Raw genomic sequence first — 57,912 nt, forward strand, 5'->3', positions numbered from 1 at the left:
CAGGCCACATCTTTATGTTGTCCCTAAACTGCTGGAAATTAATAAACATCCTGCACAGCACTCCAATCCCAAGAGCACTCCAATCCCACACTGGTTCTGTAATTTCTAGGCCACGTCCATGCTGTTACCCAATTCGCAGAGCCTCCAGGGCAACTAGAATTGTGTCAGCGCTGAAGCAAAAACTCTGCTATTATTCCTAATAGCAGAGGGATCACATCAGCACTGTTGCAATTCTTAAGCTGCCACAAAGGCTCTATGAGCTCAGTAACAAGCTCAGTAGCAGCACAGACACTGCTTAAAAATGGACAGAATCACTGCAGGCACCCCCATCTTGGCTTGGTGGGTGCTGTTCAATATATAAACACTCTTACTACTTAACATACATTTCAGAGGTAACAGCAGGTTTAATCTTGTAGAGAACATAGAAATGTCTCCTTCTGCATGGAGCAGATACAGATATGCTAGAGTAGCTTGCTTAAGGATTTCATCCCTCTTTGAATGTATGGATTTAACCAAATATTACTTTTCATCTTCTAAGAGGCTGACACTATCCAAGCAAAGAAAGCATTCCAGCTCAACTGGTTTGCTTATCTGGTTGTAACTGCTGCTAGCTGGCAATGTTGAATATCTTGTCCTAAAGAATCTGTTGTTGCCCAGGATGGAGCAGACCATCAAAGAATTCAGAATAGTTTTAACTGATGATCCAGGTAATTTCTAATCCAGGCAACACTCAAGGTAAGCTCCCCATCATCTGCCTTCAACCTATTCCCTGCCCATGGATGAAGGTGACCTCAAAACAAATGTTCCATATTCGATACGGTGGCAGAAACACAACTGATAGTTAAGGCCTTTGTCTAAGTGAATGTATGCTGAGATCAACTCAAAGCGGCCATTACACTCAACATTTGGCACATGTAACAGAGAGAGGTTATTTTCACCATCCTCCCTTTCCTCAGCAGCCTACTGTACCTCTTGAAAGTATGTCTCTGAGGGTTCCTTGATCCTCAAGAACATATTTCCAGGAGACACAGTGGGACACAGCGGGAAGGAGAAAGTGGCAAAAGTCACCTCTCCCGTCACATGTGTGAAACCTTCTTCGGCATGCATATTTGTCTGGATGGGTCAGTGACCAGCATCCTTGCTTATGGTTGCAGTTTCTCTTAAGTGATCACAGCCCAAATTAGATCTACAAAGGTAGTGGTCTATGCAAGACCAACACACACTCTTTAAAAGGTTTCAAAGTTCACAGGTCCACCACAGCTGAGATATTTCAAGCAGTTTGTTACAAAACTGCAAATGGTTCCAGATAATTTGATTACTAAACCATATCATGTATCTTGTGATATACAGATACATATGACATACTTGCTGATCAAGTTGAAAGTGGCTTTGTACCCATTTGTAAGACCAAATTTAGAAAAAGATTTTTTTTCCTTTAACCAAATATTTCAGGTAGTTCCAAGTTTGACCATTGGTAGTTTACTAAAAAATAATTCCTGCTGCATTCAATGGGACTTATCCCCAAGTAAGAATACAAAGGATTGTAGCCTTAAATTAATTAAAGTGATTCTGTGATTCCAAACAGAAAGGAGTTAAACAAACAAGTTATCTTACCTTCTTATAAAACGTAACACAACTCAGATTTTAAAGTAATTTATTGGAAATAGTTATTGGATTACAAACAAGCATTTCTGATTTACAGAGTGTGCTGACAGCTAAGGGTAAGAATTATAGCCTTCTAATTACCTATCAACAACAATGCCTAGTTAACTTTTCACTCACACAGCCCTTTAAATTGTGTATTTCTGTGGTCCAGGTTACTTGCTTAAACAGACATTCCCTGAAAACATCTTCATCTTTACCTTGTTATGCTCTGCAACAAGATGTTAATAATGGCAAGTACATTATAATTTTATGTCTACTACCCTGTGAAAGTTTAACCCACTTGCTCTTATATCTTCCTGCTGAATGCTATGAAAATGCCCATGCTGTAAAGAAAAAAGGCTTGAGTAAGAGCAATATAAAAATTTGGATTCAGCAGTATGTTTTTAACCTGCTAACTTTGTTAGCTGAACGGGGTGCTCTTCAGGCTGCATGCATGCCAGTGCTATCTGGATGAGTTATAGTGAATAATATAGTATTATGGCACACAAATCACCAGATGGTATTTTGCACTCATACCCCATCTTCAGTTTGAGTTATGCCTAGGAGTATGGATCACCCAACACAGGAATGATAGCATAAAAAAACACTGACACTGAAATACAGTACACGGCAACAGCTAAGCATTTTGTGAAACTTCTGGTGCACTTTAAAACTGAAGAGAGTGTTCTGTATGTAATCAATGGCCAATTAAAAGCCATTAGTTTTACACTAAATTGTTTTCTTAAACAATTTCCCAAGAAGTATAGGATAAGGTCTTCTACCTGTAACCATTTGAGAGTTATTGAGTTGCCACATGCTACAGTAAAACTAAGCTACACATACATAAGATGTCCTTTTCAGATAAAGCAATACCCATAGCACACATCCGTTAACTGAGTTGCATGACTATGCTTTAGAATCTAGTCATACAATTACTATTTGAGAAGCTTTTTCTCCATTTTAAATAAAACCACTTCCATTTATACAGAAAATTAACAAAGATCAGTGTTTACATATGATGCAATCACTAAGTATCTACACTGCTTACACTTTAATACCTCAACATAAAGCATGAGTTTGATTCACAGAATAAGTAGGTCCACGATTGTAAGTTAACAATAACTCTTTATTGCTTTATACATGTGGTGCTTTTCAAGGCACTGTGGCATGGACTAGAAAACCTGGAATGACTCGTAAAGGAACCTGGAATGACATATGGTCAACATGGAAAGTTCTTCAGAAGCAAGACGACAACGGATTTAAATTCCAAGTTATCAAACATCAGGAATGAGAGTTCATAGTTCACAGAAGAAATGTAACCATCTTGTTTAAAGACCAGCTCCTTCACATGCCCATCCTGATACTCTGAATAATCTGGAAGATAGCTGCAAAAAGAAATAGATTGAGGTGTTACTAACCACAAGACAGAAGCCATTTAGAGAACTATGCATTACAGGTAAACGTCGTTATTTGCGATACTGCTATTCACAGCTGAATAATATACACCCAACCTCCATATTTGTGGATATGAAAGCATTAAAACCTGCGTATCCACGATTTCTAGGTGGCTGGAAGTGACCTCAGAGGTCATTTCCAGCTGCCATTTTGCTTAAAGGGGCTGTTTTGTGACTCTTCTGGTTTTAAAAAAAGAATTTTTCCTGTGATTTTTTGCAGAAAATTGGACAATTGGCAGTTTGTGGGGGGCACTGCTAGACAGATGAAGACCTGCAGAGCTCCGTGCAGCACTTTATTTTAATTATTTCTCCAGTTTTTTGCCTTATTTCTGACTTTTAGGGATGTGCACAGAACCAATGGGGGATGGCTTGAAGGCGGGGTGGGATACCTTTAAGGGCGGGGGAGGGTGCTCTTACTCCTCCCGTTGCATTGCATTTCCCCCGCCAGCGCTGCAATTTAAAAGGGTCCATCAGGGTGGCAACGTAACTCCCTGCCGCCCCGTTCCCTCATTGGACAGGAAGTACCCGGCGCACATGCACATGTAGTCCCAGATTGTGTAATGCTCTCTCTCCTTTCTTCAAACTTAAGATGAAAACCCGCTTTCAGTTACTTGTCTTTAACTGGTGGATTAGGCCCTGGCTTAGTGCCACTGATGTAACCCAGCTTTGGAAGCGATGGTTTAGGTTTTTTTTAAGATAAAGAGAGACTGAAGAGAGTGTAGGGAGAAGGCACAGAAAATGAAGGTGATATGAAGATATAAAAAATTATGAGAGTGCCCTATGTTGCAGTTTGGGAGTAAAAGCAGGTCTTGAATCTGAAAAAGTTGACTACTTTAAAAAATACCACATGGCAGGAGTTCTCAAACTCAGGAGTCCACAAGTTTGGGACCAAATTTGAGAACCCCTGCCATATGGCAAAAAAGCTTTTCAATATTCTTGTCTGAACGCAACTCCTTTTATGGTCTTGGGTTGTTGTTTTTTTGTATGGGACTTACAGTTAAGCCTATTCATGTTCAGTAAGTGTGCACAGAATTGCAACCTTAAGAAGCAGCCAAAGGCTGCCAAAGTAAATAAGTACTATTCCTTTGATTACCATAGCATAAGAAAGATTCATTGATTTTTAATGAACTATTACTTTAGATCACTGCTTCCTATTACATCTGGCAATTGAACTACCATGGAATACAATAAACATGTCATGTTAAAGCCACTTGGGAACCCATGGTATCAGACATCCTTATCCAGTTGTTGGGTAGAAAATGTTGTTATTCACTTAATAAGAACATAAAATCTTTCACTTAATTTATAGGAGCCAAATGCAGCCTCTTTATATCATTTGTAAAAGTCAGCCTAATTCCCAAGGATGTATGAAGTTGAGGCCAATCAGCTTAGGAAAAGGGTTAACTATCATATGATCGTCTTAATGTCAGTGTTCATATAACTTGCTTTGCATAAGCTTTCTTCCTATTTCTATGGCTTTGTCCTGAGCCACCTGCTGCACTGTACAGTAGAGACTACTTTACAGGTCATTTTGCTATTCAAAACAAGTCTCAAATCACAAATACCTAAGTATAATTTTTCAGGAAGCTAATCCCACTAAACTCAATGGGTCCTGGAGTGAACAAGCTGAGGAAAGAGCTGGGGAACAGATTCTAAGCACACTTACATAGAAGCTTCTTTTACACAGATCATTTATGTAGACAGCACTGTTGGTGGATTCTCCATGGGAAATAAGAGTTCCATCGACCCAAGGAAATAGTACACCCCCCTCCCCCCGTCTCCTCTATATCGTCTAATGATTGTATATATAGAGAAAGATAGGTTGTCGACTATGATGGGTGTTAAGTACAACAAAGCAGCAGCAGCTGCTGCTGCTACTGGAACGGAAACCCCTCTAGGCTGGGGCTCCTTGAAGCCGAGTGAGCTCTTCCTCGCCACTGAAGCCACCTGGCCCCCGGGGCCCCACGCTCAGTCCCACCACCTGGGTCCACCGCTCGCCCTCCCAACCTGTCAGCCCTTACCCGATCCGCACACCACGAAGATGAACAACGCCAACAACCAGGGCCCCACCGACGCCTTCTCCTCGGGGGCGTTTCTCTGTGGGGAAGAGAGGGGCGCTGTCAGCATCGCTCGGGGATGGGCAGGTGGTGGGGGGGCGAGGCAGCGCCGCAGCCCCCAAGCGCCCCAGCCTGTGAATGGGGTCGCGCCCCCCTCGACCCCTTAAACACGGGCCCCCCAACCCCAGACCCCGCCGGTGTCTCCGCAGCTGTGGCGGTCCCGTCCTGCGCCCGCCGACCTGGGAGCCCGCTCAGGGGGGCACCCGCGCGGGGCTCGCTCCGGAGAGAGCCCGAACATGGGGCGAGGGCAGGGAAGGGTGAGAGAGGCGCCAGCGATACGGGAGGGGGAAGAGAGGGAAGAAGGAGACCCCGCTGAGGCCAGCCTCGAGGACCCCCACCCACCCACCCCGACACGAAGGACTATGGGCCGGGGAGGGGGACCTACCGAGGTCTTGGCCACGTTCCCGCGCTGCGTGATGTTCTTGCTGTGTTTCTCGTTAGCCATCCGGATCCGCTGCTTTGCCACCATCTTTGCTGCCTCTGCCGGCTCGCTCCTGCACGCCTTGCGCCGCCGCCTGTCACTGGCACGACTGCCGCCGCCGCCGCCGCCCGGAGCTGCGCTTGGACTCCGGCCCTGCCGCCGCCGCCGCTGCCGCGCGAGTGTACGGAGGAGGAAGGCGCTGACGTGACAGGCAGATCACCTCTCGGGCTCCCTCTTGCCCAGCCGCCGCGTAAGCAGCAACTGCCCCCCTCAGGCAGGCCCCGCCCTCCGCAAGCGCGCTGCCAGCGACGGCGTGGGGGGGAGGAGCCGCAACCCGGAAGCGATGTGGCGCCCGACGAGAGATGAAGGGGAGCTGAGTGGGAAGGCGGCGGCTTCTTCCCGTTCCCTTCTTCCGGCCTCCTCCTCGCGGCGGGCCAATCGGGGCTCCGGCAAGCAGCTCCGCGCGCCCTGGCTCCATCACGTGCCCCGGGAAACGCCCTTCCTCCCTTCCCTTCAGCTTCCTACACGTCACCCAGAAAGAGGCTTCCGTCTCTAAAGTTGGCCGCGGCAGGACGAGGAGACGTGTACAGTTCTTGGCCGTTGCCCCGCCCCACGACCCGGAAGGCGAAGCCTTGGGTCCGGCTCAAGATGGCGCCTCCCACGCCGCTTCTGGCAGGTGGGTGCTGTGCGAATCGACGGCGAGTGGTTTCTTTCCACCCGCCGCCTGGTGTAGTGCGAGGCGGTGATGGTGCCGACAGGCTGGGCGAGGGTGGTTGTCTCGGGGCCGCTAGGCAAAGAGTCTCTTGCATAGCCCCCTCGGGCTGGGGGAGTCCAGCCACGCGCGCTAGCTGTGTTCGTGAGCAAGAAGTGGGCTTCCTTGTCCGCACCAGCACGTGCGAGGCCACTCGAGAGCCGGACCCACGAATTTCCGCGGGGCTTCGTGCCAAACCAGTGTGCATAGAACTGCAGCCAGGGAACGCAATTCTGTCCGCGTTTATTTTTAAGTTCTCTTGGGCTTGTTTCCAGGAAAGTCTGCATAGGTCTGCAGCCCTTCGTCCTCTAACAGGGCGTCCCAGACGTTGTTGACTACAGCTCCCAGCATCCCCAGCTGCAATTGCCTTTGCTTGGGTGTTATGGGAGTTGTAGTCAACAACATCTGGGAATCCCTGTTAAAGGAACACTATCTCCGTCTCAAGTAAAATGCCTATGGCCTTTTGAGTTGATTGGGACTTGTCTGTCGTCAGGAAAGCTGCAGTCCTGTTTGCCTTACTTGGGAATCAGTTCGGTTTGACTCTTACTTCACTGCAGGCGCATAACAAGGCCGGAGTGGGCCCAGAGACAAAATTTTAAAATGGGCCCCTCGCTGATACACACACTTCACAATATATAGTGCACTCACACTCACATCCCCATTATGGCAGCTTCTCTAGAAAACTCCACTCCTTCGCTTTAACCCCGTCCCTCCACCCTCCCATGGGGAAGAGCGCTCCCAGCTCAGAATTGCTTCTGCAGACAAGGACTTTGCTCCATGCATGCCGACTTTGCTCCGAACTTGGGGTTGGCTTTCCCACGGCACCGAAGCTCTGTGGGTATTGGATAGTCATGTGACTTGCCTCTGGGGGGTCCCCTCGAGGCGTGGGGGCCCCCAGGCAGCCGCCTCCCCTTGCCTAATGGTAGTGATGCCCCTGCTTCACTGTAAAATGTGCTTAGGGTCGGCTCCGTAGCAACCAGAAGTTCAGTCATACTTTCCTCCCCTACTTTCCCCCATTGAGCCTTTCCCCAGAATACCAGTTTCGGATGCAGGTGCCTCTCCCCGAGGTTACAATTGAGAGGGGTCAATTATTATTATTATTACATTTATATCCTGCTCTTCCTCCAAGGAGCCCAGAGCAGTGTACTACACACTTAAGTTTATCTTTCACCACAACCCTGTGAAGTAGGCTAGGCTGAGAGAGAAGTGACTGGCCCAGAGTCACCCAGCAAGTATCATGGCTGAATGGGGATTTGAACTCAGGTCTACCCAGTCCTAGTCCAGCACTCTAACCACTATATCACGCTGGCTCTGGAACTGCTATCTGGCTCAATGTTGCACCACTAAACTTTGGATAGGGCTGTAAAAGTTCTCTGTTGTTAAAACTTGCATATCAATCATATCTGTGGTTCAGATCTTAAAGTCATGGCAGTCCTGTGGAGAAACACGTGCCACTGTTTTTTCAGCTTATGGATAGGTTATTGAAGAGTGGTGGAAGATAATAGTTCTTGAACCTTTTATAGCTCTGTAGAAACTGGGGTTTTTGCTAATGTTTGTCATGTTGCAGCACTGCAGAAGTGAGAATGAGCCTCACAACCCATTCAAAGCTGTGAGTCACAAGAGACAATGCAATGCTACTTCACTTGCACTTTGTGCTGTAGCAACCAGGATTCCTGTTTAGCCCCATAGCTTCATTTTAAAGAGAGAGGAAAGATCTCCAGATGGTAGCCTGGCAACTTTAACTTTTATTCAGACAAAAAGGGAGCATGCTTTAGTGAAGGAGGTGCTTGAGAAATGGGAGTTTCTGAGCTGGTAGTTCTCCTAGAAATTTTCTTTGCACTCAGACGAAGAAGGAAATGCACAGGGTATTGTCAAAACCCCTTTTCAAGTCCAACACAGATTACATGAAAGGAGACATCCTTTTGTAAACTTGTCTTCCTGTACAGCTGCATAACTTGGTAAAGCAATATCATTAGGAAAATGACTGAATTTCTCACAAAAGCAAAACACATTTCTGTATTTCTTGCAGATTACTTACTAATGTATTCTGTGCTACCTGAACTTGATCATGTTTCCCATAGTCTTTAGACTGAAGCCACGACTTCTGTCAACCAAGCTTATAACACTGTCAAAAGAAACCCAGTCCAACAATCAGTCCATTAAGAGAGACTTGAGGAAAACCAGTCTGCAAGCAGACCTAGTGGAATCAACTCTCTTGCCATGCAGAGAGTTTTTATAATCCTGTGGGCATTATAATGCATGTCACTGATAGATTTCAACTGCAGTTTTGGTTAAATTTCAGTTAGGCAACTGTCATATGCCCTCCTTCCAAGAATTAGGCTTTACTAATGAGGCCCTGCTGGAAATGCTATCTTATAGAAGAAGATGGCCTCCAGAAAGCACAGGCTGGTTTTCTCCCTGCTATACTTGGTTTTGGTTTTTTCTCTGCTGTACTTCCAGAAGCAAGTTAAGACATTCATTTTCAAAGATCTCTAACGTACCTTTTTCTCCTTTTGCTGTTTATTGATTTTGTTTTAATTATATTTTTGGTTTTAATTTGTGATGTTTTATTTGATTGGTGCAGTTCTATACTGTATATTACTTTGTGAACTTATTGAATGGTGTTATAAACAAACTAGTTAGCATTTCACTGCTACAGTTTAAATCTGTGTTCGTGCTAGAAGCATACTCCTAAACTTAGTTGAAAAAAATTTCTCTCTGTCTACTCTCTCCCACTCCATGCATAATGTTATACACCTTGACCATGTTTTCCCTTAGTCATCTCTTTTCCAAAGTAAAGAGCCCCAGATGCTGTAGCCTTATCTCATAAGGTAGATTCAAAATGGTTGCCTGTCTGCATATTCAGGGGACTTCATAGGCTCTCAGGAATGAAGTTTGTTCGTTAAAAGAAAATCTGGAGGTGGGGGGCAGCATGATGTGTATGCTCAGTGTCCCCCTGCAAGAGCCAAAGAGTACTGAGGTGTCAGTTGAGCGGGGAACTCAGCAGAACTCTATGTAGGGAGGGGCAGCTCGCCTGCTTGTTATTAGGGTTGGGTGGATGCAACTTTTAGTTGCAGGACCCCTTTCTTTAATAGCATTAAAAAACCTTCTAGCGAGTGTTAAGATTAAAACGTTCTCAAAATACATTTTGAAAACAATTTAACTATTGGAAAAACCTTGCCCCCCCTCCCAAATTGTTAGAGACCTGCCGTCCCTGCACCCCAGTCCTATATTCTTGCTTGCACATGTGCAAGCTAGTCAGCATCCTGTTTTTCCGCTTACCTAGTTGTCATCCTTTCCCTCACTGTATACTCAGTCTCTGTGTATTGGTGCTGGGCTTGGGCTCTCCCCGTTTGCCCAAGACCTTTGTGCTTTTCCAGTGGGGTCTGTTGACTGTTCTGTCCATGGTTGGCTGGGGCACAGAGGTATTTCCTGAGTTAGACCCCTACCCTCTCGTGCCTGCATTGTGGAGAGAGGATATCCTACCTCCATGCAGGCCTGAGAAGGTATGGGTCTAACCCAGGGCAGGTGAGACTCTACTGTGAGTGTTTAAGTGTTTTCTGAGTTCCTCACAATTGTATATTTGGTATGAAGTATGTTCACTCTTTGCCTTTGTGCATCTCTGGACTGGTGGCAGATTGTTACTATCTGTGTTTTTCAATTGCGACCGTGTGTGTGTGTGTGTGTGTGTGTGTGTGTGTATCTGTCTGTCCAGCCATCCCCTGATCATAGCCCTGGATTGCTGTAGCAACTAGCATGATCACATTCCTCCCATGCTGCATCCTATCTTCCCACTTGAGGTTTGTGTAGTTGTCAAGTATGAGAGAAATGCATTTGAGAATCAAGACCTTTTGCCTTCTCTCATACCATGCTCAAATAATGGGAGAATAGGTAAAAGGGTGCTTAAAGGAATCTACATGCCCCTCTCCTCCCAGTTTATCCATAGCCTTCTAAGAAAGTAGCTAGGAGGCCGGAATAAAAGATAAAGATTTGCCAGCTGTCTCTGATTCAAACACTGCTCTCATATTATTTCTTGTTTACACAGTCAGACAGATGTTATTGACTGGTTTGTTTTATCCAGACATCGAGTCCTTCCCAAGGACCTGGGATGCCAGAATTTTATTGTCAATTGTTAAAGATATCGTCGCAGAATATAGGCTGTTCCCAGTAAAGCTGCTTTTTGTAATTGGCTGATAGTGATTTCTGTGGCCCCTGTGGTGTTGAAGTGCTCTTCAAGGTCTTTTGGAACTGCACCTAGGGTGCCAATTACCACTGGGATTATTTGGTCTTTTTCTGCCACAGCCTTTCAATTTCAATGTGTAGATCTTTGTATTTGGTGATTATTTCTATTTCTTTTTCTTCTATTCTGCTATCCCCTGGTATTGCTATGTCGATTATTTTGACTTGTTTTTCTTTCTTCTCAACTACAGTTCTATCTGGTGTATTGTGTGGCAGATGTTTGTCTGTTTGTAGTCGGAAGTCCCATAATATTTTTACATCTTCATTTTCTTCGACTTTTTCAATTTTATGGTCCCACCTATGTTTGGCTACAGGTAGCTTGTATTTTTTGCAGATGTTCCAGTGTATCATCCCTGCTACTTTGTCATGCCTTTGTTTGTAGTCAGTCTGTGCGATCTTTTTACAACAGCTGATTAGGTGGTTCACAGTTTCATCAGCTTCTTTACAAAGGCGGCACTTGCTGTTTGTGGTGGATTTTTCGACTTTTGCTCTTATTGCATTTGTTCTTAGTGCCTGTTCTTGTGCAGCCAGTATTAAACCCTCTGTTTCTTTCTTCAAGTTGCTATTCTTAAGCCATTGCCAAGTCTTGGTGATGTCTGATTTTCCACTTATATTGTGCAAATATTGACCATGCAGTGGCTTCCCCCCCCCCCCATTTTTCTACTTGGTTCTTGACTTGTTCTTTCTTGTAGGCTTGCTTTGTTTCATTGGTGTTGAATAGTTTCACATTATTGACCATTTGAAGTGCATCTTCTTCACTGTTCTTGATATATTCTTCAAGGCCTCTTTTCTCCTCCTCTACTGTTTGATGGACTTGCAGCATTCCTCTTCCACCTGAGCTGCGAGGGAGGTAGAGCCTATCGACATCACTGCGGGGGTGCAGAGCATGATTGATGGTCATGATTTTCCTGGTCTTACGATCTAGCGTCTCTAGCTCTGCCTGGGTCCAGTCTATTATTCCTGCAGTGTATCTGATAACAGGTATAGCCCAGGTGTTTATGGCTTGTATGGTGTTCCTGCCATTGAGTTTGGACTTTACGGTTTTTCTAACTCTCCTGATGTATTCACTTCCCATTTTTCTTTTAATTTCAGTGTGTGCGATGTTATCAGCCTGGAGAATGCCCAAGTATTTGTAACGTTCTTTCTCTTCCAGGTTCTTGATGTTGCTTCCATTGGGCAGTTCTATTGCTTCTGTTTTTCTTATTTTCCCTCTGTTCATTATTAATGCAGCACACTTGTCTAGTCCAAACTCCACTGCTATATCGCTACTGAATATATGGACAGTGTTTAGCAGTGATTCAATTTCTGACTGGGACTTTCCATACAACTTCAGATCGTCCATGTACAGCAGATGGTTGATTTGACTTGATGTTTTAGATGTTTGGTATCCGAGGCCTGTTTTGTTTAGTATTTGTGAAAGTGGGGTCATGGCGATTACAAACAACAGAGGGCATAGTGAGTCCCCTTGGAAAATGCCTCTTCTAATGCTAACCTGTCCAAGCGTCTCGCCATTGATTGTTAACTGTGTACTCCACATGCTCATTGCTTTTTAAATAAATATCTGAATGTTTTTGCTGACACCAGTTGTTTCTAAACATTTTTGTATCCATGTGTGAGGCAATGACTCGAAGGCTTTCTTGTAGTCAATCCATGCAACACTTAGATTTGTTTTTCTTCTCTTGCAGTTTTCTAAAATCATTTTGTCAATCAGCAGCTGGTCTTTTGTGCCTCTGGTGTTCGGGCAATTTCCTTTCTGTTCAACTGGAAGCTGTTTGTTAGTTAATAAGTGTTGCATCACTTCATCTGCTATTATTCCAGTTAATAATTTGAACATGGTTGGCAGGCAGCTCAGTCTATAATTACTTGGAACTGCACCTTTTGCTGGGTCTTTCATGATGAGATGAGTTTTCCCAGTTGTTAGCCATTGTTCAATATCAGCTCCTTGCAAAATGTGATTGAACTGTTTTGATAGTTGTTTATGAAGGCTTGTTAGGTGTTTAAGCCAAAAGCCATGTGGTTCATCGTCGCTTGGTGCAGTCCAATTTTTAATTTTCTTTGCTCTTTCATTTATTAATTCTGGTGTTATTATTAGATCTTGCATCTGTTGGTTACATTTTTGACCTCTTTCATCCAGCTTTCTTTTTTATTATAATCTATTGGATTGTCCCATAATTTCCCCCAGAATTGCACTGTTTCTTCTTTATTTGGTGTTTCTAGGTTTCTTGTAGTTTCTCCTTCTATGTTTTGGTAGAAACGTCTCTGATTTGACTGGAATTGGAGATTCTGCCTGTGTTGTGTAGTTCTGGCCTCATATCTGATAATCTTCTTTGACACTGCTGTTATTTGCTGCTTTATTATTTCCAGGACTTCTCTAATTTTCCTTGAATCTAGGTGGTATTTTTGGATCAGATACTGTTTGGAGTTTTCATTCTTCAGCTTCTTGTCTTTCATATCTTTCAGTTTACTAGCATCTGATCTAAGCCTGGAGATTTTATTTTCTAATCTAATCTTCCATTTAGGTGATGTACTGCTTTCTTTTTTTACAGGTCCACTGATCTTATATCCGAGCTCTTGTGTTGTTATTGTTGCTGCACTGTACATTAGTTGGTTTGTTTCTTGCAAATTCTTGGTTGTTATCTCTGCAAGTGCAGCATTGACATTTTTTAATGCCTGAGCAAGTTGTTTTTTGGCAACTGTTTTTAGAGCTGGAAGTCGAACCCTGGTGGTTGTTTGGTTCATGTGCTCAGTTTTTTTTGCTTTAGTTCTTGTTGCTTTTCTGTTAAACGGCATTTGGGTTTTTGAGGTGAAGGCAAAGGGGAGGTTGCCTGGTTTTGATTTTGAAACAGTTCAGCAACAGTGGCATCCTCGATTTACAACACCTCCTCCACCTGCGCCTGAGCAACTGCTTCAGTTGGTGGTAATTCTTCTTCCATATCTTGAGCCTGTGTTGCTCTTTGCAGTTCTTCCAGCTCAACTTCAGTGAATACTTTATTTCTTATTATGAATCTTCTCCGGTCTGCTAGCCTTTGTTCTGTTATTTCTGTATCTGGATGCTTCTCTTTCCAAATTTGGTACATTCTTCTTAAATAACCTCTTCTAGTTGGACTAGACTTGTAATAGCAGATCATTATTTCCTTGTTGGCATAGAGCAGTGTACTCATACTTAAGTTTCTCTTTCACAACAACCCTGCGAAGTAGGTTAGGCTGAGAGGCAAGTGACTGGCCCAGAGTCACCCAGCTAGTATCATGGCTGAATGGGGATTTGAACTCGGGTCTCCCCGGTCCTAGTCCAGCATTCTAACCACTACACCACCCTGGCGAATAAACAAGAATTTGCTTGGGCATAATGCAGCTCTGACTTAGACAGCACGATTGCAGTTCTTTGGGAAGAGCGCAGGGTGGATAAAAATCAATGATTTTTTAAATTTAAATTGGATTTTTAAAAATTCAGATTATTAAAATAAAATGCTTTTTGAGGAAAAAAATCTATCTAAAGATAGTTTTCTATTTAAGATACATTATAGTCCAAAGGTTATTCATCATGAAATAAAGGATTAGTTTTTAATTATGTAGCATGAGGCATACAATGTTTATATTTTTTGGTAAATGAATTCCATTAATCCATTCACAATGTCATGCTCTTCCAGTGGTTTCTGTAAGATTATTTTGGGCAATTTTTCTATCTAGAAGAGGACCAAAAATGAAAGCTTCATCTGGTTGTAAATATTAAGATTATACCAGCAAGAATGAGTCTTTAAATCTAGTCTTTCTGACTAGTAATTTAAATCGATTTGATTTAAATCAAATCCACCTGGAAGAGCATGAGTGGGAGAATGTGCTGGATGACTGGGGCTGGAGCAGGTTCTCTCTGCTTCGTCGGTGTTGTCCCAGTCTGGAGTAGTTTGCTATTCAAAAGGAGTTGTGATCATCTGTCACCTCCCTCTGCAGCACCTGTAGCTTTGGCATCAGCAGTGTGAGGACTGGGGGTTTGCTTCATGAGGCTGAAGTAGGTCCCTGGTTAGTTATTTGACACACAGAGCTAGCTGATGGTGCAGCCTGAATAAGAAACGGACATTTCCATCCCATTGACCCCAAAATAAGTGATGGGCTATTCCATATCATTCATGTCCATCATTGGAAGAGCATCCTCTTCAAGATACAGAGGCATTCAAGCATTGCTCAAAGCACTTGCAAAGAACATATGATGCCCCCAGGCAAAACTTAGGGAAGAGCAATTGAAGGGCTTACACCCCAGAATAAACCTTGGGCCTCCCCCAATCATTTGTCACATAATCAGGAGACTGTCCCCTGAAAGACTCACTAGTACCATGTCTGGTCAGCTGTTTATTTTTGCACATGCCACTGTCAAACCCGCTACCTAGTCCAGGAATTACCAGTGTATGTATAAATGAGTAAGAAACTGGTGCTGTGTATCTGCAAAGAAGCTAGAGGTCACTGCCGGTGCTCCCTATAACAGGGATCCCCAGATGTTGTTGATTACAACTCCCATAATCCCCAGCCAAAGGCCATTGCAGCTGGGGATTCTGGGAGTTGTAGTCAACAACATCTGGGGATCCCTGTTAGAGGAAACACTGGTCACTGCAAATGTTACACCTGTTTGACCAGGAGAATGTTCCTTATGAAACACACTAGCATAATGTCTGGCCCAGTGCTTTGTTTTTGCACATGATGCTAATGCATCTTATAGGGGACATTGGGGCTACACAGTACCCGTTCTTTACTCCTCCTTACTCTTGCATATTGGACATCCTTAAACTGGATGCAGTGCATTTGCCAATGTTTTGTGCAAAAACAAAGCCCTGGGCTGGATAAGACACTGCTAGTCCCGCGGTCTCTCTCTCTCTCTCTCTCTCTCTCTCTCAAAAAAGAAAAAAAAGAATAAGGGAGTAGTGCTGTTTACTCCTCAAAACAGTTTTGAGTTGCTGCAAATGATAAACCTATACAACCAAAGAACGTCTCCCATGAGATGTACCAACATTATGTCCAGCCAAGTACATTGTTTTTGGTTGCTGCCAGACATGCTGGCCCCAGTCCTGGCGCACTCAGTCTGTATACAAGAATATGAGACACTAGGGCATCTCATAGGGACTTTCCTCTGCTTGTGAGAGTATCATTTGTGGTGGCCCAAAGTTTATTTTGGGGTGTACTGTATCAGTTACTTTTTAAAAAATACAGATCCTGGATCTTCCTAAGTTGCATTTGGCCACATCTTGTCAGACACAGAATGTTGGGTCAGACACAACGCTAGTGCATCTTGTAGGTAGTGTTCCCTCTAACAGGAATTCCCAGATGTTGTTGACTACAACTCCCAGCATCCCCACCTGCAATGGCTTTTGCTTGGGGGTTATGAGAGTTGTAGTCAGCAACATCTGGGAATCCCTTTTAGAGGGAACACTGCTTGTAGGGGACATTCTGCTGGTCATGACCCAAAGCTTATTCTGGGGGTGTAAAACCCACAGTTCCTGTGGGTTCCTAAGCGTCGCCTGGAGGTTTTTGAAAAGCATTCTGTGCAAAAATAATGCTTTGGACCTTCTGAACATGTGTTGATTTTGAAGATACAGTCTTCTGATGATGGGATGTGACCAGAAGATGGGATGTGACCCAACAGAGTTTCCCAAAACTTGGGGTGAGTTTTAACAGGATGGAAACTTACATGTCTTATTTGGGCTGTTCCTGCAACTCTCTGTAAAATAAGGAACTGAGAACCAACTTTAGCCTTCTATTTGCTTCTCTCTCTATTTATCTATGAAGATTGCAAGCTGCTTCCCTCCTGGGTTAGCTGCTAGGGAAATGTTTTGCAAATGACTCCTTGTTTTTGCAGGAGAGCAAAAAAAGGGAGACCCTGTACCTTTATGGAAACTAGGTTAGGTGTGAAAGATAGCACACATGCCTCAAATTGTTGCTGCTGCCTTGAATGATAAGGGGAAATTGCTGAGGAGCATGGCAGCTGTATTCTCCAAGGCACTTCCTTGAAGTGAAGTGACATATGGGACTACTGTGTGAAGAGGAGGCTAAGGTTGGCAGTTCCCTCCTGCCTTTGTACAAGAGGGCAAAGCCTATTAGTTTGGTGGCTCTGACATAGGAATTCCAGGTGAGTTATCTTGTAACACTAGCTCTGTTTAAGGCCTGCACAGTTCAGCAGCTGTGCCTGAATAACTGGCAGAAGTGCAGCTTCACCCAAAGTTTCTCTTACTGGGGCAGGAGGCTGCTTTCTGTCTGCACTGGTGCAAAGTGGTACTAGACCATCACATCACTACAATCTTATTTACAGTGCATTCAGTATACAGTGTATGTTAACTTGGAAGTAAGTTCCATCAAGTTTAATGGGGTTTACTCCCAAGCGTGTAGAGAATTAGTCTTGGCAATCATCCTATCCAAGGCCTGCTCAAGTCATAAAAGTGGGGGCAGTAGAAAAGCTGGAAACCATAGACTGCACCATGCGTTGTAACTTGCAGAGTTACGAAGAGTTACAAAGCTTGGCCATTCTTCTGTGAAGTTAGATGTATGTAGGCCTCAGTCACCACTGAAACTAAGGATTAATTCTGCCAGACTTGAAATGGATAAATGCAATTTTAATTCCTATTATTGCTATGTTTTGCTAGTGCGAGGATCTGAAGGACTGTATATGGTGAATGGGCCTCCTCATTTTGCAGAGAATACAGCGTTTCCAAGGTACTTCACTTTTCAGTTCCATTGAATGACATAAATTTAGAATTTTCCTTGGTAAAAATATAACTAATTGCTAAACGTGTTAATTCAAATGAAAATGAAGTGTATTCATACACTTATAAACAGAGCTTGCATTCTGCAATGTTTATTTGTGTTGCTGGCTGCTACTTGAAATACCTCTCTTCCAATCCAAGGGTAACTCAAGTGTGTGAAAATGTCCAGTTTCCAGATTTTTCCAGAGTAGCCTTACAATTTTGATATGCATTTCAAGTTCTCTTCCTTAAGATAAATACATACAAATGGTTCTTTTCAGATTATTAGTATTACTTTTTTTTAAAGTAATCTGGGTACCTTGGACTATATATGTACCAAATTTTATATTTCTGTGAGGTATGGAACAATCATAACAAATATGAAACTCCTGGAAACAGATTTACCAACTATTCCTGGAGACTTTCCCAATATCAAGTCATTATCATTTCCAGGATTGCTTTCAATTGATGCTAATGCTGAATGGTTGGCATCAATTTTCTTATTTTCCTCTTCCTTCACTCTCCTTTTTTCTTCTTGAATTGTGGGATTGCTTTATCCAAGGCCAACTCCCCCACACCATGATCCTTTAAGCCAGTGGTAGGCAACTGCCCTGAACCATTTTTGGAAGGGCGGTGGAGAAATCGAATAAACAACAACAACATCAACCTTGGCTCTCCAGGTACAACACCCATCATCTCCTGCAACAATAAATTGAATCCAGGAGGAATGCTAGAGATGCTTGGGTCTACCTGACTCACTAAGGTATCAAAAATGTTAGGGTACTTCCTGATAGGTTATTGCTCTCAAACCTGATGCACCTGTAGACAAGATACATTATTACTAAATACTCAAATGCAACACAAAGTTGGTAAGCTCCCATCCCAGATGAAATTTGGCACTGAGGTAGCCAGGGGCATAGAGAACTTGACCACGGCCAAAGGACAAAGTCTTCCAGCAGCTCCCCTGCCTCCTAAACTTTACAGTCGCATGCGAAACATGTGTGTGCTGCTAGCCACACCACCTGCGCCTGATGTCAGACACAAGGGGGTGGGGCCAATGCCAAGGAGCTTTGCTTTCCCCATTAGCGGTTTGTGGAATAGATGACTACACTGGCTGGGAAGAAGAGGGGCATGCCTCATGCTCCCAGCCAGCGAGCGCTTCATTCGCTGGCGGAGGCAGCACCCTGGCCAAAGGCAAGCCTTGGCGCCCTCCTCCAAGACCCTGACGGCCAGAGGGCAATTGTCCCTCCTTGCTCTATAGTCCCTACGTCCCTGGATGTAGCCCAAGATGTTGTTTCTAGGAAATTCTGTAAGGGAGATGGGTTTTACTCTATTTCTAGAAGTGGGGGGTGAACAAGAGTGCAACCTCAAATGGGTAAGGTACTTGCAAGTCATTCAGAAAGCCCAAACTTGGTAGCCCAGTAGAAAAGTTCAGGAAACAATCTGTTTAAATGTGCATCTGATAGTCAAGATGTGGAACAACTTCTGAAGAAGGCTGCATTGGATCCTTCAGAGTTGAGCAACTATAGGGCCGGTCTCCAACTTTCCATGGTTGGGCAAGGCAATTGAGAGTGTGGTGGCCTCCCAGCTCCAGACAGTCTTGGAGGGAAATGATTATCAAGACCCATTTCAAACTGGTTTTCAGGCGGGCTATAGGGTAGAGACTATAGGCTATAGGGTAGGGTATTGGTCGGCCTGATGGATGATCTCCAATGGGGAATTGACAGAGGGAGTGTGATTCTGTTGGTCCTTTTGGATCTGGAAGTGCTTTTGGACCCAAACCTCTCCAGTGGTGTGTCAGGTTGAGGCAGTGGCCAGTGTTGCTTTCTATAAGTTTGGGCTGATATGCCAGCTGCGTCCATTTTTTGAGATCACCTCAGAACAGTAGTACATATGCTGGTAACCTCTAGACTTGTCTACTACAACACACACGACCGCCGGGACCAGGCGGCCCTGATGGACGGGAGAAGGAGAAGCAGCGGCCGAGGAGAAGTGGCCCCCACGAAGCCGGGCAGGGAGAAGAGGCGGCGGGGGAAGCTGGCCGAGGTGGCGGCGGAGCCATGGCCGAAGCCTGGCGGCGCCGCCGAAGCCAGGCGGGGGGAAGACCTTGGGGCCCTTGCCCGGCCGGGGAGACCAGCCGCAGCATGGAGGCTGGTGGCGGCGGGAGGGGGAATGGCGGTGGGGGGCCCGGAGCGCACAACTCTCCTAGCGCCCGTTATTTAACGGGCCTAAAATAACTAGTTGCTATATATTTAATGTATTTGATATTGTGTAACCTTATTGCAACTGTTGTTACAAAAGGGTTTAATTTTGTTGTTTTGTTTTTATCACAAATATTTTATAGTGATATTTAGCAACTCATTCTGTTAATGTTTCTGGGGTTTTTTGTTCTTCTTGAGTGGTAATAGACACTTGTGTTTGGCTTCTCTCCCCCTACCTCCCACCCTCCCCAGGGACTCTGGGAAAAGCAGCAAAGTTTTTGCTTTCAGCAAAAATGGTTCCCTCTTTGGTTGGTGCAACGGAGAACAGTCAGTATAACTCCTATTATTTTACATTTGTTAAGAACTTGTGAGGGGGTATAGAGTCAATCCCATGAAAAGTATTTGCATGAAATTGCTTGAATAAATATATTCCAATGGTTTGTTGTTTTGTTTAAAGCATTATTTCTAGAAGGATCTCTGAAGTCAGTTACTATGAAACTTGCATGCAGAGTAATAAAATGTGGATTAATATCTTGGTTTCTGGTGGGTTTGTCCTTTAGAAGAAAGTTATCTTAAGAGAGTATTGGTTTAAATGTGATTGCCACATGTCCTCAGTCTCAAGGACATTGTAATAAAAATGTGCACAAGTGAAGGGTTAGAGCTCAACTATAACGTATTGAGAGATGCTCTAGTCAATCAATCTAATTAATCCTGTGATATACTCAGAGGAATAGTGTGTTAAATGAAAAAGAGTTATCTTTTTCTGGTGCATTGTTCAAGACAAAGTAGATTTAGAACTGAACATTTCAAAACATGGCAAATCTGGAACGGATCAGCAGAAATTGGCTATTAATTAACCAGTCTAATCGAGTTTTGTTGAAGTGACCTATTTTGGTTCCAGAATAAACATTGTGAATGTCATCAGCAATGACTTGCTGCACTCTTTTGATCTGCCAAAGACCCTTTCCCTTGAATTCTCTCCACTGAGCAATGTCCTGGCAACATGGCAGCCCTACACAAGTGAGTATTCCAGATGTCCAGTTTCCCTGACGATGAATGCTCCCTACAACCACGTTGGCTTTGAGCCACAGAATGTTCACAAAAACTCTAGCTTGGATCCAGACTTGCATGAGCAGAATGATTTTCCTGCTTCCCTGCATGCCTTCTCAAAAGCTTCTCCTGGGGAACCTCTGGAGTAGTGTGGGGTTGCATTGCATTGGGCTGTAGTGGAAGGAGGGAGTTGTCAGAAATTGGGCGGAGGCACCTTGTGAGCAGAGTCTTGGGCCTGATGCAGTGATGGAGGGGCCTGATGCAGTGATGGAGGGGAAATGGGAAAGCCCTTTGCATGATCATCATAATCAGTGTTCCCTCTAACAGGGATTCCCAGATGTTGTTGACCAGAAATCCCAGAATCCCCTGTTGCAATGGCTTTTGCTTAGAGATTATGGGAGTTGTAGTCACAACATCTGGGGATCCCTGTAAGAGGGAATACTGATCATGATCAGCCTGGATCCAAGCCTCTCTCCCTTCATGCATGAGAATAAGAGAACCGAAAAAAGGGGAAAGTGTCTTCCTGAAGCATTCAGCAGAGTGTGTGTTAGTCTTGCTTCTCTTTTTCCTCTCCTTTCCCCTTCTCTTCCATTGCTGTTTCCCTCAGTATTGCCATCCAGATGATAAATTCTCAAAGCAGGGATTTGCCTGTTATTATTTATTGTATATTAGTCTATAAAGTGTGGTGTGTACTGATGTTGCTATAGAAGTTAACATGCTTGTAATGAAATGAACAGAAAGTCGTACAACTAGAAAAGACCAAAACGCCCTCACGTCGTCTTCTCGCATCCTCCCACATGAGGCAGGCCCATCCACACATCAGCTTCTCCCAGTCAAACCTAAGCATCCAGCCCAGGTCTTCAGGACTGAACTAAACATTTTTTCTGTAAAAAGCATGTGAGGGAGGGGACAATTTGGATTCAGACTTTGATGTGGGCTAACCTTCTGGATCGCCATTCCCCTCAACCTGAAGCTCCTGTTAGCAGCAGATGGGGGGAGAGATGGGTACTTGTACTGTGCTTGTCTCCCCACTACACTGCCTGGCTTCTAATAGCAGCTGTGAGGTGGCATTTAAGTTATGGAAAAGGCATGAGGGAAAGGGCTGAAAAGAGCCTTCCTAGTGTCATGGCCTCCACCCCTCCACCCCAGTAGTTGCTTTTAGAAACAGAAAATGTTTCGCTTGGTCCTCTGCGTACCACAAGTGGAGAGCAAATGCATCACTGTTGGTGCTTGCACAGCAAATAGTTCCAAATGAACTTAGGAAAACAGTGAAGCATCTCATGCCAAGAATATGCCTCTACATGAGGCTATGACATCAGAGACTAACCTTATCTGATAGGAATAGTGAATTAAATATTGTCTCTAAAGAATGGGAAGGGAAGGCCGAGAATTTTGCATTTACAATGAAAAGCTTGCTAGATTTAAGCTTTTTTTTTAAAGGAGGAAAAAATGTTTGTGCACACCTGAAAATATGAGATCAGTGAAAGCTGATGTTAACAGAACCAGTGTCAGCCCTTCAGTTCTTGCTTGTGTTTGTCAGCCTCTTGAGCATTCATTGAGGTACTTTGACAGTGCTCAGCAATGCTACCCACAGGCAGAACACACAGGGAAGGGAAGCAAGCCTAGAGGTGAATTTAGAGGCCAGTAGTGCAATATATGTCTGCTTGTTTCTTGCAGCTGCAAAAGATGGCACAGCAGGGGTGCCCAATCTGCAACTTTTTGATGTGAAAACTGGAAAGTGTTTGAAGTCTTTCATCCAGAAAAAGATGCAGAATTGGTAAGTAGCATTTCAGATAATTTATCACGTATAAAACATGACTTGAAAAATGCACGATTTTTGCACTGAGCTGTAGTATCTGATTCAGCTGTGTGGTTTCTAATGTGGAAAAACTCGCTTTCATTTTAAGTGATTGTGCAGTGATAGTGGACTAGAACAGTGGCAACAGGAATAGGCTAAGTAACTATTTCTTGGTTGTTTTTACAGGACTTTTTGTATAACTTTTAATAATTATTGGGCCTTTCCAGGCACATATCTAAACTTAAAATTTTGGGGATTTTCTTAAGCTCTGTCCAACAAGTGTTCTTTTTCTCAGCGTTTTCCATTATCCTTTTTTCCTCCTCTCTAATCATTAGGTGTCCTTGCTGGTCAGATGATGAAAGAATTTGTGCCAGGAGTGTTAACAATGAACTGCACTTCTTTGAAAACAACGACTTCAGTATGCCAACCCCTTTCTTGTTCTCGAGATAAGCTTTCCCTCCCCCCGCCCCCATGGGCTTATCACAGTTCTTTGCTTCTAAGCTTATAAGGAGCCACATTGTGGTTTGAAATCATTGTGAAGTGACATGAAATCCACATTGACATTTTATAGGTTCTTGGGAAGCACAAGTTAAATTATAGATGTTTTTGGAAAGGTTTTTAGAAATTGTCATTACAGAGGGCAACTCTGCTTGGAAAGTAGGGGGAATTGTTAATCAAATGGCTTGACCACAGGCTCCTGGAGCAGAAAGAGACAAATGCTGTGGGGGGAAGAACTAAAGAAAAGTGAGGGGAAACTGTGATAATAGAGGCAGGTAGGAAAGGCTGCTATGAGCCCCACGTGTGCTAGATAAACAGCAACATCACCGTGATGGTTCCCTTACTGGCACAAGCAGTTGAGCCCAGCAAGCTGTAACCAGACATAACCCAAATGGCTAACCACCCGCCACGGAGGCTGCTGCTGTAGCTGACGGGGGCTGTTACCAGGGATCTAACCAGCAGTAGCCTGGCTCAAGCATCACATGGAACCTTGGCTTAATCTTGGTTCTGCGACTTGCATGCTCCCCCTTTCCCTTGGTGCATCAGGAAGGAAGGTTTCTCCTCCCTGTTATGCTTTAGGACAAGTTGCGATTCACCACAATGTTTGAACCCAGCAAATCATGGTTTGTGCCAACTGTACTTTAGGACCAAGCCAGGATATGAAACTGGATTTAGACCTCCCATGAAATCCTGACTGGTTCTAAACTATGTAGAAAGTCGAAACCTTCCTTCCTTTACATGTGATGGGGACACAGTGTGTGCACGCACATGTGTGCTTGAGCTAGAGGCTCGGGTACATTGTGCAGAATCAGGATTAAACCATTGTGTGCCGCCTTAACCAGATCAGTGCCTGCCCAAGATACATGGTGCTGGAACATGCAGTAGCCCAGTGTCCAGGTACGCTTTGGGATTTGCCAGGGCAGGATATAGCTGAGCATTGGATTGTGCCCATAGCTGAGATTGTGTGTTTCTTCTAGTGTTTTTGTTAGTTTGAGAGTTGAGAGAAGAAGCTGTTTCCCCTCTAGGAAATATGAGGATAGTCAGGGGCAGGATCTCATACTCGGTAGAAATATGAAAGAAACTATTAAGTCAGAGACTGGATCAGCTGAATCAATCAGAGTTAAGCCATCTTGGGAAGATGCCACCAGTTCCTTTAAGAGCATAGCTAAGATGGCGGGATGGAGAAGGGGAGTTGCTTTGAATTGTGGCTGAATTCAGTGTGTGCATGGCTCTACTAATAGTCAGGGGCATAACTAGGGGAGAGGAGGCCCGTGTTTGCCCCTCTCCCCAGTGGCCCCTCAGAGTGAGGGAGATAATGAAGAAAATAAGGAGGGGTGGAGTGGAGGCGGGGGCTCAGGAGCTGGGGGGCCTGGGTTCTGTGAATCCATCTGCTCAATTGTAGCTACACCCCTGCTAATAATGCTCCCCGAAATATAGCCAGTTTGGCAGAAGTTTTAAGATTTGTAGAAAGTGTTCTATGTTTCTCTAATGTCCCATATTTAAGATTATAACTCTTGTTTTTCATATCTGTATCCTGCCCATAGCCTCAATAGAAACCTATTTTAAAGCGGTTGCCAGCAGTTATTTTGTGATTATATAAGTTTTTACCTATCACTGGCATTGATTCATAAGCTGCAAACTTTGTATAATGATGTTCTTGTTAACCTTTACTAACTTGAGTACAATTGTGATTTTGCAGGTATAATTGTCAATAAATTGCATTTGCAAAAAGTCACTGATTTTGTGTTATCACCAGGAGAACCACCAACCAAGGTGACTTTGATTTTTGTTTACAATTTTGATTTGGTGGGGACTTAATCAACTTTAGAAATTATTCCATGTCTGCCTTTGGGCTGCTCTTGAGAATTGTCTTGCCAAATTAATGAAATTTCATTGACACAGGTAGCTGTCTATGTTCCTGGAAGCAAAGGAGCTCCCTCTTTCGTCAGACTTTATCAGTATCCTAACTTTGGAGGCCCACAGTCTGCATTGGCCAACAAGAGTTTCTTTAAAGCTGATAAGGTGACAATGCTGTGGAACAGTAAAGGTATAAGTGTCGTTTTTCCCCTGTTTTTATTGTCAGGTTATGAGTGTGTTTAATTCTAGCCTGATTCAGACATTATCCAAAAGCCCTGCTGAAGCCAGGTACAGAGGGGTGAATGGGGAGGAAGTCCCATCCCCACTGCGTCCCCTGCATGCCCTGCCACTCACCGTTTTGACAGGGCTTGTCTGATGGGATGGTGGGTGGATCACTCCACCTTCACAATCATGAATTTGCCCACCATCATGGGGATGGGGGGCACATTCAAAACCATGAACAGTGGGCACATGGGTAAGTGATGTGGTGGGGGCAGGGCTTCCTCCTCCTTTGCCCCGCTGTCCAATGGGGCTTTTTAATAACATTTGAAGGAGGCTTCCTTGTTACCTGTGTGTGTCATCCCAAATGCTAAAGGCAAATGTTTACTATTGCTTTAACCTTATGTTTCTAGCCATCCTAGACGAATTCCATTCTCTGCTGTACATTACCGCTGCAATTCTGTGCAGACTTACTTCCAAATAAACCCTATGGAACATTGTGCGATTTGTTTTTGAGTAAACATGCATAGGATTGTGTACTGCCAGTGAATGGGAACGGCACAAGCAGTCTTTTATAGCTTCCACACATTTCAATTAAGCTTGCACGAGAGGAGTTCTGAGAGTATTCTGCTATTTGTTTTTATTATTATTTTATTATTATTTATTATTTATGCGATTTCTATATCGCCCTTCCAAAAATAGCTCAGGGTGGTTTGCACAGAGAAATAATAAATAAATGAGATGGATCCCTGTCCCCAAAGGGCTCACGATCTAAAAAGAAACAAAAGAGATACACCAGCAACAGTCACTGGAGGAACTGTGCTGGGGGTGGATAGGGCTAGTTATTCTCCCCCTGCTAAGTAAAGAGAATCATCATGTTAAAAGGTGCCTCTTTGTCAAGTTAGCAGGGGAAAGTTTTAGTTTCTTAAACGAAATATATTAATTTCATCACCATTAGTGCAGCCTTCTTGGAAGTTTTGCCAAGGCATTACATCTTAAGGCCACATTTCTTAGGTGTCATATAATAGGCAGAGCACAGAATTGGGTGCTAAGCTTCCAGTATCTATGCAACGGGGCTTCTGGCCCCCTTGCTGCAAGATAAATCAAGCCACTGTGTTAGGGCTGCTCAAGGTGGAGCACCAGGGAGGTATTATGGCACTGATGTCATGAAGTGAGTGTAAGGGAGCAGGAAGGGGTACAGCTGGCACAGTGGGCCACACCCTATTAATTGCTGAGATGCCAACCTGATTAGGCTGCTGATGCAATTCTGAACTAGCATGTCAACATTGCTGCCTTGTTCAAGGATGCTGCTTTAGCTCCTGTGGTGAACGTGTCTGTGCTGTATTAAATAAAGCAGGAGATGGAATCTGCAAACTTCTCATAATAAGCATAACTTGTTTAGAGAGAAGAGGGTTCAAGGGACAGATTCCAGTTTCTTTTTGCAGATATTCAAACTATAGAGAGTTACTGCTTAGAATGTCTGATTCTATTTTATATCTGAATAGCCACTGCCGTGCTCGTAATAGCTAGCACAGAAGTGGATAAAACAGGAGCGTCGTACTACGGAGAACAAACTCTGCATTACATAGCAACAAATGGCGAAAGTGCTGTTGTACAACTAGGTAAGTGGCCTGACAGCCTCCTTTAGGAGGAAATACTAGAAAACCTATAATTTCAGGAGTGGGGCTTTTTCCTCCTATGTTTTGCTCTAATTACCGATCTTTATGCACTGGAGACTTAAAGATATAACCTTTGCTGGCTGAAGTCTGAAATTGCTGGATTCCTTTTAAACAGTCAGTTTGATTGTATTTCAATAATTGCGTATATCGCAGAACCTTAAAAAGAAAACTGCCATTTTGAGTTTATGACACTAAATTTCATGAGGTAAAGGTCCCAGGTTATTTGAGAGGGGAAAGCTGGGCACATCCATACTAGCCTTGCACTTGCGTAAGTGCTGTTACACTAGCTTATTCAGTTAACTATTCCAGATTAGTTCTTGCACAAGCAGAACATGTTGAACTAGCACAGAATAAGAACAGTCCTGTTGGATCAGGCCCAAGGCCCATGTAGTCCAGCATCCTGCTTCACATTTTGTCCCACCAGATGCCTCTGAGAAGCCCACAGGCAAGAGCTGAGGGCATGCCCCCTCTCCTGATGTTGCTCCCCTGCAACTGATATTCAGAGGTATCCTGCCTCCGAGCCTGGAGGTAGCCTAGAGCCATCAAGACTAATAGCCATTGATAGAGCTGTCCTCCATGAATTTGTCTAAGCGCCTTCTAAAACCATCCAAGCTGGTGCCCATCACCACATCCTGTGGCAGAGTGTTCCACAGTTTAATTATGTACTCTGTGGAAAAAGTACTTCCTCTTGTCAGTTCTAAATTTCATGGCAATCGGTTTCATTGGATGGCCCCTGGTTCTAGTGTTGTGAAAGAGGGAGAAAAATCTTCCTCTCTCTCTCTCTACACCATGCATAATTGTATAGACCTCTCTCTTAGTCACCTTTTTTCTAAACTAAAAGGCCCCAGATGTTGTAGTCTTGCCTCATAAGGAAGGTGCTCTGGGCCTCTGACCAATTTTGTTGCCCTCTTCTGCATCTTTCCAGAACTGTACATAGTACTCCAAATGTGGCTGTACCATAGATCTGAATTATGATATAAGCGGTTTTATCTTCAATCCCCTTCCTAATTATCATTAGCATGGAATTTGCCTTTTTCACACTGCCACACACTGAGCCAGCACTTTCAACAAGCTGTCCACCACAGCCCCAAGAGCACTTTCCTAGGCAGTCAGTCCCTGACAGCTCAGTTCCCATCAGTGTATAAGTGGCTGGGTTTTTTGCCCCAATATGCCCTCGTGGGAGGGCCTTCTCTGTTGCAGCCCTCTCCTTATGGAACACCTTGCTTCCTGAGATACATAATGCCACCTCTCTTCTGTCCTTTAAGAAGCTTCTGGAAACTTATCTAATCTGTCAGGCTTTTAGTTCTTAGTGGGTGGGAGGCCCCCCCCCCCCCGCTGATTGTTGTTATTGTGTTAATTTATGTCAGTCGCCTCAAGTCTAAGGAAGTCAGGAGGTCAATAAATCTGCTAAATAAATAAATATGCATCATTTTACATTTACTTACATTGAACCACATTTGCCATTTTGTTGCCCACTCACCCAATTTGGAGAGATACTTTTGGAGCTCCTCACTGTCTGTTTTGGGTTTCACTAAATAGTTTAATGTCTTCTGCAAATTTGGCCACCTCATTGTTTACCCCAACTTCTAAGTCATTTATGAATAAATTAAAAAACACTGATCCCAGTACCGATCACTGGGGGACCCTGCTTCCTACTTGTGAAAACTGCCGGTTTATCCCTGTCCTCTGTTTCCTGTCCTTCAACCACTTACCAATCCACACATGAACCTAAGTTTTACTCAAGAGCCTTTGATGACGAACTTTGTTGAAAGCTTTTTGGAAGTCCAAGTATATTATGTCCAAGGGTCACCCTCATACACAAGCCTGTTGATGCTCTCAAAGATGTTGAAGATTGTGGTGATGCACAGCAGATGGTGCAGTAGCATATAGTTCCTCAACATATTGCTCGCGAAGGTTCCTCTTGGGCTAGTGCAAGGTTTTTAGAGTAATGCCAGCCACAAAGAGTCCTTCTACGAGCATCACTGTGGATGCTTCCTACAGGTATGTCTTGTCAGTTCGCAGGTCCTTCAAGTGCACCACGTCTTAAGACTTTGTTTGTTACTAGTTCTGTTGGGGACACCTTTTAATCTGCAATTTGAACAGGATTGTTTTCATGAACTATACAAATTGAAAGCTGCAGCCCATATTAAGTAACTTTCCAGGGAAGATAGTGCTGAAAGCAGCTCAGGCAGTGCTCCTACTACTGAATAACCTGGTGTTTCTCCCACCACTGACCAGTCTGTGTGCTTGCTTATTGTTCTGGAGCACAGATCAGAGAGACATGGCTAACCATTATCCCAGTGAAATATTTATGGTCTAGCACAGTCCTGAACAACTGGTGCCCATGCAAATGTAATGCAGCCCACCAGCCACATATTGTGGTCTCCAAATCCTAAGCAATCTACCCACAAAAGCACTCTGGTTTGTGTAGTCCCAGGGAAACAGCACAAACTGGAGTGACCATACATGGCTGGAGGGCTGCTTTTGGCCTGGCAAGTCACAAGCTGTGATGTTTCAGCCTTCATGAGGCTAACTTCTAGCTACACTGGTTATGAATGGTTAATATCACTTGTGATTACTATGCAAAAACATGATCTTGTTTCCCCTCAGCAAATACAGATATGGCTTTATAACTTTCATTTTTCCCCACCTTCTAGCAAAAAATGGCCCTATTTATGATGCAACCTGGAATCCCAATTCCACAGAGTTTTGTGTTGTGTATGGTTTCATGCCTGCCAAAGCTACTATCTTCAACCTAAAATGTGATCCCGTGTTTGACTTTGGGACCGGCCCTCACAATGCTGCATACTACAGCCCTCAAGGACACATCTTAGTATTAGCTGGATTTGGGAATCTCAGTGGACAACTAGATGTGTGGGATATTAAAAACTACAAACTAATTTCCAAACCACAGGCCTCGGATTCTACATATTTTGCATGGTGCCCAGATGGGGAGCATATTGTCACTGCTACGTGTTCTCCAAGACTACGAGTTGGGAATGGCTACAAGATCTGGCACTACAGTGGCTCTGTCTTATACAAATATGAAGTCCCTCAAAATGCAGAACTCTGGCAAGTGGCCTGGCAACCCTTTTTGGATGGTGTGTTTCCAGCAAAGACAGCAACGTACCACGCTGTTCCAAGCAATGTGCCTAATGATGAGCCAAAGGCCACCCAAGCTTATAGGCCTCCAGCTCTGAGAAATAAACCCGTGACTAGTTCTAAGCTTGTAAGTTGTAATTATCTCCATTGTAGAATATATTGTTATGAAATGTCTCTTTTTTGAGAGGGGTGTGTGTGCATGTACGTGTGTGTGTGTAAAATTATATCCCAGGCTGCCTTGTTCAGAATGAACCATGGGTCTGTGATCTAGCTGTGTGCCTGGGGCTCTCCGGTGTGCCTGGGGCTCCCCTTTTCAGCCCTGAGAAATGCATATGCAGCTCCCAGTTTGCATATTTATTTAAATAAATTGTGTTTTGTTAAAAGCCTAAAAAAACAGAAGAATGGGGGCATTTTAGTATTGTCATATGGACCACATGTCTCTTTGTAGTCTGCCCCCTAAACATATGGTGGATAGAATCCCGGCTAGTACTTACACAAGCAGAAGTGTGCAAGGTAGAGGTCAACGAAAACCATCCTCTTCCCCTCCCCATGTGTGAGCAGAATAGTTACACTTATGCAAGTACTAGTCTGGATGCTGCTTCACTCTGTTCTTCCATTCCCACTTTATATTTTTTTTCATACAAAGATATACACAGACCTACAAGTACAATACGTTTGTTCTCTTTTCAAAATACAGCTCATAGTTTCGGAAGACATATTTAAGAGTGATATTTAAAATCCAGTCATCTCTATGGAAATGGTTTTTCTTTGTTTATATAGCTACGACTGGCCCTTGGGACAAGGCAAGCTATAAACCTCAATGAAGAAATTTACTGGAGTTATACAAGGCCTTGCTGGCACAATATCTGGATACATGTGTTGTGTCTTTTGCTGTTGGTCAAAAGTAAAAGGGCCATAGTTGAACATGGGCATTTCTAACCTTTTAACCATCTGTCTTTATTTTATTTTCCTGCCTTTCAACAGAATAATTTTGAGACCACCAGCACTGAATGAAGTACTGGTTTCTCCCATATTATTGGCCACTGCTGGTGTCATATTTCTCACTAACTGCGTTAGTGGAGTTATTAAGAATAATTTTGTAAGAGCCATGGATGCAAGTCTATCCTACCCATCTGTGATAAGAGGACAAAATTCCATTTGTGGATGGGAAACATTTAGACCTTTAACATGCTACGCACATTAAAAGTATCTAAGAATCATAAGGCTGAGTTGATGCAGGCCAGTCTGCTATAGAATCCAATAGTAAGTGTGGAGCAGACAGTTCCTGAAATACAAATTAAGGGAAAGAATGCCCTGGCTAAGAGCTGCTTCACATGCTCTATATTCAGTAGAGAGAAGTTACTTCCATGCAAGAACTTACTTAAAATGTATTTTATGTATTGAACCTACATAAAATGCAGAGAAGAGATCACTTATAAGCTGGATCTGGTCCCCACAGCCATTTTTATCTGGCAAATCTACAAATTGTAATCAAGCTGTGATTAAAAGTTTCACACATGAGGCATAAGCCATTGTTTTCAGCAGATGTGTGTATAAAAGAGAAATTTCACACTTCAGTGTTGCATCTTTCTATAGGTATCATACATGATGGCCCCAGAACAAGTGGTGCTGTTTTTAGTGGGGCAAAGTATACAGACTATGCTATTCTTTGGAGAATAGCATAGTCCCTGGCCTGAGCACACAGAAGTTGGTTATCCCTTACCTAGATTGTCACATGTGATGAGTGCATCTTTTTTTCACCTGGTGACGGTCTACATAGTTTTCACACAATTTCTTAATGGAAGTAAGTTCTCTTCAGTGTGGGAATTGTATAATGCATAACATGGCTTGAAGCAGAGAATTAAAACAGCACAGGCCTCTCATCAGGTGCCAGCAAGCAACACATGGAAAATTTCTCAGGCTGCTTTTTTCTCCAGGTGTTCAGTTTCAAAATATAATGGTGTATTTTCAGTAATGATTGTATTCCCCCCACTTTGGTTTTCTCCTCCCCTCCCTTCTTTCCTCTTAGCATGAGGACGAGCCACCACAGAACATGAGGCCATCGTCAAAAAGTAGTGATAAGCCATTATCTAAAACAGCACTCAAAAATCAAAGGAAGCACGAGGCAAAGAAAGTTGCTAAACAGGTATAGCTGGTGTTTAATCCTCTTGGGGATAATCCTGCCTGTATGTTTTGTAAACTTGTTTACCCTTTCTTCTGTGCAGCACTTTCAGTTGAACTAAAAGTGTGCACTTGTTTATCATTATCAATTGAACTGCATGGTTGAAGAGAACTTAAAAAGTCTTTGCTAACAAAAATGCAGCCCAGAATGGTTGTACCTTCAAATTCATGATTTATTTTCTTATTTAAAGGAGGCCAGAGTTGAAGGGAACCAAGAAGTTGTTCCTGCCCCACCAGTACAGAATGTGTTGCACCATGCAGTACCTTCTGTAACATCAGGGGATCCTGAAGTAGACAAGAAGATAAAGAACCTGAAAAAGGTGGGGAGTTTCTCTAATGAAGTAGCTTGCTCATTCTGACAGAAGGTCCTTTTTGCACTGCATAACGACTGCTGTCATCTTGTTGAATAGCAAAACCGTAGCCTAGGGATGTGCACGGAACCGGTTCGGAGGCCCTTTATGGACCTCTGAACCGGTTTGAACGGCCGCCGGTTCTGCCGGTGGGAGGGTGCAGCTTTAAGGGTGGGGAGGATGCACTCTCCCCCCTCCCCGCCAGCACACCTCCCTGCTGCCCTCTTTGCTACGTTTACCGGAAGTACCCAGAAGTAGCAGGTGTGCCTGCGCGCAGGTGCATCCACTAGTTCTGGGTACTTCCGGTAAATGTAGCAAAGGGGGCAGCAGGGAGGTATGCTGCTGCCCCAGGGGATGTTTAAGGAACTGAGTGCCGGCAGGGGGTGGGGGTAAGTGCATCCTCCCCTGCCCCTAAAGCTGTGCACACACACCCCCGCCAAGAGATGGCATGTTTAATTCTTTCCCCGTGAGTCATTTTTCTTTTCAAAATGACCGCCAACTACTTTTCTCTCCCAAAAGGAAAATGTACAGTGATAGGAAAGCAGTGGGGAAGAGAAATCAACTTTTATTGGAAAAACAGACAAAATTGTTAAGTAACCACTTCCAACTGCAATTTTTCAGGTTCTATTTCATTTAAATGACTGCTCTTAAATTCCCTGCCCCCTTAGTTTGGTCCTCAGCACAAAGATCTACTTGATATTTTGTTGTTCTGCCTCCATAACTAAAAATGGAGGAGGGTTCGTAAAGGCACACACAGGGAAAGATAGAAAGGTTAGGGTAATTATTATCAAAAGACAAATAGGGCTGACTGCACATTTCTGGGCCTAACATGCTCATACTGGTATTATGCAAAACTTGGGAATACTTCCTTTTCTAGCTCTGTTCTGTTCCCTACTGAAGGATTGTGTGACATTCTAAAATTCTTCTAGAAAGGAAGAACTTCAGTTCTGCTCCTCTCCTTTCTTGGCTGGCTTCAGGCTTTGTGGGGCAGAGGCATTTTGGGGAAGCTTGCCATGCTCACGTTTGCCTTAAGTGGCAAAAGGCAATGAGGCAGCACTGGGACAAATCTGTGTTGAGAAGGAAGATAGGTATGGGCATCATGGGATCTTGGGAGAATGTTTAGAAAGGGTGACTGACACTTGCTCTTCACACATCACAGAAGATTTTTAAAATCAGTTGTTCCTTCTTTATCTTAAAACTTGCTTCCTTCTCAGAAACTAAAAGCAATTGAACAGCTGAAAGATCAGGCAGCAACAGGCAAACAACTAGAGAAAAACCAGGTATGCCTAACACATTCATATATTTTATTATTACCTGTGAATTGTACTGTATTAAAATATGGTAACTACTATTTAATTTGTTCTGAAAACAGTTGCCAGAGCAGAGATTCGGCAGATCCTGTTTTCCCTTAATTTCTTTTTAAAGGTTTATTCCAATGCATCCCGATTAAAGTTGCAATGTGGGGTTAATGGCAAAGGTCAGAATATAGAATTCCATATTACTGATACTGTACATGGATTTTCCATATTTAGCAGGCAAAGTTTTGGAAATGAGCAAGCATTTTAAGAACATAAGAAGGGAGCCCTGCTGAACCAGACAAAGGGACCCATCTAGTCCAACATTCCATTTTCAGCAGTGGCCAGCTAAATGTTCCTGGGATGTCCACAAGCAGGCAATAACCTTCTTTCATTGCTTGCTCCCCAGCAGCTGGTATATAGACATACTGCCTCTGAATATGAAGGTTCCATTTAGCTGCTAGTGGCCATCAATAGGCCTCTCCTCCATTGATTTGTTGGATTCCCATCGTCTAATAGCCATCACCATATCTTGGGGCAGCAGAAGTTGATTATAATGTATGTTGTGTGAAGAAGCACTTTATTCTGCTTGCTCTGAATCTGTTGCCAATTAATCCGTTTGGTTGACTCTAATTCTCATATTATGAGAGGAGAAAAGTGTCTTTTTGATCACTTTCTTTACCCCATTCATAATTTTTATAACCTTTCTCATCCTCTTAGTTATTGGTGGGGGCATGTCCTTTCATTGCTACCAATAGGAAAGTTTTTCACTTGCCTCTGTAGGTGGGAAGTGAGGAAAAACCTGGATTACATTTGTAAATAATTCTTAGAAGTGCTGCTACATGTATTCTGTACTGTGGTGTTCTTCATTATGTTTCATGCAAAATCTGATGGTACCCTGTCTGTGTGTTCTGTTCTAGTTGGAGAAAATTCAGAAAGAGGCTGCCCTTCTAAAAGAGCTAGAAGATTTGGAACTGGGTGTTTAGGACTACAGAACATGAGCATCATGGATTTGTTCTACAGAATCATTTCATATCATAATAAATGTGCATTTTAAAATATATAGCTACATCTTGTTTCCTTGTCCCTAAATATATGTAACATTATGAACAGAAGTATTATCATTCAAAACAAGATAAAATGCAACAAGTTTGTATAATGTAATTTTTTTAAAAATAGAGTTTTTAAAAGACTTTAGGTTTGTGCTATAGGTCTAAGAGCTTGCATATTTCTAAGTTAAAAAGAACACCACCTGACATTAAGTAAATGGCTCTTTGCTTAAAGGTATTCTGTAATTTTTTTGTGTGAATTGAGACAGCTTCCTAGCTCCTAATAGCTTTTAAATATTCTGGTTTTGTACAAGAGTGGTAAATAAGGAAATGGAAGAAGTAGACACATGGAATGTTTAACTGAAATATGCACTCTGATACATGCGTAAATTACGAATGCAGTGTAATTGCAGCTTTTGGTCAGAATCTCAAGATATACTACAGGCACCCACACAATCTTGGGTATGTGCAGAGGGTTTTACTTTTTGACATACTTCCATGGTATAAAAGTTGCTTAGGAAACTCCCATTTGTTTCAAAAGAAGTTTGCTATTCAAGAAACACAAATATAAACCTCCTTTGAGTGTGCAGAACTACTTACACTTTTCTTTGGAGCCAGGCCTGTTCAGCTTCAGCCCTCCCTGCAGATGTTGGCCTACAACTCACATAATCCTTGGCTATTGCCCACTGTGGCTGGGGATTATGGGAGTTGTAGTCCAAAAACAGCTGGGGGGGGCAAATTGAGCAGGCCTAGTTTAGCCAGATCAAAGATACTGAGGCAATTGACTTAACTTGAATACAAGCCCAGATCTTTTTTATTTTAAGAGTCAGCTAGAGGGGAAAAAGAATTCTATTCTTAAAACAGACATTCTGCATGCAAAGCGTGTGTAACAGAAAAAAACTTTGAGTGCAAAAATTTGCTCAAATTCCATATTTTGGTTGAAGTTGTCTTCATCAGAACTTTAAAATGTTTTGATGGACAAAGGCAGGAAGGGTAAAGGGTAAATATGGGACTTTGTAAGAAAGCAAAAATCCTTTACTTCAGGCTGCCACAACCTGTAGTTCCTAAGCCTTAGTGGAAAACCTAACTACATAGGTTTATTGCATAATTAACTACATTAACTAGCGAGTGGTTAATAAGCCCTTGATTTTGTATCCAAGATGGACTACAAATATGTGGGGTTTATCCAGTTCTAGCAGGTCATAATGCATTACTAGTGTACGGCGTATGACCCAGGGGCTTCATGCAGTGTAAGCTTGCTTTTTTGGTATCACCATTGTGGTCATTGCATAGAGCCATGATCCTAACCCATACACTAGCATGTTTATGTCAGCACTGAGGACCAAGAGAAAAAATGAATCTGGGAGGAGGATTGGGGCAGAAGTAATTGGCCAGATCCTGCATCCTCTCTTTGTCTAATAATATAAGAGACTTGGAACCCAAGGGGACAACAGTGGACTGTATTAACCCCTTGTTTTGTCTCCAGGCCTGGTCCATCCACTGATCTTTTGTCAAATGGGCAGAAGTCCTAACCTGAGAATCTGCCTAACTTCTCCTCCTCCTCCCTGTCCCCAAGCCTTAAACATAGGAAGTTTGCCTGAAGATTGGGTTGCCTTCAGCTCAGATCCAAGTACTTCAGCCTTACTGTTGGACTGGATTGAGGTGAGGTTTCCTAAGTGGACATGTATCTTTAAATGATGAACATAATTTTGTAATTCCTTCAAACTGGATAGCAATGCAAGTTTTGAGAAGTGATACTAATTTTTTTGACCAGTGGTAGCCATCTTTTTTGGCCAGTGTGTCAGAAGTCAAGTTAAAGGTATGGTAGAGCTACTCCAGGGCCCACTGTATGTCTCCTGGTGCCTTGTGGTGTGTTTGACTCGTCTTTGAGAACAATAAGCAGTGCAGAATGGGAATGTTGAGCAGGAGTGCTAGTCTGACTCTTACATCCCAGCCAGGTGTGCAGGTTCTCTTGTTCCTATCCAGTAGGTGCTACAAACCACCTTACACCCCTCCGACATGGGGTATCTGTGTCACAAAGTTGGCCATCCATTCTTTATATCAGCTGTTTGAGTTCCTAGATGTTGTAGGACTATAACTCCCATCATCCATTGCTACAATGCCCAAAGACCATTGTGGCTGGATGATGGGAGCTGTAGTACAACAATATCTGGGGACCCAAGGATGGGAACCCTTGTTTTATACAATTCACAGTCACACTTGAAGAATTTACTCCATTGCTTTCCCTCATGTGTCATAGCAATGAACAGTTCTCTGTGCTACTTTGAAGGCAGTGAAAGCATTGAAACTCTTGGTGGGATAAATGAAAAACACCACATTTATTGTTTGTGTTTCTCTGAAATAGGCTAAATTTGGCTAATTGTAACATTATGACCCTTTAGATAGAATTCCAGGTCTCTTATAAAGCACAGAACCATGTCAATAATTATTTCAGTAGTTAATGGAAGAATATGAGCTGCTTTAACCAAAGAGATTATGATTTTTATTTTGAATTGAATGTATTTGAGTTTTTGTATGGCTGGAAAAATAACTTCCTCTTTGAAGCTATCAAGGAAGATGGGACTTCATTATTATTACAATGTGTATTCTGCCTTTCTCTCCCAATGGAAACTCAAGGTGACATACGGTGTTGAAACAATAAAGTTACAGTGAAACTGCTAAAAATGAGTTGGATCCTTTAGCTTAGCTTGCCACTGCTGGGCCAAGCTGTAACCTTTAGATATGCTGCCTAAATGACTATATTGGATTGGAGGAAACTGATTCTTGCTTCCTCATTGGCTTGTTAACGTATCCAAAAGGGCCTTGAACTTTCAGTTCAAGGGATCTCTTACATATTGATGTTACATGACACTTTGTAAGACTGACCAGTTTTGAAGTATTGCAGCACAGCAAAATGAATGCATTGGATGCCCTCTAGTGAAATAGCCATGCAATTTCCGTTTGAAAACAGTGGGATGTCTCATACGTCTATTGCCCTATAACCTGGTAATGTGCAGATAGTTCTAATACTGCTATTAGGAATTATATTGTGTATTATTCCATCCTAGCTGAAAGGCTCTGGAAAATGTTGAAACCTCTTATTCTGAAATCCAAATGGCTAGGCTAGACATTTAAAAATGATAAAATATTACACCCAACCCTAATTACACTGTATGTTAACCACAAATATTTCAGTGGTACTTATTTTCAAGTAAAGTAGTTAATGTAGTCAAGGACCAAGCTATTATTGTGAGGATACACACTTGAAAGAATTCAATTTCTGGATTATTTCAGGTTTATATTACAACTTAGAAATGTTCAAGATTCTTGGTGTATGTCAGTGATAGTTTGGGTCAGGTTTTGGGTGTAACTGAAGTTTAGAGAAACTTTATTGTGTTTTGGGGAGAAGATGGTACCTCCTATGAAATCAGAGTTGTATGAGGGGGAGAGCAGCATCCCAAATATGCTGGACAAATAATTAACACAGAATAATACAGATATTCCTGCTGATGTTAAACACAGTCCCTAAGGAAAGATCTCTCACTATAGAATTGCCTCTGAATAAGATCTCTCCCAAGCTTGAAATGCATTAGGCAAAATGTTTCATGATTGAATAAAGAATTGATTACTATTTATCCAGCATCTTTGGGATTCCCTTCCCACTGTTTCCTTGCCTTTTTGGTGCTGTGTCATTTCTTTCCCCCTCTTCACTTTTTTTTCTCCAGGAGTTCAGCTGGTTCTGGAGCATATATATACTGTGTGTGTGTTTGTTTTAAAAGCACAACCAGACAATCCATCATGTAGATATGAATTACTCACACATTACTCTACTAGCCCTACTCTACTTACTGGACATATACTGAGAGAAGCTGGATTGGAAGAAGATGAGTGCGGTTTTAAAGTTGGAGAGAGAAACATCAATAATCTGCGCTGCACTGATGACACCACGCTGATAGCTGAGAATGCGGATGATCTGCAAACTCTAGTAATGAAAATCAAGGAGCAAAGTAAAAAAACTGGACTACAACTAAATGTAAAGAAGACTAAAGTAATGACAATGGGTACAGCAACCAGCCTCAGAATTGATAATGAAGATATTGAAGAGGTGGATAGCTTCTGCCTTTTAGGATTGACTGTCAACAGTAAAGGATCTGGTAGTCAAGAAATATGCTGCAGAACAGCATTTGGTAGGGTTGCAGTGAAGGCCTTGGAAATGATATTTAGATGCTGTAACATGTCTATACCTACAAAGATTAGAAATGTTCGGACCATGGTTTTTCTTGTGACACTCTGGATGCAAAAGCTGGACTTTGAAGAAGCAAGACAGAAAAAGCATTGACACGTTTGAACTTTGGTGCTGGAGAAGACTTTTGAGGATACCTTGGACAGCCAGGAAAATGACAGAGCTATATGCTGGATTGAGGTCCAAGTGGACAGTTGTTTTGTTGAACCAGGTTTGCTGCGATAATACCTCAGAGCCAGCGTGGTGAAGTGGCTAGAGTGCTGGACTAGGATTGAGAAGACTCAAGTTCAAATCCCCATTCAGCCATACTTGCTGGGTGACTCTGGGCCAGTCACTTCTCTCTCAGCCTAACCTACTTCACAAGGTTGTTGTGAGGAGAAACCCAAGTATGTAGTACACCGCTCTGGGCTCCTTGGAGGAAGAGTGGGATATAAATGTAAAATAAATAAAATAATGAAATAAAAATAATTATAAAGCTGGATTATTCTGTGGTTGCCATAACCTTCTGGACCAGCTGAATACTGCAAACCAGAAAATGAACTGACTTTCTGCTATGACTGATCCACAGTCCAAGTGATGTGTGATATAGTGGTCAACGTGTCAGGCTAGAAGCAGGGAGACCCAGCTTCAAATCTCTACTCGGCAAGAAAGCTCACTGGGTGACCTTGGGCTAGTTGCTTAGTTAGCCTAACTTACCTCAAATGTTGCTCGGAGAATAAAAGGTGCTGTCCCATGTATGTTGTAATGAGCTCCTTGGAGGAAGTGGGGGGAGAACCACCCCCCGCAACCAGCTATGTAATGGGCAACTATATTACCTTAATTGTAAGTAGATGACCTGCATGGGGTGCTATATTTGTGACCCATAATTTTTGTGATGAAGCAGAACATGCGCATTATCTCTGGTGATTCGGAGGGGCCCACTTGCTCTCCAGCCTGTTAAAGCTTCCATGGAAGAAGTCGTAATTTCCAGCTTCATCCTTTAAGATTCGAATATGGATTACGTTCATGGGCTAGTAAGCGGCAGGGGGCAGCCTTGACCATTTCCTGCAAAACAAGATCATATTTGTGACAACCTTGTCACTGAATTAAAAAGCAAGCAAGCAAAATAAATCCAAGTCCTCCGTAACAACAAAAGTGTGAAAAGCGTACAGACGCGCTGGTCCTTCCCTTTCGCCAGAGAACTGGAGCTTTGGGGAAGAGGCTGCGGAATTCGAACACGGAACGCTCAGCAGCCTCACCGGACTACAACTCCCAGGATCCTTAGGGGGAAGCCATGTCCGTTACAGTAAGGTCCCCCCTACCCCCGTGTCTACTACTCTCAGGCGTTTATTTAGGCCTTTTCCTCATTGGAAATTTGTGACAGTCCCAGAGACCCGCTCTGTCGCTCTGAAACGAGAACCAAGTTTCTGAGGCAGTTTAAAAAATAAATAAATTAAAGTGAGACGACGCCCCACCCGCGTCGAGAGAAACGCCTGCTTTCCCCGCCCCTACCAGAGCCCCTCTGCCCCCCGGGGTGGGCGCGCGTGTGTAACCCGTATGTATATTTGTGCGGCAAAACGTGTCGGCGACTGTAGCGGTTGAGGGAGCGTTTCTCTTCGCAGCCAACCAAGGAGAGGGGCAGCCTCGCGCAGGCGCCTGACGCCGCCGGCTCACGTGATTCCGCCTGCTGCTGGGGATGGGGGGGAGGAAGGAGGGAGTCTCCTCCGCGACCGGCTCCACCTGCGTTCCGGGTCCAGAGAGCGGCGGCCGCAGAATGAAGCCGGCGCTGGCGTTGCTGCTGCTGTTGGCGGCGGGGCTGAGCGGGGCCTCGGCGCAGCCGGGCGGGTTGCCGCCTGGGAAGAAGCTGCGCATGGCCTACGCCACGGGCCCGCTGCTCAAGTTCCAGATCTGGTGAGTGGGCGGCCGCCGCCGCGGAAGCAAAGGGGCTCGGGGAGGCCTGCTTGCCTCAGCTGCGCTGACAGCCGCCCCCCTCGCTTGGCAGGAGCGGGGAAGCAGCAGCAGCCATAGCACGCCGAGCCACGTCCGGGGCTTGGCCTTGCTTTCGCTTCCCTGCAGAGGCCGAGGAGGCGCCCGGGAGGCCGGAAAGGGGGGCCGGCAGGAGGGACGGAGGGCCAGCCAGGAGGGAAGAAATCCTGCCCGAGGCGAAGGGGTGGGGGTGGGGGCGATAGAGAGAAAGGAGGCGCCCCGAGCGGAGGGACGGGCGGGCCGAGAGCAGGGGCAACCCCGAAATAAGGGAGGGGGCTGTAGAGTCTGTGGGGCCGAGAATGGGAGGCCTCTGCTGGGGCACATGGCTTCGTAGAAGGGCCGCTGAGGCGGCAGTTTTAGCCCCGGTGGGATGTGGGGGCCCAGCTCCCTCTGCGGGTTAGACTGTAAGCGTTCCAGGGCAGGGCCCGCTCTCAGAACCGCAGCCTGCCTTGAGTACGTAACTAAGAGGAAGGGGGCTTGTAACAACATGAAGTAGCGAAGAAGGTACCGGGGTAAGAACAGGAGAGACCCAACCGCGGGTGGGGGGGGGGAGATGCGGGGCACCTCCCACGTTGGCTCCCAGTCCTGAACGCAGCACTCGGCTCGCAGGGTTTGAATGTGTGCCGGAAAAAAGAGAGGAAGAACTGGCAGCCCTTTTGGGGGGTGTGTGTGTGGGTGTGAATAGGGCGAGGCATGGTGGTGTGGTAAGGGCTGAAGGGTAAATAGTTGCAGGAGAGCAAAGGGCGAGGTTGGTAGGTGATGGGCTCCGTCCGGAGGCTGGGGCTTAGGGGAAGAGGTATAAACAGCTAGGCAGGGAGTGGAAGGAAAGGGAGAGGAGACCGGGAATGTGTTGATAGGGCAGGGTGTATAACGAGGGATTTCATGGACCTATGTGATGGAGGATTGAATGAGGGCCGATGGAAGAGTATATTGGAGGAGGATATGAGGTGTCCTGGTCACAATGGTGTATGTCGAGTGTTCTGTAAGCCTTATTACGTATATTGTATGTTCAGTGAAAAAGCTCTCAAAGCAGTTTACACAAAAAGGATACTAAGATGGTTTCTTGTTCCCTAAGGATTCACAGTCTAGTAGAGCTTATATAGGAGGCTGCAACCGAGTTAAGACCATTGGTCTGTCTAGCATAGTAGTGTCTACTCTGCATTGACTGGCAGTAGCTCTCCAGGGTTGAAAATGGGAATTTTTACCTGGAAATTCCAGGGATTAAATTTGTAGCCTTCTACATGCAAACTGGTGTTCTTCCACAGAACTATGGTTCATGCACTATGAGAATAAACTTGCATAGGATTGTACTGCATAGCTATGTAACATGTCAGTTGTGAGTGCAACCACCAAATAAATCTTGCCCTGAGTTATTTAATTATTCTTCCAGTACACTACTGCCCAAGGACGGCTCACAACATTAATAAAATAGATACAATGTAAAATAAGACTAAGAAAGTTAAGCAATTTAAGTTAAATAAGTTAAAAGACCAGGCTAAAACCACAATTAAAATTACATTTTTGAGGTTTCAAATTAAAAGTTATTAAAAAAGCTAAAAACCGGGAGCTATCAAAACTGAAGAACCTACCAGATATAAGCAGCAGATAAAACATTAAAAAGCCTCTTTAAAAATATGTTTTTAATTGTTTTTTTAAAATGGGGGGGGAGCATGGCAAAGCTCTTCAGTGAGGGCTTTCCAAAGCCAAGGGGCCACAACTATAAAGACACCGTCTCTAGTCCCTGCCAACCAGATCTCTGTTAATGGTGGGGCCATGAGTAAGGCCTGAGATGATGAGCGGAGGGCCCTGGCAGGTTCATATGGGTGAATGCAGTCTGACAGGTACCCCGCCCCCAAACTGTAGAGCTTTAAAGGTCAAGCCCAGCATACATAATACACAATTATGTATGCAATTTTATGCATTTTTATTTGAAAGTAAGTCACAGTCACACTTTGATTAATGGGTCTTTCTCCTTGGCAAGAATACATAGGATGGTGGATTTGAAGCATACTTACTCAACATGCTGTTATACTTGGCAGTAAGTCTTATTGAATTCATTGGGAATTATTCCCAAATAAGAATGCATCTAAGACTGTAGCTGTAGTCAGTTAGTCCTGTATTAGTGAAGGTTTCAAATGCCACGCTGTATCTGCTGATGGGTTAGGTTCCAAAGTCTGTATTATTTATCATATTTGTACACCTTCCCAAACTTATCTCTCTGGGTAGTTTAAAACATAAAACAAACGAAAACACAAATGAAAACCTTAAAACAATTTAAAACCACAAATCTACTTAAAAAGCTTGGGTGAAAAAATGTGCCTTTAGGGAGTTCTTAAAAGTTGTCAGAGAGGGGGAGGCTTCTATTTTAGCAGGGAGCGCATTCCAGAGTCTCAGGGCGGCAACAGAGAAGGCTTGTCCCAATGTAACTACCAGACGAGCTGGTGGCAACTGCAGATGAACTTCACTGGATGATCTCATGGGTGATGGGGCTCATAATTAAGAAGTCATTGTCTTAAATACCCAGTGCCTAAGCTTGTTAGGTCTTTATAGGTTATAACCAGCACCTTGTATTTTGCCCAGAAACGTAATGGTAGCCTGTGTAGTTATTTTAATATAGGAATAATATGGTCTCTTTGAGATGACCTGGAGATGAACCTGGCTGCTGCATTCTATACCAACTGTAGTTTATGGACTATGTACGAAGGCTGCCCCTCAAAGAGTGCATCTTAGTAGTCAAGTCTGGAGGTTACCAGGGGATATTCTGAGGTTGTTTATCTCAAAAACAGACACAGTTTGCTATCAGCCAAAGCTGATGGAAAGCACCTCTGGCCACCACCTCAAGCATAGACACCAGGGAAAGTTTGAATCCAGAAGCACTCCCAGACTGCATACCAGTTCCTTCTGGGGAATTGTGACCTCATCCAGAACCAAGCAGATGGACATTGTTTCCTGAGTTCCAACCCCACAAAATAAGTACCTCCATCTTATCTGGATTCATGCTTAGTTTATCTCTCATCCAGCCCATTACTGCTTCCAAGCAGGCATTTAGGGAGGTTATGCCTTCTGATGATGTTCCATACTGATAACAGCCTGTACCAAATCTCCTGATGATCTCTCCCAGCGGATTCATGCAGATGTTAAAAAGCATTGGAGACAGTATATGGGGAATGCCATATAAAGGTTTTGAAGAACTACAGTCTCCAAGCAATACCATCTGAAATTTGCCTGAGGTAGGAGCTGAACAACTGCAAAGCAGTGCCTCCCACTCCCAACCCCTTCAGATGGTCCAGAAAGATACTATGGTTGATAGTATTGAAAGCCGCCGAGAAACCCAAAAGGACCAACAGAGTCACACTCTTTCCATCAATTCCCCATTAGAGATCATCCATCAGGCCGTCCAAAGCAATCTCTACCCCACAGCCCATCCAAAAACCAGTTTGAAATGGGTCTAAATAATCAGTTTCCTCCAAGACTGACTGGATCTGGGAGGCCACCATCCTCTCAATTACCTTGACCAATCATGGAAGGTTGGAGACAGACCTTTAGTTGCTTAATTCTGAGGGATCCAATGCACACATTTTCAGAAGAGGTCTAATGATTCCCTTCTTAAGACAGGAAAGCATCCTGCTCTCTCTCAGAGAAGCATTTATATCCAACAGGCCTTTTACAACAACCCTTCTGTTTGATAATAGACAAGGATCTAGAGAACAGGTGGTAGACTGCACCATTCCAAGCAGCTTGTCGACATCCTCAGGAGTTGCAAATTGAAACTGATTCAGCCTAACTACATAAGAGGAGTTTCTGGATACCCCTGCATCAGACACTACAATAATTATGGAGTCTGAATCTTGTCGGCCCGAATACGAGAAATTTTATCCTCAAAAAACTCATTTAAAACATCAGCAATTAATTGATGGTTCCAAATTGTGATTCAAGGGAGAAGTCCTCTCACAACCCTAAAGAACTCTGCTGGATGTGAGCTTGTGGACGCAATATGGGCAGAAAAGAATAAAACTTATTTGCTGCGTGTATTGCCTGAGCATAGATCTTCAAATGCGCTCTGTGTTGTAATGTGTCCGATTCTTTCTACACTTGCACTCTAGCTGTCTATATTGCTACTTCAGCTCCTGTAGTTCTTGTGTATACCAAGGGGCCAGTTCTGAAGCAGGTTGGAGAGGATGCTCAGAAGCGATCATGTACAGGTGAAACTCGGAAAATTAGAATATCATGCAAAAGTCCATTAATTTCAGTAATGCAAATTAAAAGGTGAAACTGATATATGAGACAGACGCATTACATGCAAAGCGAGATAAGTCAAGCCTTAATTTGTTATAATTGTGATGATCATGGTGTACAGCTCATGAAAACCCCAAATCCACAATCCCAGAAAATTAGAATATTACATGGAACCAAGAAGACAAGGATTGAAGAATAGAACAATATCGGACCTCTGAAAAGTATAAGCATGCATATGTATTCAGTACTTGGTTTGGGCCCCTTTTGCAGCAATTACTGCCTCAGTGCGGCGTGGCATGGATGCTATCAGCCTGTGGCACTAATGAGGTCTCGCTTTGCATGTAATGCGTCTGTCTCATATATCAGTTTCACCTTTTAATTTGCATATTAAAGAGTGACCCAGCAAGTATCATGGCTGAATGGGGATTTGAACTCAGGTCTCCCCAGTCCTAGTCCAGCACTCTAACCACTACACCACACTGGCTCTGAATGACAGATTTGGAATGAAACATGGTCTGGGCTACTTACAATTCTGTGCCTAATGTTAGTGCCTTTTAAAAACACATTTATTTAATCAAGTACAGGTGGACCTCGGTATCCGTGGTAGTTCTGTTCTCCACTACTACCACAGATACTGAAACCATGGATACAGAATCACTAAGTCAATGGGATTGGGGGGTTAGGTTCCTGGATGCTTGAAAATTATGGGGGGGAGGCAAAAAAAATTTTAAAGGGTGAAATAACGTGCCCTACCGTGCTCTGCGTGCCTTCAGCAACTCACTGATTACACACACACACACACCCCAGTCTCAAAGTCACTGTGCGGTTTTTCATTCAAATGAGTCACAAAATGGCAGCCAGAAATGACCTCCGAGATCATTTCCAGCCATCCCAAAACTTCAGATATGTGGGTTTTGACCCTTTTGTATCCACGGATAATGAGGCCAGGTAACAGTTGGACTGTGAATACGCGGAACTGCAGATAGCAGAACTGCATATAGCAAGGTCCACCTGTAATAGTTACTAAAATTCTGAAGTTCAAGCAGTTTCAGTTTCTGCTCCTCTCTAATTTAGCTCTTTCTGATATGTGATCTTTCCCAGGGCGTTTGTTTATAAACGCTGTTTGTGCTAGCGAAGCAAGAATGTTTCCACTTACTTATTATTACTATTTTTAATAGGCATTGTTGCTGCTCTTGTGTACCAGTGTTACATCAGCATAGCAACGCAACACAACTGGGACTAAAAGGAAAAAAGCAGAGACATTTTAAAAAGCATTTCATGGTTGTCTTCAAGGTTTCTTGTTACTGAACCTTCTAAATAAATACCGTATGCATTCCTCGGTATCTATTAAGTTCTGAGCAGTACAAATATGAATTATGTGAAGTATTTCACAGAAGCCTGGAGGTTTTTGTAATACATCTGAAAAATTCAGTTCTAACTTATTTTTTTAAAAGCTAATGTTTCATTCTCGTGGTTGAGACCAACTATGAGACACGACAATGGCCTGCAGAACTAGAAACCAGGAAGCAAGTAAAAGGCTAAGGATTGCAGTCCTAAAAATACTTTACTTGAAGTAAGTCTTCCTAAAATCAAATACATCACCAGCAGCTGTATTTTGGCACATACTTCTATAAACAACATGCAAGCTAGGTTATTAATATGCTAATAAAATTCAATTATAGTTGGCCCTTTTGAGCTGATTGGTGTCTGTAAAAATCTGGAGAAGACTGGCTTCTCTGTACTAATATTCAAGCATTTTAAAGGCAAATTGCCACTAAATTTTCTTTGGATGGCTGCTATTAGTGATTTCTGTAGTTGTAGCTGTTGTTTGCTAACCCATAGTTTTACTGTAAGCTACACTACACAAACTGTTTGTTGCAATCATGATGTCTGCCAAACTCTTTTGTTGTGGAGCAAAGGTTAGGCAAGTCTGTATTCTGGGAGCACCAAAGTATTGTAAAATTTTGATAGAACATTTGAGTCTCCAAGCAGTATTGCAGCACAAGAAGAAAAGATCTTCATGTTCTGCCAGAATAGAATTTAAATGGGATTTTATTTATTTTAAAATACATTTAAAAAGAACCTAGGTCAAAGGTATAATCATGAATGTTAATTGTAGCTTCTCGTTACATTCTTTGAACATGTTAACAGCAGTATATGAGGATGAGAGATCAGACCTGATAAATCCTATTTTGCAGGTGGTATGCATGCAGCATGCACATAGTCAAGCCCTTTCCCCCACCCTCACCCACCCCATGTTCAGAGATTAGGCCCATTCACACATTATGTTCAACACTTATATGAGTGTACACAAGTACCGATCTGTACACAGATGCAGTCGTTCACATATTATGTTTAATGTAGATACAGAAATACATTTCCTATGTGTATCATGCATTTGAAGGGCCTATGTCCAGGTTCACTCTTAAAATGAACACAGGCACATTCACATAAATGTGTACAGATGTCTGCATGTCTCAATCGGGCTAAAGAAGGCCAGTGAATGAATAGAGGATTTGGAGGGATGGAGTAGATCTGAGCAAGAAGGCGAGTCTTGTCTGGATATAAATGTAAGGGATACAGAAGGTGAATAGAAAGTGAAACCACAAGTGAACAGAAAATGTTCATACAGTTCTGAGGAAACTTTTTCTGAGTGTATTCTCCATTGTTGAAAGGCATATTATACTGCCCTTATACAAATCTATGATGTGGTCGTATTTGGAGTACTGTGCACAGTTCTGGTTACCGTATCTTAAGAAGGTCATTGTAGAACTGGAAAAGGTGCAGAAAAGGGCAACCACGATGATCCGGGGCCTGGAGCACCTTATGAGGCAAGGCTACATACAGCATCTTGGGCTCTTTACCTTGGAAAAGAGGCAACTATGGAGAGACATGATAGAGGTGTATAAAATTATGCATGGAGTAGAGTGATCAGAGAGACATTTTTCTCCCTCTCTCACAACACTAGAACCAGGGGTCATCCATGAGACTGAAGGCCAGGAAATTTAGGACTGACAAAAGGAAGTACTTTTTCACACAGCACATAATTAATCTATGGAATTATTTGCCATGGGATGTGGTGATGGCCACCATCTTGGATGGCTTTAAAAGGGGCTTGGACTAATTCATGGAGGATAGTTCTCTCAATGGCTACTAGTCTGGGGGCTATAGGCCACCTCTAGCCTCAGAGGCAAAATGCCTCTCAATACCAGTTGCAGGAGAGCATCAGCAGGAGAGGGGGCATGCCCTCAGCTCTTGCCTGCGTGCTTCCCAGTGGCATCTGGGGGGCCATTGTGTGAAACAGGATGCTGGACTATATAGGCTTTGGGCCTGATCCGGCAGGGCTGTTCTTCTGAAACATATCATGGCAGCAGGCTGTGAAAGAGACCCCATTTGAGAATATTTTTATGAAGTTCCTGTACCTGTGGATAAGAAAGGCATGTGTGCAAAATGCAAACAGTGCAACAAAGAAATGCAAGGCCCGGTTGCTAAAATAAAACAGCATTATGAGATGTGTGTATCTATTGTAGTGTGTACCTGACTTCTAAAAATTAAATCTAAATCTATCCCTGAATGTATATTAAGGTATATTGGATAGCAAGAATGTACTTTTTCTAGAAAATTATGATTAAATAGAATCTTCCTGACTAGTGATTTAAATCATTACAATGGAGTCCTTCTGTGAAGCGATTTAAATCATAATTTAAGTCCAGTTTGATTTGAATCAAATCAACCTCATATTCTGCTCTTTTCTTGGGGGTGAGGGAGGATCTGTAGGGTAATAAGATTAATAATTGGAATTGTTTGATACAGTAGCAGGCTGGCATTGATGATCTGAATCTGTCCATGATACTCAGCTTTGCTAAGCTTGAGCTTTTCATAGCACACTGAAGGCTCTTGTTGCTTTAATCCAAGTAAGGCACTTATACTTTAAAGGGTTAAATAAAACATTGCTTGGATCCCACAAAGTTAGGGGAGAGAGAATGGTCATGCACGCATGCTTTGAACTGAATTGATAGGCCACAACTTTATTGCTCATTGCTTCCATGACTTTTCTGTACCACAAGCACACATACTTAAAAGTTGCTGCTGAACCAACTGATTACAGTGGAAAATGATCCAGCCTGCATGCTGCATAACCTTAGGGAGGCAGCAGATGGTGTGAGCTATTCAATCATGCTGCTACCAATTTGGGACTGTGGCTAGTTGCCAGTTCCGTTAGTGGACTGGAGTATGAGCCCAGATTTCTAAGAAGGGCTCCATAAGGTTTCCTGAGGAGCTTGCACACACTATGTTTCCCTGCCTAAATTCCAAGTGCCATTGTGGCATTACAACCCGGAGGGCGGCAGGGGAGAGAAACCTCTCCTACAGGTAATTGATTAAGAGACAGGCAAGTTCCTTTCGGTCAGTTGGAAAGCCTGGTAAAATTCCTTCTTGACATTAACTGGCAGCCATCTGAAGTCCACAGGAAAGAAAACTAATATCCTTTATAAGATCAGTGACAGGCAGATGCTGGGAAAGACATACTGGCCCTTTGCCCAGAAGGGGCCCTGTTCTTATTTACAGGATAGGACCAAAGAAGAGAAGCTGTTGCTGTAGACTGCCCTGATCAACTGACATTCAGCAGGCTAGAGGGCAGGAGTGCTTCGTTGGTGGCATTGCCAACAGTCTACCCCTAAGTCAGACAATCATGTAATGTGCAAAGGGCTTGACAAATCCCGCTAGGATATTCAGAAGTAGCTGTTTAATAAAACTGTATTTGGCCCAGGCATCCCTCTTTCTGTTCTATGTATGTTACTTCTAAAGGTGGTAAAGAAGATTTAGCCTGCCCCTCCACAAGTCAGGGAACTTTGATAAGTGTACATTGTCTGGCTCCTAAATGTTTGGGCTGGCTCCTAGCTCCAGAGCAATCTTGTCAAGGCCTGTGCTGTGCCATCGATCATTTCCACTTCTCCCCATCATCTTCTGCTCACACAAACTGGATACAAAAGGTGTCCTTGCTTAAGTGTAGGGAGCTGAATTTTTCTTCAAAGATACTGACTCGCATACTGTGTAGCGCAGGCAGTCAGAGCCCTGCCAACGCTGCAGCATCAGTGTAAACGCTGTTGGCAGAGTTGTGTCTCAGGACAGCTTTGCTCCAGCGTAATGCTGTGCAAATGCAGTTGTGCAGCGGGAGTTCATTATTTCCAGGGGGCATCCTGTTGCATAACTGTGTATGGGCACTATTACACTGGAGTGGAGCTGCCCTGGGGCACAACTCTGACGCTGTTTATTAGCAGCATGGGTGTGTTGCATTGTACAGTATATGAGCCAATATATCTTTAATAAGAAAATATTTTAGTTATCGTATTTATAGAACGCCTCATAGGAAATATCTTGGTGGTTTACAATGAACAACAAACAATAATGATCTTAAATTATATAAAATAAGCATATTATAAGGTGGGGTTGATTTTGAAGATGGAAAAGGACACTTTGCAAATAAATTAAGCAGGTGGTCTCTTTAGTAATTGCTAACTGATGTCTGCAGTCTAGGGTCTACCTTCATGAATCTCTCTAGGAAGAGTTACTTTTCTCCCTTGGGATTCCTTTAGCCCTCCCTCAGGCGACCAGTTTTAAAGGCATGTTTGTATTGAATTTCTTATGTATGCCAGACACCATGTAGGACACACTGTGTCACCTGTGAACTTGCAGTACCATTAAAGTTCTGATTTTATTTTAAGTAACATTATAAAGGTTTTCTGGTGGTGTGAGCTCTTAATGTCAGTTGTGCAGAAATTTGTTAGATGTAACACTAGTTACATAGAAAAAGTGAGATTTCCTTCTTAAAATTTTTCTTATTTCGTTAAAACAAGATGTAATGAAATTGAATAATGAAGTATTAATTATTATTAGTGTTCTTGATGTACACGGTGTTCTAGAGAGTTACATAGGCACAGGCAAAAATAAGTCCCTGACTCCAAAGAGCTTACAATCTGAAATGGGAAGGAGACAGCAAGACAAGGGTTGGGAGCAGTGTTCCCACTAATTTTTATCCATCTGTGTGCAGAACGAGTCCCCTCCCCCCCGCCCAGCAGTATTAAGGCAGTGTGCGCGCACATGCATCTAGAATGGGGCCTTCCTGATTCAACCTGAGTGGGATCTAAAATTAATTGAGTAGACATTAAAAAAAATTTGTGAGCATGCACATGCCTTAGAGGGAACACTGGTGGGGAGGGATGAATGTAGACAAATGTGGTTACATATACCTAAAACTTGGTTATAGTTGGGGATGAAGATTAAGAGGATGAGCTGAAGGCTTTATAGTAAATGTGGGATTGGAAAAAGAACTTGAAAGAAGAAAGATGGGTTACTATGTTGTGACAGGCAGCAAGACACCTTTGGGTGACTGGTGGTGGTAGAGTTGGAGTTCATATAAAGTTGCCTTTAACTAAAATGTGTTGCATGCAAGTAGTTAGTTCTACTTTTGGTAGATATATTAGTGTGCTTAAACCAGTAGCATAAATATAAAAAGCTAATTCTGATAAAATATTTTTGTTTAGTGTTTCCTGAGGCTACAGGCGGGTGTTTGAGGAGTACATGCGGGTTATTAGCCAGCGGTACCCAGACATCCGCATTGAAGGGGAAAACTACCTTCCTCAGCCTATTTATAGGTAAGTTAATTATTAGTTAAAATGTACTAAATATGTCATCTTCGATAGTTTGGGTAGATAAAAATTCTGTAATGCTGTAATATGAGGAATTGACTAACAGTTGCTAATGGCAAGAGTTCACTTTCATGACCAATGTGGATCTCTGGGCGACAAGTCCCACACGTCCAGAGCTAGCAAACTAGTGCTGTTAATTTTTCTTTCTGTGTTTAATTGTATTTTCGTAAATCACTCTACAGCAGAAGAGTGGCATATGAATGGATAAATAAATAAAATACTAATGATGTCCTGCTTTTGTGTTGGTTACAGGGCCACAAGTGCCTGTTGTGTTTACTTGAATAATGACCAAAGTATAAGCGTAGAGGGGGATTTGGGAATTCCAGAATGCTGAGAATAACATATGTTCACCTAGTGTTATGCTCTTACATTTTAAATGCAGCATCTTTGAGTAATATAATGTTCAATTAAAGTGAAGACTAGTGAAATGCAGCTACATATGGCATAATTCTGGCATTTGGGGATAGGATATATTTGGATGTTTGTGGGAATAGGATATATTTGGATGTTTGCCGTGATTGACATTTCTTTTTCTTCTGACAGACATATAGCATCTTTCCTGTCAGTCTTCAAACTAGTGTTAATAGGCTTCATTATTGTTGGCAAGGATCCTTTTGCTTTCTTTGGCATGCAGGCTCCAAGTATCTGGCAGTGGGGCCAAGAAAATAAGGTACATTTTTTTCATCATTTTACAAACATCTGATGTGGGGGTTCACTATATAGTTTCTTGGCTGGGAATAGTGTTAAAAGGAAAATGACTACAGAAGCCACCCGTCTCCAGTTCATGTTAACATAATATAATCACAATATCTTATGTGATTATGGTGAGGGATACCTGGATGCTTCTGAATAATAAACTTCCTGAATAAGAGTTTTGGGCTTGGGGATACTGGTGTCCCACTACTACCAGCAGCAATGGTTTCTCTGTTGCTGTTTACCTGGACAAACAGGATGCGGGACTACTGTATGAGGAGCTTGGTCTAAATAGAGGTTGAAGCAAGGCCATTTCTCCCTCGAAATAATTGGCTGGTTTGTTGTTGTTGTTGGGTTTTTTAGTGCATTTTCATTCAGCCCTTCCTCAAAAGAGCTCAGGATAGCATGCATGGTTCTTCCTCTCCCCGCTCCCTCACAGTAACACTATGAAATAGAGTGAAAGACTGGTTCAAGGTCACCCAATAAGCTTTGTGGCTGAATAGGCATTTGAAGACAGCTCTACCCTAACTCCAGAACTTTAGCCCCTACATGATACTGGCTTCCACAAATGATGCAAGCATGGGTTAATCTATTGTACAACATCCTGACCTTGGACAATGGCTTATCTGAGGAGTTGCAGTCTAAAGCTGAAACTTTAACCTTCTGACTATGAGATCTTTCAGTGTCATGTTGCTGAAGATTGCATCATTTCATCCTTGGTGTATAGCACCAAGAGACTATTTAACAGGCTGGTGTAAAGGGAGCAATACCATTAAGGGTTGAAACAGAAATAGTAATAACAAACTTCATTAATGAAAATTAAAATATTTAGGTATGTAGCATTTGTTTACCCACTTCAAAAGTGGTTATGTCTTAGAAATTGTACCCTGCTCCCTAACTTCCTCCTTGTAACTGCTGTGATGTGTATTATATGTATGCATATAGTCTGCTAGGGTGCATTTTTTGCTAGGTATTTATAAATGAGCATACCTGGCTTAAAACGATGGAATCATAATGCTGGTAAATGCATTGCTTGATTTAAAGACAATTACTGAGTTCAATGCTCTTAACTTATAGGTTTATGCTTGTATGATGGTTTTCTTCCTGAGCAACATGATTGAGAACCAGTGTATGTCAACGGGTGCATTTGAAATAACTTTAAATGGTGAGTTCTAAACACCTTTACCTTCTAGTTAGCTCCCCCCCTCCTTAAGGGGTACTTTGTCTGACTTTTACCCCTTGTTAATGTTTCTGTTGCCTGCTGCATTTGGGATATAATACCCACCTGCAGGGGTAGTTGGCATATGAGGAATAGGAGTGAACCTCTCTCTCTTCCTGAGCAAACATGAAGCCCACCTAAAGATGCCCATAGACCCCATCTGTGATTGTTCCTACCAAAAAAAGGAGAGGCCAAATTGTGCAAGTGGGACCTCTTGAGGATATTTCTGTGGGCTCCATGTTGCATGTTATGCATTCAAGAAACAGGCATTGGCATGAACTTTGGGCTCACTCTCACAACACGCTTGAATGTTCTACATGGGAGCCATGAATGAAGGTGCTCCAAATGTTCACAAGTTAAGCATTTTCAGGGATCTCATGATAGGGTCATTCCAGTGTAAGTAGTCTCGGTATTCATGGTGCAGTCAGGTCAAAAAAGATCTTATTTGGTTTTAGTAAAGATCTTAGCATACGAATCACGGATGTCTTGTAAAAGATGGTGAAACATTGAAAATGTGTTAAAGATTATAATCTATGTTTTCCTAAGATCCTTAAGGATACATAACATGGTTACTCATTGGAAAACAGTATGGAAAAGCTGTCCTCTTTCTTGTTTGTGCACGCAACAGGTGATTATTGTCAAAAGTGACTACTTTCTGATTTTTGTTGTTTTGGGTACAGTAAGAACAGATTGAAGGAACTTTTTTTCTGTTTCCCCCAGTTTTCTTAAGCTCTCACATCTTCACTGACATCTAAAACTGTTTAGGAACCTTGCCTTGGCTACACAATAAATAGAACTGTGCATGTTTTTAAGTGTAAATGTCTTGTTTGTAACCAAGATGGGCAGAGATAAACATCTGATGTGTGCGGAATTTTTACCAAAAGGAATTTCATGAATCCTTGCTTGGTAAAGGATAGGAGCAGCATCTAGACTCGTTCTGCTCACGGAAAAAGTATGTTACACTTGTGCAAGGAGAGAGAAGGGCAATTTTTCCCCATTCCCGCCTCCCCCCAAGTTCGTTCGTTAGACTTGGGAGACCCTTGGGTGCATATTTTGTGGAACCCAATGCTGCAGAGGGCATGGGCAATTGGCAAAAATAACACAAGCTTGTGTAAATGGAATGTTCTTACATTATTATTAGTAGTTTGGGTGGTGCCCATTGTGTCATTATCTTTACTATATTCAATTACTTGGAACAGTCACTCTACTCTAAATATCTTAGTCATTATAAGATCAAAGCAGCCACTCACTGCTCCTACACTTTAAAAAAAAAAAGTTGACCAGTGCATATTTCTAATAACTATCTAATTGTGCTTTGCCTCGTTTCACTAGATGTTCCAGTGTGGTCTAAGCTGGAATCTGGGCACCTTCCTTCCATGCAGCAGCTTGTTCAGATTCTTGATAATGAAATGAAACTCAACGTGCACATGGAGCAAATGCCACCTCATAGATCATAGCCCCATCCTTCAGTACTGAAAACCTCTTGTAAGTTTGATTCGTAGATGGCTCAGTGGAATATTTGATAGGTGGGGCGGGGGGGGGCGCGTGGATAAAATAGATTGTAAACGTATCATACAAACTTTCAACATCAGTCAAAGCATTATGCAGCTGTTTCAGGGAGAGTTTTTGAAATTTGTTGACAGTCCACTTTGATCTCCTAATCAATATCCTGTATACCCACTTAAGATTCGTGCTAGTGAAGTAACATGTACATTATGTATGATTTTTTACTTCTGTTTGGGGGACCTCTAGAATATTGTTCTAACAGAATGTTGCACTTCTTCCTTGATAACAGTGGATATAAAACATATTTAATCAGTTATCTCACTTTACGGAACTGTTTGGTAAGTTTGTCTTGCTGTATTTCAGACATTAAGTGAAACTTTCCAAAGGCAACATGAACGAAATGAATGAAGGCCTGTACTGAAGACAGCAAGCTGTTGGTACAGACTGGATGCTCTCCTCGCCTTCATGTTGTTCCTCCTGAGAATCTTAATGCAAGACCCCTTTCAGTGCTGGCATGTTTCCAAATACTGCACTTTCAAGGAGTGCAATAATACTGTATAGAATTAACTTTTTTAAAAAAGAGAAAAAGTTCAGCGCTAGACAATGCAGGCATTACATGATGATAACTTTGTTTTATATTCATGTTTAAGAAGATGACAGAATTAGTTAAAAGCCTAATTTTTTCCTTGGAAAAAAAATGTTGTCTTATCTGCTTTATATGGAATTTTCAGTTCCATTTGTAGTTTGAAATAGATCTCTACTGGTTATCTTTTGGACTAGTTTGGATAATAATTGATGGCTGTCAAACATTGCTGATTTGGTTATGTACGTTTTGTATATTTTCAGAGTATATTGCTGAATGAATGGTGCATTGTATACTAAATTATATAAACAAAGTTATATGCAGAGTAACTACCCTCAATGTTGTGACTTCAGAGAAGATCAACTGCTTTTCAAATTCCCTTGACAGTTTAAATTCTGTTTCCTGAACCAGTCAACATGGTCAAATAGCTGGGCCTCTATACTGTTCTAAATATGAACTAAGCAAACTAATTTAAATAAATAAATTTCATTTACTGTGTGTGAAGCATTAGAATCGCTTTATGAATCTGACTGGTGTGCCTTACTAAGCTGCTTGAAAACAGAGCAACTTTTAAAAACACAGTTATGGGTTTTTAAAAAAATCTCTCTCTCTCTCTCTCTCTCACGCACGTGCGCGCATGCACACACAACTTGCAATGCAACAGGTTGCAGTCCAGCTGTGGGAAATTATCCAGTAGACAATATGGTTCACTCCCTGTGAGAGTAACTTGTAACCCAGTTCTGCAAATGAATATAGCTTGCATAGAAGGCAAGTGAATGCTCTTAATTTCTGCGCTGAAAGGAAGAATGGAAGCCCTATGTAGAACAAAAATTGCTTATATTTAAGCCATGCAGAAAAGCTATTTTCTTCAGAAGCTTGGATAAAAATATTAATCTTTGAGTTTTATTGCCTCTAATTGGAATGTGTGCTTCAGTAAACTTGATTGACATTGAAATTTACAGTTTGCCCCTGAGTGGCATACAAAAATTATGCAGGCCCTGTCTGACATGGTTTATAAGGTACCAACCATCAAGATACTAACACTTGGTCTTTTTTTAGTAACATGTAACGCTCAGGGTGGAGGGAGTTATGTAGAATGCTGGGAGTTCAGATGTGTTCATGAGAGCAAGATTTTCTCATTAATACATGAAATTGAAGTCCATTGTATTCCATCTGTACATTTTCAGACTCTAAAAATGAATAAATTGCATCTGTGTCAGTTAGGTATGTTGCTAGGTTATGGATTTATATAACTGTTCCAATGCAGAACATCTAACCAAAGCTTCCCAAGCCTTCATACTCAAGATTGTGAATAGTTATATAATAGCAGCCTGCTTTGTTGTGTGGAAACAGGACCATAATAGTGTAGTAAAGGTAAAGTGTGATGTTGAGTCGGTGTCGACTCCTGGCGCCCACAGAGCCCTGTGGTTGTCTTTGGTAGAACACAGGAGGGGTTTACCATTGCTGCCTCCTGCACAGTATGAGATGATGATGCCCCTCAGCATCTTCCTATATCGCTGCTGCCCAATATAGGTGTTTCCCATAGTCTGGGAAACATACCAGCGGATATTCAAACCAGCAACCTCTGGCTTGGTAGTCAAGCCACTTCCCCACGGCCCCATTACTAGAGAACCATAATAGCCACTTGAAAAAATATATTGCATGCATATGAGAGCCAGCATGGTGTAGTGGTTAGAGTGCTGGACTAGGACCGGGGAGACCCGAGTTCAAATCCTCATTCAGCCATGATACTAGCTGGGTGACTGGGCCACTCACTTCTCTCTCAGCCTAACCTACTTCTCAGGGTTGTTGTGAGGAGAAACTCAAGTATGTAGTACACCGCTCTGGGCTCCTTGGAGGAAGAGCGGGATATAAATGTAAAAATAAATAAATATCTAACTACTTGAAAAACTGATTATCTGTATCTTCTAGCCATGCTGTGGTAAGCTCACTGCTCCCAAGCTGCCCCACTTGGAAATCCAGGGAAGCAATGGGGAGCCAAGAACTTGCTGCCTGAATGGCAGTTGGACAAGCAGCTAGCCAAGCGATGCAGTGACTTCTTAAGCAACGGTTACAAGTTATACAATTGCTTATTTCTACCCTTATTATTAATGTGGCAGATATATATGCATA

General features: G+C 42.9%; 3 protein-coding genes across 5 annotated transcripts; 2 read left to right on the forward strand and 1 right to left on the reverse strand.

The window, feature by feature from the left end:
• Positions 1-1,637: 1,637 nt before the first annotated feature.
• SERP1 (stress associated endoplasmic reticulum protein 1) lies at positions 1,638-5,912 on the reverse strand. Its single transcript, XM_053305367.1, has 3 exons — positions 5,601-5,912; positions 5,120-5,195; positions 1,638-3,029 (listed from the first exon to the last, which is right to left on the reverse strand). The coding sequence occupies exons 1-3, from the start codon at positions 5,682-5,684 to the stop codon at positions 2,989-2,991; spliced, it is 201 nt and encodes a 66-aa protein (XP_053161342.1). The 5' UTR covers positions 5,685-5,912; the 3' UTR covers positions 1,638-2,988.
• Positions 5,913-6,076: 164 nt separating this feature from the next.
• On the forward strand, positions 6,077-34,639 carry EIF2A (eukaryotic translation initiation factor 2A). Of its 3 annotated transcripts, XM_053305363.1 has the most exons (15): positions 6,200-6,312; positions 16,203-16,273; positions 17,250-17,319; positions 19,802-19,876; positions 20,451-20,569; positions 22,277-22,376; positions 22,733-22,815; positions 24,595-24,668; positions 24,798-24,942; positions 26,477-26,593; positions 29,308-29,879; positions 31,782-31,898; positions 32,125-32,253; positions 33,498-33,563; positions 34,499-34,639. In XM_053305363.1, the coding sequence occupies exons 2-15, from the start codon at positions 16,216-16,218 to the stop codon at positions 34,562-34,564; spliced, it is 1,791 nt and encodes a 596-aa protein (XP_053161338.1). In that variant the 5' UTR covers positions 6,200-6,312; positions 16,203-16,215; the 3' UTR covers positions 34,565-34,639. The 3 variants fall into 3 exon arrangements, with proteins under 3 accessions (XP_053161339.1, XP_053161338.1, XP_053161340.1); XM_053305364.1 differs by lacking the exon at positions 16,203-16,273 and having other exon boundaries at positions 6,077-6,312; XM_053305365.1 differs by lacking the exons at positions 6,200-6,312; positions 16,203-16,273 and adding an exon at positions 16,614-16,738.
• A 5,793-nt stretch (positions 34,640-40,432) lies between these two features.
• On the forward strand, positions 40,433-56,277 carry SELENOT (selenoprotein T). Its single transcript, XM_053305366.1, has 6 exons — positions 40,433-40,760; positions 51,614-51,724; positions 52,322-52,448; positions 53,549-53,636; positions 55,023-55,175; positions 55,560-56,277. The coding sequence occupies exons 1-5, from the start codon at positions 40,546-40,548 to the stop codon at positions 55,145-55,147; spliced, it is 666 nt and encodes a 221-aa protein (XP_053161341.1). The 5' UTR covers positions 40,433-40,545; the 3' UTR covers positions 55,148-55,175; positions 55,560-56,277.
• The last annotated feature ends 1,635 nt before the right edge of the window (positions 56,278-57,912 follow it).

The sequence above is a fragment of the Hemicordylus capensis genome, chromosome 3 (genome assembly GCF_027244095.1).
Source record: "Hemicordylus capensis ecotype Gifberg chromosome 3, rHemCap1.1.pri, whole genome shotgun sequence".
Taxonomy (NCBI): Eukaryota; Metazoa; Chordata; class Lepidosauria; order Squamata; family Cordylidae; genus Hemicordylus; species Hemicordylus capensis.

Coding starts and splice junctions, on each gene's coding strand:
- SERP1 (XM_053305367.1), bottom strand. CDS start 5,684: ATGGTGGCAAAGCAGCGGATCCGGATGGCTAACGAGAAACACAGCAAG. Junction 5,196..5,600: donor GGAACGTGGCCAAGACCTCG/GTAGGTCCCCCT, acceptor TCTTCCCCACAG/AGAAACGCCCCCGAGGAGAA. Junction 3,030..5,119: donor CTTCGTGGTGTGCGGATCGG/GTAAGGGCTGAC, acceptor TTCTTTTTGCAG/CTATCTTCCAGATTATTCAG.
- EIF2A (XM_053305363.1), top strand. CDS start 16,216: ATGATGGGATGTGACCAGAAGATGGGATGTGACCCAACAGAGTTTCCC. Junction 26,594..29,307: donor AAGTGCTGTTGTACAACTAG/GTAAGTGGCCTG, acceptor CCCACCTTCTAG/CAAAAAATGGCCCTATTTAT. Junction 29,880..31,781: donor CCGTGACTAGTTCTAAGCTT/GTAAGTTGTAAT, acceptor CTTTCCTCTTAG/CATGAGGACGAGCCACCACA.